The sequence below is a fragment of the Apodemus sylvaticus genome, chromosome 19 (assembly GCF_947179515.1).
Source record: "Apodemus sylvaticus chromosome 19, mApoSyl1.1, whole genome shotgun sequence".
NCBI lineage: Eukaryota > Metazoa > Chordata > Mammalia > Rodentia > Muridae > Apodemus > Apodemus sylvaticus.
This window is the reverse complement of record NC_067490.1, coordinates 18,268,543-18,340,310: the sequence shown is the minus strand read 5'-3', so window position 1 is coordinate 18,340,310 and position 71,768 is coordinate 18,268,543. Positions and strand designations below refer to the sequence as shown.

The following is a 71,768-nucleotide window of genomic DNA, read 5'->3' as shown; positions in this document are numbered from 1 at the left end:
TCTGACCAGAAGCAGCTTGGGAGGGGAAGGGGTTATTTAGCTTAAAGATTATAAATCTATATTTGGCGATGCCACAGCAGAAACTTGAGGCAGAAACCTAATGGCAAAAACTGAAGTGAAGACTATGGTAAAGGAACCCTGCTTTCTGGCTTGCTCGGCCTACTTTCTTATACAGATCAGGACCACCTGCGTGGGGATGACATCACCCACAGTAGACTGGGTTCTCTCTCACATCAGTCATCCATCAAGACAATTCCCCACAGACACATCCAATCACGCCAATCTGATGGAAGAAATTTCTCAACTGAGGCTCCGTCTTCCCAAGTGACTCTGATTTGAGTCAAGTTGACAATGGAAACTGACCAATACACCTGCAACCTTCTTTTCCTTAGGCCTGGAGAAAATGAGCCTACTGCCTGACCCTCTGAAAACCCAGTGGACCAGCATGCAATGCACACAGGTTCCAGGTCCAGATGTTTGAGTTGAGGGAAGCAGAACATATGAAGTGTTCAAATGCCACAGACACTCAGATACTCCATGACCTCTGAGGCTGAAGCTGGCTTTCCCAGCCACTGAATTTCTCCACGAGATAGCCTCTGGAAACCCCTCCCCCAGCATGGTGCCGGCTATGCACCTCTTATCTCTCAGGTCCTGGGATGGTCTGGAAGGCTTGGCTGAGCTCTCTTAAACGAAGGCTCGACCCTGTAAGTCATTGCGATTCATCCATGACTTTTTGAACGTCCGTGTGTCCAAAACAGAAAGAGAAGCTCATTCTCTGGCAACCGAGAGCCACACAGATCCGGTTGAAACAATAAAAATGCAGCATAATTAATGGTATAGGTCAGCTGTGGTAAACAGGTCCTGTTTCTTCTGCTAAATCCAGTCAGTAACGTCTTGTGCAATTCTGAGGTACAATCCAGGGTCAAGGGCAGAGAGGCTGATATTGCCTCACAGCATGTGATGTGGCTCGGAGACAAGAATTAATATCTCTATCGGCTAACGTTTAGTATCTGCACTGGCGCCAACCTAACTAACACATGTTGGGTACTTCTCTGAGCACCAAATGGTGGAATTTGCAACCCACGGCGGGAGACACACACTGAAGACAGCACACATGCATCTCTAGGATACAACAGCTATAAAGAAAACAGAAAAGGGTGGGAAACAGAGGTTAGGGGGAGGGGGGACTTGAGTAGAGCTCTGAGCCGCGTGGATTTCTGAGTGACAGGCACATTGGCTCCCTGTGTAACACAGAGAAACATATAACATAGAGAAACATATAAGAAATGGTGTAGCTCAAACCTAAGACCCGAAGGCTGGACATGGACTGGACACAGGTCCTGGAATGGTCTGGAAGTGACACCTCAACAGAGCTTTTAACTGCTACCTAGGTCTCTCCAAATAAGCTAAGTGAGCTGACTCACATAAATGTATGCAGACAGAGCATCCAGGGACTGAGGGAAAGGCATGCAACAAAGCCACAGGCAAGAAGACACTTGAGATAGCAGTAGTTTGTCGAGAGGCCCAGAGGCATTGGTGGGGAGCTGGTAAGAGAATGTGTGGCAAAGAATCTCGGTAGTCAACAAGCACGCTTTTGAAACTCAGACTTTGGCAGGGCCTGGTGACACGGACCTTTAGTCCCAGACCTTGAGGGCAGAGGCAGTTGAATCTATGAGAGTTTGAGGTCAGTATGGTCTACATAAGGAGTTCCAGGTCAGTCAGGGCTACACAGAGCGATCCTGTCTCAAAACAAAAAAAGACAAGACGTCCAAGCATCACATCAATGAAAGGAATGCCAACCACACGCATGGACTGGGAGGCAGTGTGGCCACGTTGAAGCAGAAGAGTCTGGTTTTCCAGAGCGGAGTCAGAATCTTGGTTCAGGCACTTACTAGGGCAGACGATAATCTCTTGAACCTTGGATTCTTCATCTTTGATGTGACATTGGGGTCAGAAGTAGAGCACAAATATGGAAATTGATGAAGTAAGACCCAGCCCTGTCTCACCCACACTCTCCCGCTTCCATCAACCACAGGAGAGGATTTTCAGTCCAGGCCATATTGCCAAAGCCTTATGGCAATAACCCTTTCCCAAACCTGCCCATATTTCCTTTTCTCTAAGGGGTCCAAAGCATCTATGCAGTGACCAAAAGTCTCCTATTACAGGTAGAGGCAGCCTCGAAGATCTCTAATTAGCCATTCCTCATCTTCTTTGTTTATTTTATCATCAGATCAGAAAGCAGCTTCCCACGACTCCTTCCCAGAAATCATCTCTTCCGGGTAAGCTCAGTGTCCTACCTAAACCAGCCCTCAGGCCAGGCTGAGACCCCAGCCACAGGTTCTGCTTTCTCCCTGCCCCCCATAGGGCTGTTTGGAAATGTAAAGTTTGTGGGTAGAGGTGCAATGGACATAGGGCCAGTATAAAGACTTCGAGGAGGAAGGGTCTTTATTTGCCCTGGGTGACCTTGTGGGTCCTAGACCTCCCACTGCTTGTTACCACGCCCCCTTGACCTGATGACCTCCCAAAAGTCCCAACTCCAAGCCTCACTTACAGAGAAGCTCATCTAAAGGTAGCAGACATTAAGTTCACACCACCATGATGCCATCCCAGAGTAGAGCATTGCAGAGCCCTCTCTCGCCCTACCCCTTCCCCCCTCCTGGAGTATCAGCTGACCTTGGGGGGGGTCTCAGCCCCTCCCCTGCCTTGAGGAGGTGCAAGGGGAGCCAGATGCACTCACTGTATAGGTCAAAGCTATAAGAAGCAACCTTCAGGCAGCCAACCGTTGGCTGGACCTTCCTCTCTGAGTCGGTCAAGCAAAGTATGAGCTATCCCCTGCTCTCCCTCAGACTGGGCCCGCCTGTCTCCTCCACTGTGAAATGCAGAATTCCTACAATTGAGCATTCAGACCCAGGTCTGAGAGCAACAGGTGAATATCATTTGGTCATCTCTCTAACTCGGGTCTCTCATCGACCTTAACCAGCAAAGTCTGAGACTCAGGCTTCTTGAGCGTCTGACAACACAGAATCAAAACCCTGCTATAATGTTGCCACTTGTTTTGTTTTGTTATTTTCTCCACCAGTTAGGACCCAGATGCCAGGGTGACAAGTAGGGGATGGGAAGGGCAGGAAGGGGGAGGGGTTAGCAAGCTGACTCGTAGTCATGCCCCTAGCACAAAGCATCTTTTGTTCCTTTTTCTAAGAGCCCGGCTCTGTCCTCCCAGTCCTCCTACCTGGAACCCCTTCACATTAGCACTGCGGGTGTTTACCCAAGAATAATTGGTGGTTTTGATCATCAATTGGATTGGCTCAAGCTACAGAACCACTTAGGGGGTTAATGAAGCACACTTCATCAAGGGTGTCTGAGAGGGGTCCTCAGGGCTCTGGCCTGGAGAATGGATTAATCCCTGATGTTTGGAGGTAATATGGAGATGTGTGAATCGAGCTGAGGGTCAGACAGAAGAAGTAAGTCACCAGGGCCGGTGGCCTTGGGGCCCTGTATACATTCTCTTGGCTTGCTGTCCACCAACCCACGCTCCTGCCAACAGGATGTTCTGAGCAAACCCACGAGATCAAGCTACCAAGGGCTCGACCTCCCCCCACCCCTTGAAATCATGAACAATGCAAGTCCTTTGTCCCTTGACTTGAGTCCCGTACTGGGTCACAGTGAGTGAGAAAAATAACAACCAAGGCCAATGTATTAGTAGGTATAGTGGTTTGACTATGCTTGGCCCAGGGAATGGCACTATTTGGAGTGTAGCCTTGTTGCGTGGGCGTGGCCTGATCGTGTGGGCGTGGCCTGGTGATGTGGGCGTGGCCTTTGGGGGGGGAGTGTATCCCTGTGGGCTTGGGCTTTAAGACTCTCATCCTAGCTGCCTGGAAGCCAATCTTCTAGCAACCTGCAGATGAAGATGAAGAACACCCAGCTCCTCCTGCGCCATGCCTTCCTGGATGCTGCCATGATCCATCCCACCTTGATGATAATGGACTGAACCTCTGAACCTGTAAGCCAGCCCCAATTAAACGTTGTTTTCATAAGACTTGCCTTTGGTCACAGTGTCTGGTCACTGCTGTAAAACCCTAACTAAGACAGTAAAGCAAATGGCTGAGTTAGGACTAGAAATCCAGTCTACCTAAAAACTAAAATTCACTCTCAAGTTTCGTGTTTGAAAAAGCAGATCCAGAGGCTCTCTAACTCACAGGATTAGTATCAAGGCAGGGACCTGGACTAACTTAGGGACTCGTCATACCCCTCATTACCACCACGTGCCCCTGCATTGACTCCAAGGATCTGAAGATCCACATAAAATATAGACTTCCCCTCAGGCTAGGCAGAGCCAGCTCAGGGCTTCTGAGTTCAAGGCTAGTTTCCTTGGCTTGTGTCACATAGTTTCAGGTATTTCTGAGTGAAATCTACCCCGGTGCCCTTCTGCCTACTGATAAGCGCTCCTCCTGTCTACTCAAGTCCGTGCCTACACACCTTCCCTCTCACCTCCAAAGCCTCTTATCGCTGTACACAGAGGCTCTGCGTTAAGTTTCAGGGTCCTTTTAACAAAGCGCGCATCGAATTACCACCCTGACTGCTGGCTAAAGTTTAACCCGGGATGGGATTCAGGAGTCATCCAAAGTTCACTGCATCTGCAGTTACCAGGATACGAGCCTTAAGTCAGGCCCGCGTGGGCTTGGCGGGTGTTGCTCTCCGGAGGCCCTCGCTAGTTGCCTGTTGCGTTTGGGTATTTCTTTTCTAACTCCTGTTTTTGAAGGCTGTTTGAAAGAGGTTAACTACAGAGAACCTTCTGCCTGCCCTCCAGCGTCTGGGCTGTAAATGTAAAAATTAGAATGACGGAAGGGACCTTCGTCTTGGAACCGGCCACTCACGTGGTTTATCAGTTTGAGCTTGTGGGGGGGACACAGAACAGACTGGGAGCTCAGAGATCAGGCTCAGAGGCAGAGAGATCAAAGCTGTCCATCACTGTGACCGAGGGAGAAAGTCACTCAGGCTCCACGTTCTCTATTCATGCCACCTTCTCCTGACGCTACACCTTCCTCTCCGAGACAGTGTTGATCCTGTAAACCTCACAGCCGTTTTGACCTGGGGGGAAGGAAACGTGAACAGATGTATGCTCGGGATATCTGGATAAACAGTTAAAGCAGGTCGGTCCAATCATTCTATTATACCCTCCAGCCACGAGGTGGCGCCACAGAACCTCAGGCACCAGTAGTAAGAAAACTTAAGGTTAAGTGGGGCCTGGCTCCTCTGTTGTGGATAGAGTGTGGTACACTGAGCTAAGAAAGGGGCCTCACAGCATGCGGCAAGGAGCCCAACCTCAGAGACCTGTATCTTCCCCGGATAAAATGTAGTAGAGTTTGTTTGATACCACCTCTTACAGAGCATCTCTCCCGGGGTTTGTCAGTCTCCTTCACCCAAAGACATTTGGGTTTGGCTTTGGATACCGGTCCTGGGCTCCGGCCACAATGAGCAAAAGAACAGCAGGTTTCATTTCCACCCAAAAGCACGCTGTGTGCATTATGAGGTCATCAAAGCACGCAGCACAGAGTGAGATGACCCAGGTGCCCAGATGAGATGGGCCTGGTCCGTCTCAGGATTAGCAGGTCTGTATACTGTTGATCAGAAGCTTTCCAACCCTGCCCTCCTACGGGCAGAAAGAAGGTCCACTCATGGCCCCAGGCTGACGTCACTACTGCTCCCTGGGAACTACTGGGAAGTTATGAAGGCCAGAACATGATGACTTTGACTCTTCCAAAAAGGTCACTAAAGGTCACGGCCTCTGACCTCGTTTCTGAGAAAGCAAGATGTCATTCCCCCCCTAAACCTTTCAAAATAAAAGTCACCCAAGGAACACTGAAAACTACTAATTTCCCAAGTCAGAATCACTGGAGAGAGAGAGAGAAGGGCAGTCCAGGAGCCTGTGGTATTTTTTTTTAAAACTGTTTACACAAGTAATCTACCAGCAGGAAAGTCAAGTCCCTCCTTAAGTAATCTTGAAGAGTCTTCTCCCTGCAAGCCTCTTTGCTGGCTGAGGCCACTGTCCCCTGAGAAGCCACATCCAAATACTCCCTCGGTGTCTATGGAGTCCTCATCGCCCTCTGCTGGTCCAGGAGCAGATCTGCCACAGTCGCCTTGCAGGTCTGACTTCATGGGAATCCATCCCAACAGGGAAAGTTCTGCCAGCGTTACCTGCATTCTCGAATGTTCCATTCCAGTGTTCTCAGCGCGCCTGCCCCTTCGCTGCCTCTGGTTTGCATGCCTTGAGCGCTTCTCTTTATTTATTGAGGAGTCTGCCCTGGGTTGGGCATCACACCGGGGGACGGGAGTACAGGGTACAGGCTCCCTCCCGTTGGCCATGTTTCCTTGGAAAGCAAGACGTTCCAGAATGAGTTCCAGGAGGAATCCATAGCAAACGGAGACACTCTTCCTCAGATTCCCAGAAGAACATTAGCCCTCCCCAACACTAGGGAGTAACACACCACAGGTTACTGGCCAAGTCTACTGTAGTCCACTCCCAGCTCTAGAAATACTCAATGTGGATAAGAAATGGAATCCTTTGAGGCCTTGAAGCCTCTGCAGTGAGTATGCCCCTCCCCCAAGGACTTTATTTACTCAATAAAATGTGGGGTATCCTGGAAAGGAGATGGGTTTTGCAATAAGATACAAAAGTCCAACCCTCACCCCAGTCCAAGGCAACATTTAAAAGTTACTTATACTATTGAGATTTTTTTTTGTAACATTTTCTAGTTCATTGTTCTGGAGTATGAACTTTGTAACCGAAACTTTTGTGTCAAAGCAAAAGGTTGGACAGGCTTGTATGTCTACTGGGCCTGAGAAAGAGCATCTAGTGACCTTCCAGCTGGCCAAATGGGAAGAAAACTTATATGACAGGGTGCCTATGACCGACTGGAATACCAGAGGGTGTTTCTGACAGATAGGGCAAGAGAAGTGTGTGTGGTGTCCTCTCTGACGGTGGATAAGAGGGAGTTAATATTTGTGGTACATTCAGAACATTGCAATCAAGCGTCCATTTCACTGATCAACCCATTTCCCAGGTCTGCATCCCTCCCTTTCCATGAAGTGTAGTGCTTCTCACGCGCACACTTTTGGGCTCTACTAAAATCCACACAGCCTTTGGAAGGCCTGAGAAGGAGAGAAAAACAACTACTTCCGGGACCAGATAGTGAAGACACCACAGGTCGATCATCCTGCCTTTGAATATCAAAGGGTGTGGGAACTAGAAAACCAACCTCCTTCGGGGCGAGGGTCAGGGAATAAATACCCAGAGGGTCCAGGGTTGAGCCTGACTCCAGCTAGAGATCTGGTTGGGCAAGCCTTGCTACTTCTGAGCGAGGTGTCCCTCAGCCTGGCCAGAAGGTTGGCAAGGAGCCACTCTACCCAGACACTCTGTACACATCTTAAGCACAAAGGAGGCACACTGCCCCCAGGCTGAAGAGACAGCTGAACGGGTGGAGCCAAACCCTTCCAAACCTACAAAGCCTTCCAAGCCTCCTATCTACAAGATCAACAAAGGCTCTTTAAGACTCGCCCTGTGCAGACAGACACCACTCAAGATCCTCTTCTCTTTCCATCTTGACCCACAGCTCTCCAAATGCTGCGGGCTGGAATCCGGTAGGCCAGCAGTGGATGGTCCTTTACCAGGAAGTTTCTACCATGCCCCTCCCCCTCCTCCCCTCCTCCCCTCATCCCTCACTTCCCCAAAGCGCCATTCTGAAGAGCAGAAAGCTTGCCTCAAATTCAGGCTCTCAAATTCAGGGCCTTGAGGAGACCTGCTGAGTCAGGCGAGGTCTGTGATTTATGTGCTGTTGGGGTGTCAGGGAAGCTCGGACCCAAGCCATTTTAGTTTATGTATTTGTCTCACGGTTTCCACTCAGTGTCCATTTCAGGTCAGTATGACCTGAGGGGTGAGTATAAATAAATGTAGGCTCCTCGCCCGTGCGCTCTCTCTTGCTCTCTCTCTCTTTCTCTCTGGCGACTTCTGCTGTCAGGGGTTCCAACAGTCCTCACCTCCTATCAGGCACAATTCTGTAACCCTGTCCTCACTTCAGAAGTATCACCAGAGACCTGGCGAGATGACTCTGTAGATAAAGTGCTCTCCCTATGCGGTGGTTTAAATGAGAAATGTCCCCCCATAGAACACTTAGTCCCAAGCTGGTAGCACCATTTGGGGGAAGTTTAAGCGGCGCAGCCTTTTGGGAGGAATTATTTTACCAGAGGTGGGCTTTGAGCATTGAAAGATCTTATTTGCTTCACAAACCAATGACTGGCCCAAATTGGAGACCCATCTCCTGGGCAAGCACCAATCCCCGACACTATTAATGATACTCTGTTATACATGCAGACAAGGAACCTAGCCTAACTGTCCTCTGAGAAGCTCCACCCAGCAGCCAATGGAAACAGATGCAGAGACCCACAGCCAGACATTACATGGAGCTCCAGGAGTCTAATGAAAAAGTTGGGAGAAGGATTGAGGCACTTGAAGAAGACAAGGATTCCATAGGAAAACCAACAGAGTCAACCCCTGAGGGTTCCCAGAGACTGAACCACCAACCAAAGAGGTGCATGGTTTCTAGCCCCCTGCATGTATGTAGCAGAAGTGCAGTTTGGTCTTCATATGGGTCCCCCAACAACTGGAGCGGGAACTGTCCTTGAATCTGTTGCCTGTCTGCTTATCTGTAGATCCTGTCCTCCTAACTGGGCTGCCTTGTCTGGCCTCAGTGGGAAAGGATGTGCCCAGTCTTGCTGTAACTTGATATGCCCCAGGGGTCGGAGGGGGTGGGGAGGGAGGTGGAGGTGACAGTCAGAGGGGACTCCCCCCTTCTCCTTTGAGAAGGAATGGGGGAGGATCTACATGAGGGAGTACTGGGAGGAGAGGGGGGCTGATGTTAGGATATACAGTGAATAAATAAATTAAAAATAATACTTTCCCACTTCTAGTTTGCTGTCTGCTTTCTGCTTGCTGTTTAAGATATAAGTCCTCAGCTGTGCTGTCCCTCACACTGCCGTGACGCTCTGAAACTATCAGCCCAAGTAAATGCTTCTGTAAGTTGATTGGGTACTGTTGTATCACAACAACAGAAATTAGCATACCATGCAGATGTGAGGACCAGGATACACACAAAAGTGGGACAGGCATGGCAGCCACCTATGTCCCAGAACTCGGGAGGCCCAGACAGGAGATTCCGTCTAAGCTTGCTGAATTCCATATCCCTGGGTTCGACTGAGACTTTGCCTTTAATAAATAAAGTAGAGATAGAGAAAGATGCCCAACATCAGCTTTAGGCCTGCATGAACTCCTTCACATACATTTAATATATATACATACACATACATGTAAAGCCAAAAAAAAATAAAAAGAGTTGACCCTAGAGTATATCATCAGCCCTAGACAAAAATCTTAACAATAATTGTGTTCTTTCTCAATGAGAGATCAGTTGCTTGACTGTCTTTTCAACAGTAAGCCGACAGGCTACCCAGCCAAGTTGGATAGTACAGATTACCTTTATCCCTCAAGAGAAGGAGTCTGCCTTAGTAGGACAAGGGGGGAAAGCACCTCTGTAGAGTGTTTGGGGCATGGAAGAAGGGGAAGGAGGAAGAAGAAGAAGAGGAAGAGGAAGAAGAAGGAGAAGGAGAAGAAAAGAAGGAGGAGGAGGAAGAGAAGGGGGAGGAAGAGAAGGGGGAGGAGGAGGAGAAGAAGGAGAAGGAGGAGGAGGAGGAGGAGAAGAAGAAGAAGAAGAAGAAGAAGAAGAAGAAGAAGAAGAAGAAGAAGACGACTAGTAAACAACAGCTGGCAGCCACTGCTCATAAGGCAAAAGCAGGGCTAACCCAGCTCATCTGGGGACAGGTGAGTTATTTGTTTCCAAAGAGTTGCTTTTAGCTTTGAGCCACAAGAAGATTCCTTTCTGGCCCCAAGTTCCTGAGGATAACTTTCTCCCTTAACCTCGGGGGTGGGTGGGGGGGGGGTGGAGGGGGTGGGGAGTGGGGGGACTCCCACTGCCACCTTTACGTGCCCGGTGAGAACAGGCTTTGAAATGCCATTCCGGTCTGAGCTTGTGTTCTCTCTCATGGTTTCATTTAGAATGTAGAAACACAAGCAGAAAACGGGTAAGTTAAAGACGTAGATCAAAGGAAGTAAAAAGCAGCTCACTAGGAAGATGTCCACTGCTACCAGCCAGTCCTATTTCCATCCGAGCTTTGTACTAACCCTGAGACACATACAAAAACGCACTGTTGTGGTTTACACATCGGCACGGGTGGTCAGCTTCTCCAAATGGGGCTGTCACGTGTTTTATGAATCGCATTGTTCGTGCTCTGTTGAGATTTATTTAGTCAACCCTCCAGAGCGACAATTCCTTTTCTCCCAGAGGTTCTGCTAATACCATTCGGTCATGTGACTGAACATGTGAGTTAAACCTTCGGTTGTGCCAGGCTCTGCATCAGGAAGTCAGGAGACAATGAGGAGGCAGGAAGATGTGGAGACCGTGCTGAGGTCTGCCGTGGAGGATGCGCTGGGCAGGCGGGAAGAAAGCAAAGTCTGGCAGAGCAAGGTTCCTGGTGTCCCTCACTGGGTTCTGGGCCGCGACTCCGACATCAAGAGGACGATCACATCCTACCTTTGTTTGCAATGGCTGCGTACTTCAGGGACATTTTCTATCACATGTCCGCGTTCTGCCTTACTTTTCTCTTGTCTTTGGTTTTGGTTTTAGACTGGAAGTTTGTTTGAAATGATCTCACACTGTAGCTCGGGCAGGGTTCTCTTACCTCGGCCTTTGTGCTGGGGTTACAAGTGTGAGCTATGGGTCTGCCCGCTTATTCTTGGGTTTTTATTTTGTTTTGTTTGAGAGAGAGTGGGTGTGTGCGTGCGTGTGTGTGTGTGTGTGTGTGTGTGTGTGTGTGTGTGTGTGAGTGAGTGTGTGTGTGTCACTATGTAGCCCAGGCTAGCCTAGCATTCACGGTGTGACACACCCTAACCTCAAACTCAGGATAATCTTCCTCTCCAGCTAGATTATCACATAGGAACAACAGGCTCGGCCCCTGGTTGGCTTGATAATCTTCACGTGCTACCAAGAGTATGGCCCTAGACTAAGGTTCAGTCCCAACTGCAGTCAACACCCACTCTATCTACCAAGACTGGAAAGAGAGAGAGGGAAGATGGAAGAAAGAGAGACAGAGGAGGGACAGGGAGGAAGGAGGAGGAGGGAGGGAGGAGAGAGGAGCACAACAAGGGAGTGTGCTGGTCTGACACCCTGAGGCATTTTCATGTCATTAAAACAACACTTTCTGTAAAGGAACTTAGTTGTATATCTCCACACAAGAAAAAGCCCCACCCTACTTACTAATCAGATTATTTTTCAGAAATAAGTTAAACCACTGCTTTTTTTTTTTCATGACCAAAATAGGAAACAATCTAAACTTTTTTTTTTTTTTTTTTTTTTTTTTGGTTTTTTGAGTCAGGGTTTCTAGTCCTGGCTGTCCTGGAACTCACTCTGTAGACCAGGCTGGCCTTGAACTCAGAAATCCACCTGCCTCTCCCTCCCAAGTGCTGGGATTACAGGCGTGCGCCACCACGCCTGGCTCAATATAAACATTTTTATATCGGAAATTCCCAGTGAATAAATTCTGGCATGCTTCGTAAGAAGGGATACCAGTTGGCTGACGGCTAAGAAGATGGCTTGGTTGGTGGTTAAGACAGCCAGAGCAGCCTCCGGTGGCTACATCAGGTGATTGACAACCCTGTAACTCCAGCTCCTTGGACTCCCTGTGCTCTTCCGTCCTCCACAGACACCTCTAGGCCTCTGTGGCGTGTAAGAAACTGCATGAAAAAAACTTAATCATTCTTTAGGGAATCCCATACAGCTATTGCTATTTTAAAATAGAATATGAGGACCACAGCATAGAAAAATGAATTATTTGTAACAAGGAAAAAAAAAAAAAAACAGAGAGCCAGAGAGACGGCTCAGCCATTAAGAGTGACGTTTGCATTCCCGGAGGACTCAGGCTCAGTTCCCGGAGGACTCAGGCTCAGTTCCCAGAGGACTCAGGCTCAGTTCCCAGCACCCACGTTGTGGCTCAGTACCTTCTATAACTCCAGTTCCATAGGATCCAATGTCTTTTTCTGGCCTCTTTGGGTACCATGCATGTGGTAGATAAGTATACAACAGACAGAACATCAATACACATTAAATACATACATACATACATACATACATACATTCTATGTGGTGGTCGATGCCTTTAATTCCAGCACTCAGGAGGCAAAGAGGCAGATCTCTACAAATTTAAGACCATGCTGGTCTACAGAGTGAGTTCCAGAACCACCAGAGGGATACACAAGAAACCCCATCTAGAAAACCCATCCAAAAAAATTAATTAATTAATTAATATTAAAACACAAATAAAAAGAGCAGAACACATTGCATAATAGTGTGGAAACCGTGTGCCCAAGGATTCAGAGAGAAGAGTTCCTAGGGTGACTGGGAAAGCTGCAGACACCTTGTCCCCTGCTTTCTAAGGCTCTGTGATGTCACATTACTTTTAGCTCTTAACGGTGTTTTAGGAGCGTGGAAGCAGCCTGCTGCTAGGCTATCAATCAACCACTAAAGAAATAGGCACGAATGCTGTCCAACCTAAATCCCAGACGACGAACACATTTTTTTTTAAACATTACGCCCACTCGCCTTCCAATGTACGAAGATTACACTAAATTTTCAATAACACAAATTATCTTTCAACTCGAGGGCCGTGCTAAACAAATGTAACCGCTTCCGGTGCTCAGCAAGATTGACGTTAAGTCATTTTTACAAGATCTATTCTGCTCCTGCCACATCTGGTAATTGAGTTCAGACACCCCGGAGAAGGCTGTCTCTTCTCCCCAAGGCTCATAGGAAATTTCAGTCGCCATTTTAAGCTTCCCAGTAAGTTCACGGCATAAAATTACAAGTTCCCTTTGAATTTCTTTCCTCTTCAAACCTGTAATGTAAGGACACCCGTGCAGTCCTATGCAAGATGCTCTCTTTCCACGAAGTTCCCACTGTCACAAACCTGGCTAGTTACAGCTCTGTGCTGTGGACCGGTGTCTGTCCGTGGAGGCAACTGTCCTTCTGTGCCTCTGGAATAAAAGCTCTGGGAACCCAGTTAGCCAGTAAATACACACTGTCTCTCTCACACTCAAAGCCTAACATGGCTAGTTTATGCCCAGGTTTTTTAAGCACATTCTGGGGACTGAACTCAGGTCTTCTGGCTTGCAAGGTAAGCAGTTTACAGGCTGGTCCATCTCCCCAGAGCTGGACCAAGTTTGTTGTTGTTTTTAAGATTCATTTATTTATTACATGTAATGTACACTGTAGCTGTCTTCAGACACTCCAGAAGAGGGCAATAGATCTTGTTACAGATAGTTGTGAGCCACCATGTGGTTGCTGGGATTTGAGCTCAATGGCACTATGTGGTTGCTGGAACTTGAACTCAGGACCTTCAGAAGAGCAGTCGGTGCTCTTAACCACTGAGCCATCTCTCCAGCCCCCTGGACCAAGTTCTTACCTGACACATCTCTATTTTTCTTATCTTGTTTCCACAGTCCCCACCCCACCCTCACCAGCCCTGGTTGTTACAATTTCTCTCCCACCACTGCTTGGAAAACCAGCCGTGGAACAGGAGACAACAATCTATAATCTATTTTCCCTGAGTTCTTTTCTCTTCCTATCTTAAGGAAGCAACTCCTTCATTCAAAGATTCCTGCCTCCTGCAGAAGCCAGAAATCAGTCTGTAGCAAGAGGTCCAACTTAAATCCTTAAGCCCTGGAACTTGATTGGACAATTGAGGCGGGGAGAGGTGGGGGGCACAGCTTTGCACTGAGAGCAAGGGCAAACACCACCGCCTCTCCCTCCTCTCCTGTGCCCAGTGGCTTCAACATGTCACCCAGCTGACCATTTTCAGGAATTCTGGGTAGCAGCAAATGGTGACCCTGGTGTGGGTGAGTGCGAGTGAGTGTGTATGTGTGTGTGTGTGTGTGTGTATTTGTATTTGTATGTGTCTGTGTGTCAAGGCAGGAGCTGTGTGTGTGTGTGTGTGTGTGTGTATTTGTATGTGTCTGTATGTCAAGGCTGGAGCTCTGTGAGTATATGTGTGTGTATTTGTATGTGTCTGTGTGTCAAAGCTGGAGCTCTGTGTGTGTGTGTGTGTGTATTTGTATGTGTCTGTGTGTCAAGGCTGGAGCTGTGTGTGTATGTGTGTATATGTCTGTGTGTCAAGGCAGAAGCTGTGTTTGTGTGTGTGTGTATGTTTGTATGTGTCTGTGTGTCAAGGCTGGAGCTCTGTGTGTATGTGTGTGTGTGTGTGTGTGTGTGTGTATTTGTGTCTGTGTGTCAAGGCAGGAACTATGTGTGTATGTGTATGTGTGTTTGTATGTATCTGTGTGTCAAGGCTGGAGCTCTGTGTATGTGTATTTGTATGTGTCTGTGTGTCAAGGCTGGGGCTCTGTGTGTGTGTGTTGTGTGTATGTGTGTGTGTGTATTTGTGTCTGTGTGTCAAGGCAGGAGCTGTGTGTGTGTTTGTATGTGTCTGTGTGTGTCGAGACTGGAGGTGTGTGTGTGTGTGTGTAAGCACATCTGAGTGTATGTGTCTGTGGTGTGTATGTCTCATGTGTGTGTGTGTGTGTGTGTCTACATGTGTGATGCTGATAATAGTTCAGATGAGAATGTCCCCTGTAGACTTGTATATTTGAACCCTCGGTCCCCAGTTGGCCAATATTTGGGGCAGCTTAGGAGGTGTGGCCTTCTTGGAGGAAGTTCGTCACGGGAGGCAAACTTTGAGAATTTAAAGACTCACACCATTTCCAGTTTCCCTCTCTGCTTCATGCTTATGGTATGTCTGCTTAGGGAATCCACTCTAGCTGCCGTGTCTTCTGCTTGCTACCCTGTGTCCCTACCATGATGGCCACTAACCCTCTGGAAACACAGCCCAAATAAACTTGGTTATGGTGTTTTATCAAAGCAAAAGAATAGTAACTAAAATGCACACAAATACACAGTATAATCTGTCACATATTAATTTGTGAAATGTGTTTGTTTATATATTTATAACACATAATAATTTTTTTCATTAAAGAGCTTTCTAGCCTCTTGTGGATACTCAACCTCACGGACGTACTTTCCTTGTCTCTCCCGCATCTTGAACCACATGTGAGCCCCAGGAGAGTCCGTACATTTAGTACATCTACCCTACCATCTCTCCTATCTTGTAGGTATCAGATTAGCATACCACTGGACTACACTATGTGGACGATCAAGTGCATTCATCTCTTTAGTGTGCGAACTTACTCTGTTCTCTCATAAACTGTAAGATTCTATCTCTACAGAAGAACTGCTTCAAAATAAACTTACTTATAATTTATTCTCTCTGAATGTTTGATTTGCGTATATATCTTAGACACCTACATACCCAAGGTCCTGAAAAAATTTCTTGAGTCAAAGGGAGGCACAAAGGGAAAATACTTAAGCAGCCGGGCTCTCTCTGCATGGGGCAATGCCAAATGCTTTGCATATTTAAACATCCAGGGAGCTCTCGTAGCCATGAACTAGAGCAATGGTTCTGACTACAGTAACGGAAATATCTACACAAGAGTTTCACCTGAACCTCCTGTGTCTAAGTAGGACATACAGGATTTGAACTCAGACACTCTCAGTTTGCATTATCTATTTCATTTGGTTTAAATCTGAGTCCCCTGTAATGGCTGTTTCTGGTTGTCAAGGTGACTACATCTGGAATGAACTACAATCCAGAAATGGAGGGCACTCGTGTGATCCAGATCTTGAGGCTGGAAGACGCAGGCTTCTGACCTCGATCTTGGCATGGAGATCTTGAGGCATAGTGGCCATGAAAAGCTTAGGCCCAGGCAAGATAGTACACATCTTTAATCCCAGGACAGTGAGGCAAGCAGATCTCTGAGTTCAACTCTAGTCTAGGCCAGAACAAGTCCCAGATCTAGGTGTGGTGGTGGTACACATCTTTAATCTGGGCCACCTCAGATTAACCTTCTGCTGGAAGCCTACACAAGGACGTTGGAAGAAGGAAGACTCGCTCTTCTTCAATTACGTGCACTTAACTGCCAGCACCTCTGTTGGAACCTACTTCTTCAGGACTCCGTCTTACACAGAAGGCCAGCTGAAACACCCAGCCTCATGGACTGAGCAACGACTAGATTCTTGGACTTCCTATTCACAGCTGCCCATTGTTGGGTTAGTTGGACTGCAGCCTGTAAATCATCACAATAAATAATCTTAATATAGAGAGACACTGTGTAAGTTCTGTGACTCTAGAGAACCCTGACTAACACAGTCCCTTAGTGTTCAACCAGACCTGTTTTCTACCCCTCCTCCAATGAAATCATCCATGAGAAATCCTAATGGGTCAGTCACTGCTCTGCCCCTGTGCAGGGTGGGTTTGCCCTCCCAAGTCTACCTCACTCTCTTTGTCTCCAAATCCTGATCTCTCTACATATCTCAGTTTCCCCCAGGAGGCTGTAAGCTCCTCTGGCACTGTATGGTCAATACATACACTGTGGACTAAACACCTATTGATGCCCCTTTATACTTTCCACACTGGTATTCAACTTCATAAGGAAGAACTCGACTCCACTAAATTAAATGCTAGAAAAGTGAAAGTAGTGACTTTCGCTGAACTTGTCTACACTTTTTCCGAGTATGCCACTATACTGCTTCCTGGTCACCAAGCAAGAAAAGCTGAGGGCAGCCATTAGGTCATTCAATAATCAAGTGACCTCACGCTGCACTTATCACAGAGGAATATATCTGAAGATCTATGACTGAAAAGGACTGAAAGATAAGAGTTTTAAGAACACTCAGGGGGCTGGAGAGATGGCTCAGCAGTTAAGAGCACTTGCTGCCCTCTCAAAAGGACCCAGGTTCAAATCCCAACAACCACATGGCAACTCACAACTGTCTGTGACTCCAGTTCCAGGAACTCTGACGTCCTCAAACAGACATGCATGGAGACAGAACACTAATGCACATGAAATAAAATGTGTGTGTGTGTGTGTGTGTGTGTGTGTGTGTGTGTGTGTGATGGAGACCAGATTCAGAATCTGTGGCAGCTTAGAGAGAGGAAATCCACAATGGTGTTCTTTTTTTTTTTTTTTTTTTTTTTTTTTTTTTTTTTTTTTGGTTTCTCGAGACAGGGTTTCTCTGTGTAGACCTGGCTGTCCTGGAACTCACTCCATAGACCAGGCTGTCTTCGAACTCAGAAATCCACCTGCCTCTGCTTCCCAAGTGCTGGGATTAAAGGCATGTGCTACCGCTGCCCAGCTAGTGGTGTTCTTAATACTGTCTAGAAACTTCAGTGCATGGGAACACAGAAGCCTGTCACTTAGGATGACAGAATCTCTACTCTTGCTTTCTGGTCAGAATAAGCAAAGAGCATGCTGGGTAAGCCCAGTCAAAGTGAGCATAGGCTTCTGGACTTCTAATTCCACAAGGTCAATCCATGACCTGTCTCCTTCTCAACCAAAATGTCAGTGCACTTTTGTTGTTGTTGTTGCTTCAAACAAACATCTCAAGGCTAAGTTTCCCCTGCCCTCAGTGATAGGGCACTCACTGGGCTTGCACAAGGGCTTGGTTAGCACTGACTGCTCTTCCAGAGGTCCCGAGTTCAAATCCCAACAACCACATGGTGGCTCACAACCACCTGTAATGGGATCCAATGCCCTCTTCTTGTGTGTTTGAAGATAGCTACAGTGTATTTATATATATATAATAAGTAAATCTTTTTAAAAAAGAAAATTAAATTAAAATTTTAAAAATAAACAAATAACAGACTTTCTGAAGGAGTGACAGAGAAAAGCGAGTCTAAGCAAACTCACATTCTTACTTTTTTTTTTAAAGATTTATTTATTTAATGTAGGAGGAGGGCATCAGATCTCATTATAGACGGTTGTGAGCCACCATGTGGTTGCTGGGATTTGAACTCGGGACCTCTGGCAGAGCAGTCAGAGCCATCTCTCTAGCCCCACATTCTTACTTTTAAAACTTATTACAAATGTGTTTTGGCATTGATATATACAAGTCTGGTCCACTTGTGCAGTTTGGGTTTTTGTTGTCGTTGTTGTCGTCGGTTGTTTTATTTTGTTGTTTTGTTTTGACAAAACAATATTGCTTCTCTTCAACCCTCCTGAGCTTCAAGATCACAAATCCAGGTTATTTTGACCACAAGAACCCTTCGAAATATTCTTGCATGGATAACACCATGAGCAAGATTCTCTGCCGGAAGCATGGCGTTTTTTTAGCACAGCCGCTGGTCTGGTACGATCCCAGCCCTGAATGGAAGCCGCCTCCTGTCTTCAGCGTGCTCTTAACCCAACCTTACTTAAAGCCATTCACATAGCGGGGTGTGTGTGTGTGTGTGTGTGTGTGGCCACGCCCTTAATCCCAGCACTTGGGAGGCAGAGGCTGAGGCAGGCAGATTTCTAAATTCGAGGCCAGCCTGGTCTACAGAGTGAGTTCCAGGACAGCCAGGGCTACACAGAGCAACCCTGTCTCGGGGGCTGGGGTGGTGGTGGGGGTGGGGGTGTGGAGAAGCCATTCACAGACTTCTGGCACAGAAAAGGCCCTGGCTGGCAAATGTTTCGTGGCCTGAACCCTCTCTGCCTGTAGCCTTAATCCTCAGCACTCCCGCCAGACAGAGCCGGGAGCTGCCTGCTCCAACCTCATTTCACACTTCTATGATCTTGATCACAGATTTCATTCTCTTTCTTTCCCTTGACATTCTCTGTTTCGTCGGCTTACAAACAGCCGTTAAGAGCACTGACTGCTCTTCCGGAGGTCCTGAGTTCAATTCCCAGCACCCACATGGTGGCTCACAACCATCTGCAATGGGAATCCGATGCCACTGGTGTGACTGAAGACAAAGACAGCGTATTCATAGATTTAATTGATTGACTAATTAATTATTAGTTATTATTATTTGTAATAATAAGTAGTAATTATTTTATTATTATAAATATTATTAATATTTTTAAAATAATTATTAGTTGATTATTTTTTAAAAACCTGTTTATCATTGAAAACAATGGTTAGCCCATCAGTTCTACACCTAAGCACACACATAGAGAAAACAGATTATGTGTCCACAAAACAATCCGTACTGTGTATTCGGCGTAGCTTTGTTCACAACGGCCCAAAGAGGACGCAAGGCAAAGGTCCGCCAGCTGGGAAGTGTGCAAATAAAACATGGTACATCCATAGGTGGAAAACTATTGGTTAAGGAACTTAAGGGAGAACAGGTTTATTCTGGCTCACAACTGCAGGTGAGTGGTCCATCACTGCAGGGAGTCATAGCCAAAGGAGCTGGACACAGTTAGTTACAGCGCATCCACAGTCAAGAGCTGAGAAAAACAAATGGGTGCCCGCTCAGCGCTCAGCCGGCTTTTTCTGTAGGGAGACTCGCTCGTAAGCAACACCTGTCAATAAAAAAGCGGGTAGCCAATGAGCTGAGGCGGGACATAGGAGGCGGGACATTGGCCGGAAGAAAGAGGATTCTGGGAAATAGTGAGCGGCGCGAGGAGCTGAACTCAGCTTAGAATAAGAGGGATTCGCCAGCCAGACGCTGAGGAAGAAGAAGGCGGGACTGAAGGAGAGGTAACTAATGAGAAGGGCTCTGAATTCAGGTTAGAAGAAAGGGGAGATCTGGCTGACCACCGAGGAGACAGACATAAACCAGCAGGGAGCTGAACTCAGGATAGAATAAAGATGTGATCGCCCCAGACTTGGACGCATAAAGCTGAGGAGAGGTAACTAACCACGTGGTAGATGTACAATAGTTTAAATGCGTTAAATAAGTTATGAGCTAGCTAGTCGGGGAAATGAGCCAAAGCTGATGACGTAGGCATTTATGAACAAATAATTAGTCTCTGAGTCGTTATTGTTGGGGACCAAGTAGCTGAGAGGGAAAAATGGATTTTTCTTTTACATTTTTCTACTTTTAAACAGTCCAGGACCCCCAAACCAGGAAGTTGTGCCTTCTACATTTTAGTGGTTTGAATATGCTCGGCCCATGGGGGAGTGTCACTATCAGGAGGTGTGGCCTTATTGGAGGAGGTGTGGTTTTGCTGGAGGAGGTGTGGCCTTGTTGGAGAAGGTGTGGCCTTGTTAGAGGAGGTGTGGTTTTGTGGAGGAGGTGTGGCCTTGTTAGAGGAGGTGTGGTTTTGGTTTCTTTAGATTGGTTTTGCTGCCTGATGGTTTAGGTTTGGTGCTGGGGCTTGGACTTGGGGCGTCAAACATGCTAAGAACATACTCTAGCATGGAGCTGTCCCACGACGAGTTCTTGCTTGTGTTTCCATCTCGGCACAAGGAAACGGTCATGTTAGCATCCGTCATACCTCGGCTCACAGCATCCTGCCACCATCGCCCCCGGGACAATGTTCCCCCGGCTTGAAGGGAAAGAAAGCAGTTAGGCTAGGAGCTCACGCGTCTACAAGGTCTTCTGCACTCAGATCCCTCCACGCATAGGCCCAGCTTAGCTTGGAGTTACCACAAATCACTGTGACATCATCACAGGCTCAGCTGGAACGCGGTGTTTCTGTCTTGCCGACTTGACTGACTCTGTCCACCAAGCCGAGATAGATCCGGGTGTAGCCCTGCGAGTCATGGGCCGACTGTTCACCGTCCTGTGAGAGAGAGGCAGGACTCTGGCCACGGGCACAGGAGAAACCCCGTGTCTGTCTGTCCTTAAACCGAAGAGCATTACCAAGTATTCAATTACAGCGCCGACAGATTCTCCAGGTTTTAAGCTTTCGACTCATGATTCGGTTGAGAAACACGGGAAAGTAAATCTTCTCCTTCATGTCGGTCAGAAAGCCTCGAGGAGAACGGCCTTCGGGTGAGCAGCATCCTGTGGAGATGAGAACCAGAGCTGAGCAAGCCTGAGGCCTCTGCGCCTGCGTGCTCTGCTCCCTCCCCACCCCCAAACCCTTTCAGTCCCCACACCTCAAAGGCCTGAAGAATTCTTCCCTCTCTCCCTTCCTTTCCTTCTCTCTCCCTCCCTCTCCCCTCCCCTCCCCTTTTCCTTGCCCCTCCCTCTTCCTCTCCCCCTCCCTTCTTTCCCCTTCCCCTCTCCCTCCCCTCCCCTCTCACACACACACACACACACACACACACACACACATTAACCTAGAACTCATGCACCAGGCCATGCTTGACAGGAATCCTCCTGCCTCAGTCTCCCCAGCACTCAGATGCCACCACACCTGGCTTTTTTTTTTTTTTTCACATAAATGGTGTGGACCCCTTGTCACAATGTATCATCCATACAGAACAGGACATGGTGGGTCCAGAAGCAGCTGTGGCATCCCAGGTGTTTCCATTAAGGCAAACCTTAAGAGAAGTCTGACGGAAGGGCTGAAAGAGTCCCATCGTTAACTGATCTGTCAGAAGACCTGGGGTCCGTTCCCGGCACGGTTCACAACTGCCTGGAACTCTGGTTCCAGGGGCTCTGACATCCTCTTCTGGCCTCTGCAGGCACTGACATTCGTGTCTACACACCCAAACAGACACACAGACACATACATCATTGGAATTTTAAATTTTTTTTTAAAGCTACATCTCTAAAAATAAAGTTTGAAATGACATAAAACGAAATTTTTGCTTTGGAAAATAAGTGGTATTTATAAAAAAACGTAAGTAGTCAGGAGGCAATGCTACTTTCAGACAACATGAATTCCAGCATGAAAGGTGAATTATTTTCCCCTAACACCCTGAGGACCAATGTTCATAGGAAATTATTTTGAAAATAGTTCCTGTGGCCTGGGTTGACCTAAGGGCACAAATATTAGAAATCATCTTTCAGAGCATTCCTTGAGGATCTTCTAGAAAACTTCCACTATCCCCCAATAAACAGGACAATTGGCTCAAAAGATCAAAGAAAATATCCCACAATATACACATCTGGATGAATGACAGGAGCTGAGGGGAGATGGGAGGCGGTCCGTGTGGTCCTTGGGCTCCAGGGTACTCTGAGAAGTCTCCTCATATGTCGCTGTGGCTGTCAACAACATTACCTGCAAAGTGGACAAAGGCTTTCTTCCTGAACCCAAAGGAGATGACCCTGAGCACCGGGGCAAGCCTGACGCCTGGCTGCCACCCAGATAAATGTCATTACCTCTCCATCCTTACCTCTCCCTGTAAAGCAAGTTTTCCCTGTCTTGGTCCACAAGCTAGAAAACATGGCGGCCAGGAGTATTCCCAGCACCCACCAACTCAGTCACGTGGAGGCAAATTCCCAAGGCCAGCATTTGGGCCCACCATTGCTGAAGCCAGCGGGGAGATGTTACGGAGTGTTGCAACCTCCAGAAGCTGTGCATACACACTGGTGTTAGCCAAGTGGACCATCCAACAGACAGTGCTTGGATCCGATTGTCCTCATTGTCTTTTTAAGTGCTGTGACAAAGGCCATGACCAAAAGCACCTTGGGAGGAAAGCGTTTATTACATCCTTCAGGCTACAGTTGACCATTGAGGTAAGCCAAGGAAGGCTGGTACCCAGGGCAGGAACCCGGACACAAACTGAAGCAGAAACCCTAGGCTTGTATGCAGTTATCTCTCTTATACCTTGTATCTACATGCGTGGCACCATGTAATATGTATAAGCCTCCATGGGTGGGCTTGGGACAGTCCCCCCCATCAATTAGAAATCGAGAAACTGTCCCACGGACATGGCCACAGGCAATATGCTGAAGGCAATTCCTCTGCTGCGGTTCCATCTGCCCAGGTGTGTCAAGTTGGCACCGGACATAAGCTACACGCTGAGGATTGGCTTCTTAAAGTGTCTCCTTGCCTTCTGTATAAATAGAAACATCACATTTTTTTGGATGTTGTAGAGACTTTCAGTTTTCTGGATGGTGACAGGGACCATGGTGTCCATTCCAGATCTCCCATGGGGAGGTCACAGCTGCCTGTGTGTGCCACGCATGCCCGGAAGCCATGGTCATGCAAGCAACGAGAGAAGCCAAAAGTCAAAAATAAATAGTTTCTCTGCCCTGGAATCTGAGCCTGCGAAGGGAAATTTGGTCGACTGTGTTTGTTCAGGGGGGCTGATCTTCGAAGCCTCCACTGTGTCCTGGGTTCTCATATCCTCCAAATTTAATGCCATAATTTGGAAAGTGAACTTACTTCACAAATACTTTTCCCTTGCCCTGGAGATTGCACACATTGGCCCAAATGGGCTTTTATTTTCCATTTTAATTTATACAGTATAAATATGAGGTTGGACTCCTTTAAAGGTTTCTCTGTGCAGATGTTTCTTAAAAGCCTTTTTCAATTCATACTGTTGGTTTAAAAAGAATTTTTTTTATTAGCCTGGCTGACTGCCAGAATTGGGGGAAAAAATTACTGTTGCATTTCGCACAGAATTCTGAGGCTCCCCGGCGGTGTTCGTTCCCCACCCCCAGCCAGCTACAAGACTGTCGGGAACTAAAGGGGTCATAGCGCCATCTTGTGGCCAGTGATGAGATGCCGCGATGCGTCTCCACTAGACTGGAGCAACCAGCCCAGTTCCTTCCCCCTCGGGATTTCTTGATTTACTTATTTGCCTTTTATTCACCATTTGGCGCAATTCGCCCTACATCTCAGGTTGTTTGGTTTTATGGAACGTATTCAACTTTGCCCCAGTAGGAGAAGATAAACCCTGCCGCATTCTGGCAAGGGAGGGCCATAATTCATGCTTTGGGCTTTTATTGAATTTCTCATAAAAAACAGTGTTGTGTAAGTAAGTCTGGGAAAATTTTCAAACCTTTCCCCTTAAAACGGAGACGGGAAGCAGGAAGGCCAAATAGGCTTTCTCTCACTAGCCTGGGCTTGAAGGTGTTAATCACTGACAGGCTCGAGCTAACTCGATTTGCTTAGTATTTAAGGGGAACTGCGGAAATAATAATTGAGTATCTCCTCTCCTGAGCTGGTGTCAGCAGGCGTCACACCAGGTGATCCCGAGTGTGTGATGGCAAATGTGTGCCAGGGTGTGGCCGTCTATACTCGTGCAATTGTGTCAGCAGCGGAGCTAATGTAGAGGAGCAGAAATGAGTTCAGAAAACAATATGCATAATGATATGTACTGCTCCATGTGTCGTTATAATTGATAACTATTTTCTCATTTTTTCCCATTTCTTTTCTTAACTGAGCATAAATTAAAACCTTAGATGCGGGAGGGGTTGCAGGGAGGTTTGGAAATGCCCAACCTTTGAGCTAGTCAAGGTATATCAAAATATAAAGGGTGTGTATGTATGTGTGTGTCTGTCTGTCTATCTGTCTTTCATTCGCAAATCCAGAGAACTCTGGCCGGTGGCAAGAAGTGCGATCACCCACCGCTACCGGGAGCTCCCAGCAGATTAACTATTTACAAGTACACATATATAAAAATAAACAATTTTTAACGTGAAATCTTAGGAAATTTCTCTGCTGCTTTTAAAAGATCTCATGTCTGCTTGTTTGGGGGCATGGTGATTTGTTTTGTTTGGGTTTGGATTTAGCTTTTGGTTTTTCAAGACAGGAATTCTCTGTATAGTCTTGACTGTCCTGGAACTCACCCTGTAAACCAGGCTGGCCTCGCACTCTGCCTCCCTCATGTTGGGATTAAAGGTGTGCACCACCATTGCCCAGCTGTCTGCTTTCATTTAACTAAGAAAATACTCATCTTTATTACAAAAGGTAGAAACCTGCGATGGCTGCCTGACAGCTAGATGTGGAAGTGTGTATGAACATGGGCGACCTCAGTGAAACTCCACCCAGTTGCCCTTTACCAAAACTCCCTCTTTATCCACTGAGCCATCTCTCCAGCTTGCAGGTGCTGTCGACCGGGCCTGGATGCTCCACTTAAGAGCATCTATAGTGCAGAAGAGTCACATGGGTGCACACAGCCACATGCACACTGTCATCCAATACAACAGCATTTGCAACAGCGAAAGACAGAGCACCCCAAGGAGCCAACCACAGAATGGCGCTTAATCTCCAGAGTTCGTGTTAAAGAACATTGTAAGGCAGAAAAAAAATAAAAATAAAAAATAAAAAGACTTGTGGGTTTATGTGAATAATTGCCAAGACATGTTGTCAAAAAACAGGGTTTTACATGTTGCATTACAGGTAATAGATGGGAATACACCGAATATATACATCTGGGCTCTAACGGTGGATACCGGTGGATACGTTAATGCACAGGAACAAAGGTATCTGAACACTGCAACCACACAGTGCACAGTTTTGACTCCCTCAGAATGGCGAGACCCACCCTGATGCTCCAAACTGAATCCCACTGAGGGGAGAGGGACTCATGCTCTGGCCAGGCCTAAGCTCTCTAGTGTCTGTCACAGCTCTTCAGGAGGCGGGGCCTGGGAGAATGGAGCCAGTAAACGAGGCGAACTGAAGTCCCATGCAACAGCCAACTGTATTCACAGCCTCAGACAGTTTATACTCAGAGAGTTCAAAAGGTCACACGAGTAAAGTTCTCATGAGCTCAAGCTGTGTACAATCTCCGGGACCAGCTGCACGTGGCGAAAACGTTTTTTCCATAGAGGCACATAAAGGATATTTAACAACAGCCAGCAATAATGAATGATCTGAAGTAAATCCGCTCCTGTCCGCTACACCTGGGAGCATCGTGAAAACACATTCCAAGAACGAGTCTGTGTTTTGAAAAAAAAAAAAAAAAGACCAAGGTCACAAGACTCTTTGTTTTCTTGGAGTGTTCTCGAAAGCACTAAAAATTTCCCCGCACACAACTTCGTGTCCTTGAAAACCTACAGGGTCTCAAACAAGTGAGGCTTTGTTTTGAATCGTAATAGATAAAAATTGCATTCTGGTTAACAGCATATTTGTGTTTTAAGATTAAAAAAAATGACGATATAGGTCTTGGCCCCAATTCTGGAAATGGGGAGAATCCCTTGGGGCCCACACTGGGTGTGAGGTGGTCCACCTGTGGGTGTTTGCTCTCCACTCCCCAGGGCCCAAGAGCAGCCGGAACCACTGGGAACCTATATCCTGCATAGGTTGCTGGGTGTGAAGATTCTTATCCTCATTTTAAAACAAAGAAGGAAAACCTGAATTCATCCTCTGAAGGATTTAGTTTCAGAAGCATCTGAAACTAAAAAGTAGGAGGTTGAGATTCAGCTACAGGGGGATCTAACCACTATCTTTATGAGGTTTGGCCCTTGTCCTATGGTGGTGGTTTGAGTGAAAATGGTCCCCTAGGCCCATAGGGAGTGGCACTATTAGGAGGTATGGTCTTGCTGAGGAAGTATATCACCCTGGGGTTAGGTTTTGAGGGCTCCTGTGCTCAAGCTATGCCTAGTGTGATGGATAAGTCTTTCTTGCTGTCTGCAGATCGAGATGTAGAACTCTCAGCTCCTTCTCCAGCACCATGTCTGCCTGCACGCTGCTATGTTTCTGGCCATGACAACAATGGACTAAAGCCATCCCCAATGCAATGTTGTCCGTTATAAGATTTGCCATGGTCCTCGTATCTGCTCACAGCAATAGAAACCCTAAGACAGATGGCCCCCGGGAAGTTTAGATGGTGCCCTTCGACCCCTTTTGCAGTGTTCTTATGTATTCCTCTGGTTTCTGGGTCTAGAAATCTTGGCTTCAATCGTGGCTTTCAAGTGACCCTTTCTTGGGGTACAGGGAGGTAAACACACTATGCCTAGACTTACCCCATACTTCTGATATAGGATAGGGCCTAAGAATAAATACTTTTCATTCTCACCTCTAAGTGTGTTTTATTTAATTTTGTATCTCTAGTGTCTGATAGATGCTACTCACCAATTAGTAGTTGGATGGATGGATGGATGGATGGATGGACGGACGGATGGATGAGTGGATGGATAGATGGGTAGGTAGGTGGATGGATTAGTGGATGGATGGATGGGTAGGTAGGTGGATGAGTGGATGGATGGGTAGGTAGGTGGATGGATTAGTGGATGGATGGATGGATGGGTGGGTAGGTGGATGGATAGATGGATGAGTGGATGGATGGGTAGGTAGGTGGATGGATAGATGGATGAGTGGATGGATGGGTAGGTAGGTGGATGGATTAGTGGATGGATGGATGGATGGGTGGGTAGGTGGATGGATGAGTGGGTAGATGGATAGATGGGTGAATGAGTGAGTGGATGGATGTATGGTGGGGTATATTGGTACATAGATGTGTGGATAGATAGATGAATGGGTGAGGAAGTAGATGGATAAATGAGCAGGTAGATGAAGAACTAAATGATGAACTTTAGAGTAAGGTAGATGCCCAAATTTATCATAGTTTAGATAATGAAACAAAAACCTGTTTTGAAAGACTTGAGGTATAAATACACTTGGTATAAATACAAAATCATCTTGATCTGCTCCAGAGGACACTGCATCCCTGTCACGGACCAGAGCTCCGCACAATGGAAAGGTGTAATAAACAGTAGTCAGCATCACATGAGGGTTTTGCAATAGAAGGTTCACAGGACACAGCTGTCTCCATCACTCAGGCTTAAGCTGCTTGGAAATGCAAACAGTCATGCCCTGTGTATTACTTTATCCAAAAGATGCCATGCTCCCTGCATGGCTCCCAGACCATCTATTGGCCTCTGTTTGAGGCAGGCTGCCAGGATCCTTTCTGCCAAGGAATTTCTGCAGTCATTCCAGATAGTGAATGAACAAGTTCAGCAGATGTATTCTTGTTTGTAAAAGCCTCAGAATTTCACCCCAATCAAGTGGTAAGGCTCTGGGGACAGTGGGGAACATTCAGTCACAGGCCTAGGCTGCCTTCAAGGGTCTGGTTCCAAAAAAGCCACCTTCAGTGGTCCCTCTAGGGCGCTCAATCTTCCTAACACTGCAACCCTCTAATACAATTCCTCGTGTTGTGGTACCCCCCCCAACATTAAATTATTTCGTTGATATTTCATAACTGTAATATTACTACAGTTGTGGATCAGAATGTAAATATCCGATATCCAGGATATCTGATATATCGCCCAGCAATTGTGCCAAAAGGCAAATTGAAATTGAACAACTGTGTGCCTGTGTCTTTTTTCTGTGGATTCAAGGGAAGCTGGTTGCGGGCTGGTGGCGTTGCCGGTTCACGGATCGTAGGAGGGGTAGAGAAAGCTACTTGCAAGACCGTTGAGCAGAACTGAAGGCGAGACACCCAGACAGACCTGGCCACCACGTATTCTTCTCCTCTCTGAGCTCCTGTTGTTATTGTCTTTGGATTGTCTATTCCAAACAAACTCAGGTTGGCTTGGAATTCATGTTCCTGCCTTTCTAGTGATCCAGGCCTGCAGCCCCTCAGCCAGCTTTTAGCTGCCTTTTGGATGAAACCTGGGCCAAGTGCAGAAGCAGTATCATTGTCTTGGTGCCTGAATGACTAAGCTATCTTTTTATGACCCAATGCTATGACTACAAAAGGGGGGAGGGGCATTCCCGGCATGTGCAGCATTACCCATCATACCTTGCAGCAATTGGCCAACCCTCCAACAGGCTATGCCAGGCAGACATGGCTGGGTCTGCTCGCCTGCCTCAAATGTTTACATCGTAAAGCATGAACAATTCTCTTCTCAGCCATCAGATCCAAACAGACTTCAGTGGCTTTGGAAAGTTGACCCAGGAAGCCTGTCACAGAGCTCAGCAAAGATTCAGGATCGGTAAACTGAGTGCTCCACGCCATGTGTGTTCATTCATAAGACAGATATATTTACACTGCACTTCCAGTATTCCTCGCATGACTTAAACAAATCCCCAATAAGAGAAGCATTGAGTCTATATGTAAAAGAAAAGTTAACGAAAACATGGCATTTCTCCTTATAATATTTCGATTGTCTTTCATACCCCTTGCTGGATGCTACTAGTTTAAGCTCCAGATCCCCAGCTTTCTGGGGTGAAAACATTGTGGAGAAATGACTGGTTTCAAGGAATAATGGAAACCTCTTGGGTAGCTCACACCCAGGCAACACCTTTGCCAAGCAGTCTCCAGGTCCTGTCCCGGTTGCAAGTGTGGACTGTATGTTATCTGACAATGCAGACTCCAAGTCGGTTGCCAGGGTAACCGGGCGACGAAAGCTGTGGGATGGAATAAAATGTTTTATTTATCTTGTTTCCCGTTAAAGCTAGCAGAGCGGCCCCAGGGGTGTGCTGGGTCATCAGTGCTGACTATTTAAGGATGAATGGATGGCTGAATATATAAAGTCATTGTTAGCCCACAGGAAAACCACAGCTAAGATGTGATTCTTAGCCAGGTGTGGCCACTTACACCAGTAATCCCCGGACTCTACAGAGCTGAAGCAGAAAGATCACAATTTCAAGCCTAGACTGGGTTATGAAATGAATGTCTTAAAAAAAAAAAAGAAAATAGAATGCACAAAATAATTCCCTCCCCCAAACTCCCCATCACAGATGAGACTATTACAGCTCCCCTCAAAGGGGCACGCAGACAAGCAAACGAGAATTGCAAGCTGTACTACCTGCAAGTGCGAGAAATTTTGCCGTTATTAAGTAGTGCATAATTATGCAAGCACAATGAACAGAAGAAACGTGATGTCATTATGTCATTCCTCACAAGGCGTCTCCTTTTTTTTTTTTTTTTTTTTTGGTTTTTCGAGACAAGCTTTCTCTGGGTAGCCCTGGCTGTCCTGGAACTCCATAGACCAGGCTGGCCTCGAACTCAGAAATCTGCCTGCCTCTGCCTCCCAGAGTGCTGGGATTACAGGCGTGCGCCACCACTGTCCGGCTCCTCTACTCTTTAAAACAGAAAGCCAGGCTGGAGACTTACACCTATCATCTCAGCATCAGAATTATATTTTGAGTTCTGAGCCATCCTGGACTTCAGCATGAGATCCTGTTTCAAAAATTCCAAATACGAGGGCTGAAACTTCAAGTCCCAGCATTCACATCCAGTGACTCACAAAGGTCTGTGACTCCAGCTCTAGGGAGGCCACGCCCTCTCCTGGACTTCAGAACCTTGTGCTCACATTCACATACAGTGATACCCACACAAAATTAAAAAAATAAATATTTCTTAAAGTACAAATACACAATGTGCATACATAATTAAGAATAAACATTTACATAGTTACATAGAAAATTAAAAACTGGAGAGGTTAAATTACATCAACCTGGCCCATGGCTGTCACCAATGAACTCGAGCTATAGGCACTTAGGGACATCTAGCAAACTCTTGCTTTTCTTTCTTTTTTTTTTTCTTTCGAGACAGGGTTTCTCTGTGTAGCCCTGGCTATCCTGGAACTCACTCTGTAGACCAGGCTGGCCTCGAACTCAGAAATCCGCCTGCCTCTTGCTTTTCTAATATATAGATGGAAGTGTATCATTTTGTGTTTTATTGGGACACTTACATTTATTATTTAGTAGTCAATGAATCTGCTATGAAATATCAATCAGCATGTTTGGTGATAGAATTACTCTCCATTTTTTTTTCTTTATACTTATCTCCAAACTTTCTTTTAAAAAACACATAGAGCCAGGCGGTGGTGGCGCACGCCTGTAATCTCAGCACCCTGGGAGGCAGAGGCAGGTGAATTTCTGAGTTTGAGGCCAGCCTGGTCTACAGAGTGAGTTCCAGGACAGCCAGGGCTATACAGAGAAACCCTGTCTCGAAAAAACCAAATCCAAAAACAACAACAACAACAAAAAAGATCGTAGAAGGACAGAGTTTTTAAAAAAGCAATGTAATATGCATTTCATATTCCACTCAAAAGAAAAAATAGCGGGTAAAGCCAATATTTCATCTTAAAATTCTTGATCAAACATCTCTTAAGCTATAATTAAAAAAACAAAAAAAGTCTGGAGATCTGGAGGTCTGGAGGCCGGAGGAAAGACTCAACAGTTAAACGTGCTTACTGTTCGTACACAGGACCAGAATTCTGTTCATTGCACATTTGTCAGTGGCTCACCCTGCAGGTTAATTCCAGGGGATGGGATGTCCTCTTCTGACCTCCAGAGACCACCCGCCCTTCCAGGAGAAGGTATCTGAGAGTTGAAAGCTACACTGTTCTGCTCTGGCTCCTGAGCGTGCGCGCGGCAATACACACATCCGCGCATGCGCACACATACGCAACCTTGCTCGTCTAACGTGATTTCGTATAAAACGGAGATTTATAGCAACCCATATTCCAGTCATCTTGAGTCCGTGGAAAGACTGGAAGGCTGGGTGTGGGGGGCGAGAGCTCGGGTGATGAAGAACAAGAGTCAAGATTGAGCATTCCTACCACACGGACTCAAGCTTTAAGCAGCGTGTGGATGCGGTAACCATTCCAACCAAGGCTAGCGTCCCTCCAGTGCTCGTTCTGGGGGAGCCGGGGCGCTCCTAACTTCCCAGAACATTGCTGATGAGACCGGAGCTGTCAGTCATGAGCTAAGCAGCAAGACTAGGCTCTCTGTATTGACAGTTTCTTGTAATGTCGGTGTGTTGCATAAGCGGAGAAGTGACTTACCTCAGAATAGCTGAGGAGAAAACACCGGTCAGCATCCTCAAGAGTGGAGGATGCTGGACGCACAAGAAGCAGGAGACTCTGTCTACGGCAAATGTGCCCAGGACCCCAGGGTGTAAGTCTTTTCTGGGGATGCCTCTGTTGTGCCAGGGAAATGTTAGTGATCCCCAAAACACACACAGGAGACGATCTGATGCAACTCACAGCAGGGTCTTTATTCTATTTGAACTAGCTCGACCCCCCGCTCCCCCCCCCCCAATGCATCACTATCACGTAGGACGGTTTTGGTGGTGGGGAGCCCCAAATGTCTATCGGGACAACGCTTTATGGTAAGCAGCAAGCAGGGAATATGTGTGCAAGTCTCTAATTGCAAAGCTGCTGTGGCCTTTAATATAATTGGCTGGTGCTGGGAGTCATATCATAAACTTCTGCTCTCTGCATTGGTAGTCGTTAGGCAAGGGGTGGGCTTGTAACCTGGGGGTGCAAGTTTGTTGTGGGAATAACCTGGAAACGCTGGTCTTATTATGGTTTAGCCTAGAGATGGGAGCTAGGCTCAGGTTTTGTTGGGGGGGGGGGGGCAACTTGGGAACTAATGCTAGGTACCAACCTGTTGGTTTACCTGAGTTCAAACTTAGGTTAGGTTCTCTAAACTGGAGTCTGAACTTAAAAGCTTTGGCCTCTCACCTCCCAGGTTTGCCTTTCCGTACTGGGCTTGAAACTCAGCCGAACTGAGCCCTGCTGTGGGACTGTGTTTCCGTTCAGGTTGGACAGGAAAGTTGCAGAAACATAACCAGCCACGATGATGTGGCCAACCTCCAGCCAAGAGCTGTGCTGAGCTGGAACAGAGAGACTCTCGGCAGGTCCTCGTGGCCATGGCAGCCACAGGAAGAAGTCAGATCCAAGCACAGCTGCCCAGCGGGCTGCAGAAAACCAGCTGGGGTCAGCCTGGCCCTTTCCTGGAGACGAGGACCTTGTCTTCTCTCCACCACATTGTCAGACTCCAGAACACTAAAAATACAAGCATGTACCACTGAGAGACCAGACCAACTCCATCTTGGGTTCAGGCGCCATCTTAGAGAATCTGACCTAAGGTTGAACTTGGGTTCACCTTACCTAGCACTAGTTTCCAGATCACTCCCTACTAACCATCAATCTGGAGGAAAGCAGAACTTTATGGTTCGGCTCCCAGCCCCAGCCAATCATTTTAAAGGGTAACAAATTCCATAATAGCTCCCCCACAATCATACGCGTGCCAACCTGGACAGCCCCCTCGCTTGTTTGCTCGCCTCTGTAAATTCTTGCTTGAAACTGGACTCAGGGTGTCACCCTCCCGTCCTGCTGTGCCAATGATAGTGGTGAGCCCAAGTTTGAGTTTTAATAAAGACCCTAGAGCGATTGCATTGGAATCAGCTCCTTGACTGCCTTTTTAGGATTGCAAACGCTTCCTGAACAGGTACCACCATCTTCAACTCAGAAGGCTACTTACAGTTGAGGTAGACAACCTACAGGTTAGGCTTCAATCATTTCAAGCATTGAAACAGAAGGCCTCGGTTATGTGAGGGCACACATAAGTAGAACAGGTGGTAGATAGCCAGACAGCCAGGGATTAGTGACTTCAGGAGACCAGAAACAAAAAGCAAGGGGCTAAAGACAGCCACAGTTAGCTGGAGGCTCTGGGAGGGGACCAGGTAGGATTGCCCCATGGGTGCTATGGCTACAGAAATGGCACCAGCTGAGACTGAAGAGGAAGACAGGTCATCTCTCCCACTGCCAGCCACCAAGCCTAAGAAAGCCGCATTTGACGCCAGGGCACACATGGCGGAAGAACCAACTTCCGCAAGTTAGTCCTCTGGCCTCCAACACAAGTTCCATAGCGTTCATATCTAGATTTGATAACGCACACCACCACTTGTTAGCTTTAGAGAGGAGCTTAAAGGGCGGGCGACATGGGCCTGGCTACTGTAGAGTGGGGACACTCCACACAATCAGCCCAAGTCCCCAGCATCTCTAGATACACGGGAGGCTCCCTCCTGTTATTCTGATTAACCTGTGGGTTTCTTTCTTTTCCTCCTGGAACTTACTCTGTAGATCAGGCTGGCCTTGAACTTAGAAATCTGCCTGCCTCTGCCTCCCAAATGCTGGGATTAAGGGCGTGCACCATCACCTCCCGGCAATCTGTGGCTTAAGTAGGAGTTGAATGGCCAGTCCCTGTATGCTTTTTGTTTTCTCTGGCTTCAAGCAGGCACTGGCCCAATCTACCTCAAAACAGCAGTAGATGCTGTGGTGGTTTTTATGTCTATGCTCCGCCCAGGGAGTGGCACTATCAGAAGGTGTGGCTCTGTTGGAGTGGGTGTGGTCTTGTTGGAATAGGTGTGTCACTGTAGGTGTGGGCTTTAAGACCCTCATCCTAGCTGCCTGGAAACCAGTCCCAGTTAAATGTTGTCCTTGTAAGACTTGCCAGGTGGGCAGTGGTGGCGCACGCCTGTAATCCCAGCACTCTGGGAGGCAGAGGCAGGTGGATTTCTAAGTTCGAGGCCAGCCTGGTCTACAGAGTGAGCTCCAGGACAGCCAGGGCTATACAGAGAAACCCTGTCTCGAAAAAACCAAATCCAAAAACAAACAAACAAACAAACAAACAAACAAACAAACAAACGACTTGCCTGTGGGGCCTGGGGAGATGGCTCAGCAGTTAAGAGCACTGGCTGCTCTTTCAGAGGTCCTGAGTTCAATTCCCAGCAACCACATGGTGGCTCACAACCATCGGTAATGAGCTCCGATGCTCTCCTCACACCAGAGAATGACAGTGTATTCACATATATAAAATAATTAAGTAAATAAATATTTAAAGAAAATAAAAGTTTTAAAAAAAAAAAGAGTTGCCTGTGTCATGGTATCTCTTCACAGGAGTAAAACCAGTTCTAACTAAGACATGCATGTTCAGAACATGGCAGCACTTCTCCACAAGCACCCCTGTCTCCTGACTGTTTCCATTTTGTATTTGTCATGGGGTTGCGGGGGACAGGGTACACACACAAAACCATGTGTGTGTATGTGTGTGTGTGTGTGCGCGCACACACGCGCAGGCCTGAGAACATCAGTTCTCTTCTCCCACTCCATGGGTCCCCAGAATCTAACTGGGTTATAAGGCTTGGCAGCCAGAGCCTTTCATCACTGAGTCTTAACTTTTGCCATTTTCCTTGGCGGGAGGACCTGAGCAGAACGGCTTCCTGGGTGTCAGAGCGGTTCCGGTGATGTTCCACATCTGTAAGGCTGGGTTCAGTCTGCCAACTCCTATCCTCAGTGTGTTAATTTGACAGGGAGCTCCTGTAAGTCAGGTAGTTTATGCGGGCGGGGTTGTATGAGTCAAGGGACAGATTCTTGGAGTGACTTCCTTACAAACAGGCGTGCCAGTTATGACATTCTTGCCATATTTTCGAACATTCTCCCAAGGAAAATAAGCCTCAGGTCTTGAATTCCGTCTTAGTCGTAACAGACGAAGAGTCCTATAAAATCCTGCGAGATCTCTTTCACCTACTTTTGAATCTGTTCTCCCTGTGAGCTAACGGAAATTTCACTAAAGAACCGATTGTTTAGCTTAGAACTCCTGGCCCAGTGCTGTATCTGGTTCCTAACAGATACTCAGTAAGGAGACATCTACAAAACCACGAAAACATGTGTTTGTCCCCGGCTGACCAAATCTCTCCTGAAAACACATATAGCTAGCTAGTCCTAGGGGCGCCTTCAGGAGGCCAGCAGAGAACGGTGTTCAAACTCTGCGTGGGTGTCATGGTGAGCCTTACCCAGGGTCAGGTCAGCCTGGGAAACTTATGAGATCCTGCCTTAAACTAAGAAGGAAAAAGAAGGCTGGGGCTGGAGTTCAGCATAGGTTGTCTAGAATGTGGAAGGCCGTGTTGGCTCCTGGAATTAAAGGCATGCACCACCACTGCCCTGAGAAGGGCAAAATGGGGCTCATCCGGGATTTGAACCCAGGACCTCTGCACCTAAAGCAAGAATCACACCCCTAAACCAACAAGCCGACACTGCTGTCATTTTCTCAAGATGATCGTCACCAGGAGTATGACACCGGGGAACCACCTGGCCTTTGTGAGCCTAACCGCATCTTGGAAACATTTAAATGTTCCTAATTTTCAGAAAGCCTCCTTTTCCACCCTAGCACCGTCATCCCTGCCTGAGGAGATTGCTTCAGACCATGGAAACATCTCACTTTCTCATGACAAAAGACATTCAAACAAATGGAGTCATCACGCCAGGAACCTGCAGGGGCTGAAGCAAGGATCCCAGAATTCCATGCGCTGCAAGCACGCAGGATGAGCGAGAAGGGCTTGCAGGCATCTTTTCTCCTGCCAAAGCGCCACAGGGCAAGAGAAATCGTATAATTCACATGCTTGCCGACTCCCTTCAAAATGAATTTCAAAAAAAAACAAACAAACAAAAAAAAAAAAACAAGTTTCAAAGCCTGTGCATAAAAGACATTGCTGATAAACAACGCGATGATATCTGCATAACCGGACGCACGCAAATACGATCACTGTGTCAGTGGGTCATCTAAAGATTAGTGTGTCCTTAAACACTGCTTTGCACTAAACAAAATAGCAGTTGGTGAGGAAGCAGGGACGGCAAAGGACAGGAAGAGACATATCTAACAGTATTAAAATCCCAGACAAAACACTGCCAGGAAACGGGAGGGCGTTGCTTACCGCCCGTCCCCCACCCCCACCCCCCAAGCCCAAGGTAGCTGGGTAATTAGTTTTCTTTAAACAACAGCTTGCTTTGCTGACATCTCATTTTTCAGAAGCAGCTGTTAGCCAAATATAGCCCTGTTTATTCGCTCCCTAGAAGGCTGTTTTATAAAAGAGCTTCTTCTGGTAAAAAAAAAAAAAAAAAAATGTTGCAACTCGTAATTTGGAACATCATGAGGAGGGCATGATATTTGTGTTCAAATAAACATCTGCTTAAGTCCGGTTTTCTGTTTGTGAATAATCCTTTTATTCCGTGCCATTAGGCACACTAAATTATTGAGTCTTCTCTGTTTTTGGGTCATGCTGGATTCCAAATATAATAGGAGAAATCTCTCTGAGGCTGAGTCCTTTGTTCTGGTGGTAGGGGACCCGTGTAATAATACTTTGGTGCAGTTAGTGTCTGGCACATGGCTGGAAGAAAGGAAGGTTTGTCCAAGGTTACTAGGAAGATTAAAAACAAACAAACAAACAAACAAACAAACAAAAAACAGGCCAGGCAGTGGTGGCGCACACCTTTAATCCCAGCACTTGGGAGGCAGAGGCAGGCAGATTTCTGAGTTTGATTGAGGCCAGCCTGGTCTACAGAGTGAGTTCCAGGAAAGCCAGGGCTACACAGAGAAACCCTGTCTCAAAAAACAAAACAAAACAAAACAAAAAAAAAAAAAAAAAAAAAAAAAAAACCTATACCACAGTAAAGTCCTCTTCACAGTGCTCAGGCTGAGGCAGGATTACTTTAAGGTCACCCTGGCTGGTGTTGAGAGCCTTTCCGGCAAAATCCTATATAGCATCTGAGATCTCGTCAGATCCTCCCTTGAAGCATTCTCTGAAGAATGAGCTTCCAAGGAGTAGGCTAGGTAGGAGACACTTAACTTAGCCTGTAGTTGGCTTACGCTGTTGTTGCCTTTTTAAGGCTGATGTCTGGGAACCAAAAGCCCATTTTACACACCTTCTCAGACCCCACAGTTATCCTCTCTCCAGAAGCTAGGAGGTCCTTTCTTTAGCGTGAAACGGGTTCCAAACTGCAATATAGTCTGGTTAAGAACCCAACCAGTGATCCTCCTGCCTCAGTCTCTCAAGGGCTCAGATGCCACTGGAATGTTTGTCCCACAGCCTTTACTTCCATTGCTGACCCCATAGAACTTCCCTGGGACTAAATCTTGTCAATTTCAAGTTGTTCTAAACCAGGAGCCAGAAAGCCCAAGTCCCTTTTCCAGTTGCTATGTTAAGTCTGTGGGCTTCTCTTGGAAGAAAACAAAGGACTAGATTATGTCCAGCAGTCTTTCAATTTTAAGATGGTGTGACTTTGGTGAGAGACACTTACTGCTCAAAGAGGGTGGGGTAACCAAAGATGGGGTAGAGGGAACACTCGGGTTCTGATCTCCTCGGCATGAGTAAGAGCTCCAGACACAGCTTGCCACAGTCCACTGGGGTTATAGACTGATGTTAAAAATGTCTCGTTCTGTGTTCTGGGAAATGCCCATCTCTTTATGTTAACTCATTTTCCCTCAGTGCAGTACTGGGTTGTGTTCTCAACCCTATCTGATATGCAGGATGTCTGTTATGTGACCCCTGGGAAACGGCCATCCAACCCCCCCCTGGGGGGGGGGAGGGTGTCACTACCCACAGGTTGAGAACCACATATTAGTGCTGGTTCCTGAGAGGTTTTTACAGTCTAAGGTAGTTCTGGAACTCCTCAGACCCAAGCAAGATTTGAACCTTCAAAGCAGCCAACTCTTCAGCAGGCCCTCCTGGGCTTGGAAACGCTTACCCCTCCTGCCCACGTCATGAGACGGGGCTGAGACCAATGGAGTGCTAATGAAGTCTCTATTACATAGAAAATGGTACAGTGTAGTAGTCATTTTCATGGGTTTACATCCACAACTATTTTTTTTTTTTTAAAGATTTCTTCCAGGAGCCCTGGAACTCAGGCTGGCCTGGAACTCAAGAGATGAGATCACCTTTGCCGGGTTAGTTGTGCTCCACCACCTACTGGCTATCCAGGGCATTTTTTTTTTATAGTGTATAAACTGTGGAATCAACTGCTACCTCATTCCTTCCAAATACAAAGTACTGACAGTTGTTAGCTGACAAACCAGCACAACCGCTTTTGTTGCTTCCCGATGGAGAACTGGGTGAGCTCAATCTTAGAAGAAATTAAATTATAATCATGAGAGTTTGTTACCTTCAAGCACGCTCCAAATCACTAATTTTCAAGTCACGTGATACTGATCACTGTATTACTCAGGGCTCTTGAAATTACAATGTCAGCAAGACAAGTCAATTAAATATAGAAAATCTGGTGGGGGCGAGGGACTAAATTCACAACTCATGCTCCTAAGGGAGATATTAGGAGACTTAGATTTCAAGGTAATACTGCAGGAACCAGAGTAGGACCAACCCCAGCCCCAAGCTCTAGACATGGGCCCAGGGTACTGCAGCTGCAGGGAACCAGCACCAGCCCAGGTTTCTGCAGCAGTCAGTATTTGCTGACCAGGCAGTTAATCTACCTAGGTTAGTCTTGGGATTAGATTGTCAGCAGGATTAGAAACCTCCAGGATGGTCTTCAACACTGGAGTCCCCTAAACACATAAGAATGTTGCTGCTAACTACTTTAGTGAGCCCGTTACCTCCAACTGAGACAGAAGTCTCTACCATCAGAGCATCAAGACTCATCGCCGGGGAGTTTCCCCGGACTCCAGGCAAGTGCGGGAGGCTGAGGCTGGGCTACTGGTAAACTGAGCCTGCTACTGGAAGCTGTGTAACCGAGATCCTCCAAATAGTGGACAAACTTAAGCACCCCAGTCTGTTGCTCCAAGAAGAGCAGTCGCCTCTGACATTCCTTTGACTATTAGCAGATAAGTCAGGCTGCTTCTAAGAACTACACTAAGCAGCACAGCGATACGACTGCATTTCTAAAGTGAGGAATCTCAGCTAAATATTTGGACAAGGACATTTTTAGACACTGCTGAGGGAAGACAGGAGATCTTAAGCAGTTTTCAAATTAGATTTGGAAGCCAAGGAACCCTCTAACCTACCTGACCATGCACAGCACAGGAACCCAACTGGACAAACAGCTTTTACAACAAACCTAAAAATAGGGAGTCTTCATAGTTTTCCAAAATTGTCCTTCCTTCCCACTCTGGACAGCCCTTGATCTTTGGCTGTAAAACCTGGCCGACTCTGGTGCACTTCCATTTTGGGGTTATACATTACTAAAAACTCTAGACATCTCTCAGGTCTTCAGCTTAAGTGCAAGTAGAGAAACGCTCTCCTTGGGCAGATTGTAGTTTCTGAATGGCTAGAAACTGGCCAGAAAACCTATATATCCAGAGTACAAAGGTACTTGAAAGCATCACGGAGCCTGAGCCCAGCTGCAGGCGTGGCTGCTGTGAAGGTGGGGGTGGGGGGTAGGGGGGGTGATTCACATCTGCCCAGCCAGTTCCCTACAGCAGCACTGTGTCACAGTAACAAATAGCCACCACGGTGACATGTACACATATACAGAATTATATTTAAACTCCTATGGAATAATATTTACAGGTTAATTAAGTTATATGTAGGAAATTAGGAAAAGTACAGATGGTGGTTTACAAACAAAGAAAAGAAAAACTATACAAGACAGGAAGAGTCAACAATAAACGGCACGATCTTCCCCTGCCACAGCAGACAGGGACTTCCAGAGAGCTACATCTTCTTAATCTGATTGTCCAAGTCATCAAAGTACGGGTGCTTCAGGGCCATTTTGCCAGAGATTCGTTTGGCAGGATCATACACTAGCATTTTCTAGAGAGAAAAAGAAATAAACTTAGAAGCCTGTCTTCTATTTACCCCTCCAAGATACTTAAATCACAGACACCTTGGTAACATGTTATAAATTATAAGATAAGCACCCAGACAGCTTTAAAACCAAAACATAAATTTTCAGGTTATCTAGCTAATTATATCTACCTTGGAAATTAAATGTCCATCTGTTATTCACAACTGAAAAAGTTACAATCAGTTATAGTGTTTAATGATAGTGTCCATATAACCCCTTCTCCAAGCCAACAAAGGAAAAAAACCCACAGCACTTTTATAAACACAGCTACAAAAGATGGATTCATTACAGTGAACTAAATTAAACACTCCAGATCTTAAATCTGATCATGCATATATCTTCAGAGAAAACTCAATCAAAAAATAGATTAAGGGTCTGGAGAGATGGCTCAGCGGTTAAGAGCACTGACTGCTCTTCCAGAGGTCCTGAGTTCAAATCCCAGCAAACACATGGTGGCTCACAACCATGTGTAATGGGATCCAATTCCTCTTCTGGTGTCTCTGGAGACAGGAACAATTTATTTGCACATATTAAATAAAATATAAAGTAAAATAAAAAAACTAAAAGCTCACCCTACCCCAATCAATAGGGCCTTGAGTTACAACAACCCTGAAACCTTGATTCTCCTGGGATGCTGGGGTGACAGGAGCCACACCAGGTTTATGTGGTGCTAGAGATCAAAGCCAGGGCTTCATGCATACTGACCACTTGTTCGGGCCTACAGAGCCTTCTGCTGACTAGTTCCCGAGTAGGGCCTTCAAGATATGTCAGTCAGTCCTCACAGCAAAAAGGAAAGATGTGCGACACTGTTTGGATTAGGAGACCAAGTCTTTCAAGGACAGCAAGCAACTTGCTGGCATCCATGAATGTAAGAGAAGATAAACTGAAATCTGAAGCCAAGTCTTATCAAATATCCACAGTGGTCTCCGACTGTGACAGTTTGCTTCCGGGGGGGCCTGCGAAGGATACAGACCTTGCTAGCGTGCACAGTGGCCTGCTGAGGACAGGACAGTGACAGCCACAGCAAGAGCTTAGCTAGTTCAGGGTGTCAGCTCAACAGGAAACTGGTGCACAGGATTGATTTTTGTTACGTGAAACCCTTTGTTTAAAGACTTGCAAGCAGCTCAACAGTCAATGACCAACCAACCTTTCTACACCACTCTGCGAAAGCTCTGCCTTGTGTCCATAGCCCCCAGCAAAACACACACACACACACACACACACACACACACACACACAGCTAATAACTTTAGACAGTACCAGAAAATTGGGCCCAGGATAGGGGAAGGCTTCTCAGTTATCCAACAATACTATGTTAAGTAAAATACGCGACAGCTATGGGGTCCGGACAAATCTGAGCCGCGTTTGGTGGCACCGTTTATAGATTGCAAGGGAGCTGAAAGACCACCTGGAATGTCTACTTCATTCCTTCTACCAACTCAGCTTTTAAACACTGCTCTACCTACAACCAATTTCCTAAAGGAGGCCCTTGTTTATTAGTCCTGAGCAGTAACTATGCTCTTTGCATTGTTTTTAATAACTGCTAATGGCACGCACCAAGCCAAGTGAAGAAGATCAGAGCGACACTGGTCTTTGCCAGCCTCTCTGAGAGGAAACTAGGCCAGACCTGAGAAAGGGAGTTTATGCTGTCAACAGCCTCAATAGCTCAGTTTACCAAGCAGCCAACAGTGCAGGGAGGAGCCATCATAACTGAGTAACATACTCTCAAGCAAGAAGGTATGTGAGCCCCGCCTCGCCTACAGCCAGCATCTCCACTACCAGACGGGAAGTAAATGACAAAGTCCAACACCAGGGGCTCCTCGGACCACTAGGCAGGCACACCTCAAAGGCAGCCATCACCACAGGCACGCCGGGCATCGACTCAGCTGCTGACTCTTCCTGCTGACAAGCCCAGGACTGAGCATGCTCAGTGACTGTGAGCACACAAGGCCGCCGCGCTCCAGCCCTGAGGAACAGCGCACTTACTGAGAGCAAATCCAAGCCGTTCTCATCCAGGTTCTTGACATGGGACGCGAGGCTCCCTGGCTTCCACTTGGGAAACGTGTTCTTGTAGTCCTGCAGGGACTCGACTTCCGGCCACACTTCGTTGTTAGGCGTGCCCAGAGCTCTGAAAGAAGAGGGAAAGTCCTGTCGCACACACAGTGCCTTTTATTCAACTGTACGGGCTTTTAGCAGCTCAGGCATAAAACACAATTACCTGAAAATCCTGAAGAGCTGGTCAATCTCTGAATCGCCATGGAAAAGCGGCTTCTTGGTTGCCAGCTCTGCAAATATGGTCCCTATGCTCCAGATGTCCACCGGAGTGGAATAGCGGGCGGAGCCCAGCAACACCTCTGGGGATCGGTACCACAGCGTCACCACCTGGGACAAGACAGACCAAGACAGACCACACATGGTTGTCCTTTAGGAAGCTGTGCAGGCGTCACCAGGAACTTCAGTCAACTAGCTATATACAAATTACTAAGTCAAAGCGAATTTACTTCTGACTTCTGCTCATTAGTGGGTAAGAACATCTTGTTTTTCAAATCATTTAAATCAAAGGACTAAAGCAACTATAGCCTGGCTGGGCACATACCTGGGCAGCATACACCTTTAAGCCCAGCACACCAGCACTCTAGAAGCAAAGTTTGAGGCCAGTCTGGTCTAAGAGCTAGTCCCAGGACAACCAGGGCTACACAGTGAGATCCTGCCAGAGAGAGAGAGACAAAGAGAGAGACAGAGACACAGAGACAGAGAGAACAATTTCTTTTTCAACTTAAAAGCTTAAAGAAGAAAAAGGACTAAGTAGTAATAGATGGTTTAGGAATGAGATACTATACAAAGCACATGTTTTGTTTACATGTTTACATGTTAAAATGATAGCACCAATTAACATGAATAAGAAATCTAAGCCAAAGGGGTGGGGGTGGGGGGGTGGAAACCCAACTGATTAGTGATTTAGAGCTATAGTTTATTTATCAAACTAGTGAATCTAAGACCTCTACGAACAACGTAATGAGGTCAGCAGCAGTTACAGCCATCAAAGAAGATTTATATCGTAAGCTGTGAAAAAATAAAAAGGAATCAACAAGACCAGGCCGAGAAGGCCGCTCAGTGGGAGAGCGGCCCTGTCGATCACATGCGCAGGCCTTCAGCAGGCACAGCCGTGCACACATCTGTGTAGCCTTAGCACCCAGGAAGCAGGCAGGCACCATCAGCTACCCAGGGAACCAGGCCAGCCCGGGCTACAGATGACTCTGCCTCAAAAACCAACAGACACAGGAGAGACCAACACTATAGACTCCAGGTTCACAACTCCGCAGACGCCAATGTTCCTGTACTATGTAGTCAATGCCCTTTCAGAACATTGGCGTCTGCGGAGTTGTGAACCTGGAATGACCACAGCAGGGTCCAATCAGGGGGAACCACAGCTCTGGGAAAGATCAATACAAAGAAATGAGAACCCCCCCCCCAAAACTACAATAAGCCCTTCTCCACTGACAAAAGATGCCAAAGGCCCCACCCTCCATTTTCAGACCACATAAAATAACTTAAAAAAGCAATAAACTGATACCATCAGAACAGAACTTTCATTTTGGTTTTCTGAGACAAGGTTTCTCTGTGTAGCCCTGGCTGTTCTGGAACTTGTTTTATAGACCAGGTTGGCCTTGAACTCAAGAGATCCTCCTGCCCCTGCCCAAGTTGGGATCAAAGGCGTGTGCTACAACTGCCTGGCTGCAGGAACCTTTTTCAACCAAGTATTTCCTTCTTGGCTTAAAGAGCAGAGGCAGGCAGCCAGCCAGCCGCCACCCCACCAGCTAGGCTCACCTCGTGTGTGTACACTCTAATCGGGATTCCGAACGCTCTGGCCAGCCCGAAATCAGCCAGTTTGATTGTTCCTTTGTCATCAATCAATAGATTTTGAGGTTTCAAGTCTCTGTGAAGAACTCTTCGGGAGTGACAAAACACAATCCCCTGGAGGATTTGGTACAAGTAACTCTAGAAAAAAGAAACCAGTCAGAAACTTGATCATTCCACAAGAGCCCTAAGTGAAAAACTTCTGAAAAAATGACAGAGAAATAATTTAGCTACCACAAGACCCTTCAGGCCTCTTTAGACAAACAAACAGGCAGACAGGAAGCCTGCTTACTTAGAGTATATGTTTATCAAAGATATAGTTATACCCACATGAACATTTAAAATCTTGTTCCCTGTCAAAGTCACAAGTTAGCTTGCTGTGCAGAAGTTCCCCCAACACTTGTGTCAACTGTTTCTATGCTCAACTAAGTTGTTCTTTTCCATTTCTGTCACTTTACATATGCATTTCCTCTTTGGAGACAATAGGAAATTATGTAAAACAGCTTAAACTAGGCATTTGTAAAAGTTTATTCATAACCTAATTCTCGTGTGTGTGTGTGTGTGTGTGTGTGTGTGTGTGTATGTGCACACACGTGCACAGCTCTCCTATGTGTTTGTGTGCTCACACTACCTATCAGGTACCCCGGTAGGAGGAAGGCAGTGTCTTCCTCTATTGCTTCCACCTTTGTTTTTGAGATGATGTTCTTCATTAAACCTGAAGCTCACCCTTTGAGCCAAGCTGGCTGGCCCTGGGACAGAACAGAGCCAGTCCACTCCAGCGCTCTGTCCTTCAGACTGTGGGCTTAAAGATGTGCTCACTGCCACACCTGACTTCCATACGGAGGCTGGGAACCAGACTCAGCTCCTCGTGCTTGTATCATAAGCACTTTCCTTCCCACTGAGTTGTCCCCCAAGCCCTCTGATCTCATTTTTTTTTTTTTTAGGTTTTTTTTTTTTTTTTGGATTTGGTGTTTTCGAGACAGGGTTTCTCTGTGTAGCCCTAGCTGTCCTGGAACTCACTCTGTAGACCAGGCTGGCCTCGAACTCAGAAATCCGCCTGCCTCTGCCTCCCAAGTGCTGGGATTACAGGCGTGCACCACTACCACCCGGCTCTGATCTTGTTCTTAAAGCAAATCAATCTTTATGCTATCCATAATTTAAGACAAAAGAAAGGAGGTAGGAGAGGGCAGAAAAATATTAACATTATTCTAAAACGCATGATTTTATATATTATGCCTTCAACAAAACAAAATAAAAAAAAAAATCAAAGAATATTGTGCTGGATAGTTTCATGCCAACTTGACACAGCTAGAGTTATTGGAGAGGGAGCTTCAGTTGAGACAATGCCTCCATAAGATCAGGTTGTAAGCAAGCCTGGAAGGCATTTTCTTAATTAGTGACTGATGGGGGAGGGCCCAGCTCATTATGGGTGGGGCCACACCTGGGCTGGTGGTCCTGGGTTCTGTAAGCAAGCAGGCTGAGCAAGCCAATAAGCAGCATTCCTCCATGGCCTCTGCATCAGCTCCTGCTCCGGATCCTGACTTCCTCCAGTGAAGAAGTTACACACAAGTGTCATCAGAATGGACCCTTTCCTTCCCAAGCTGCTGTGGCCATACCCTTCATCACAGCAACTGTGACCAGGACTAAGTCACACCCAATGTGGGCACCACTGCCCAGTCACCGTGTGTTAGTAAAAAGGCCTTTGCTATCACTGAACCATAGCCTAATACAGAAAGAGGAGCATGTACAGGCTGTGCATAGATGAGTGAACACAATGTATGTCAAATGTCAGATAGAGTAACTGTAATAAGACCCTTCACATAATAAACTGAGACTACTTAAAAGATACAGAGTCAAATCTTGGTAACAATGTAATAAAATAATAACTGATCTTTAGAGGCCATATGGCCCTAACTACCAAGATCTTAAATATAAACACATATTTTATCCCAGTTCCAAGAATCCATCTATAAAATTACACAAGGTGGGGGCTGGTGAGATGGCTCATTGGTTAGGAGCCCTGGATGCCCCTGACCTCAATTCCCAGCAACCACATGGTGGCTCACAACCATCTTTAGGGAGATCTGATGCCCTCTTCAGGCAGGCAGATGTATGTTTGTATGTATGTATGTATATGTGCATATATGTGTGTGTATGTACATATGTATGTGTGTATGTATGTATGTGCATATGTATGTGTGTATGTATGTGTGTGTGTGTGTGTGTGTGTGTGTGTGTATGTATGTGTAGTGGCCCATGCCTATAATGCCCACACTTGGGAGATGGAGGCTGGAGGAGCCTGGGTTACAGAATGAACCCCCACCATGAGGACTCACTGCAGCCATCACTAAAATAGGAAGTAATGGAAATGGAAATGGCTTAGCAACTGTGCCAAGTATTAAACCATTACGAAACAGAGACAGGAAGGGCTAACTAACGTGTGTGTGCGGTACACATGCAGAATGATCCCTCTGGGTTTAGATGCTTACAGAGGCAACGTGAAAGTCTCAAGGCGTGGGCACATGGCTCAGTGGAAAAATAAAGCCGGTTTAAGGTTAAGACTCCTTTCCCATAGGCATTCACAACCTACACTTGTTTGCTGAGAAAAACACTTGCCCAGCTATGCAGTGTCCTGGGTCCAATGCCCAATACCGCACACAAAGATCAACCCATACATCTATAATTTAACCAAAATACAATGCTTACGTTAACCAGAGCCTATCTGTGACACACTAAGACCACCTAGCATCAGCACTGGGCTCAGGCTGCTGTCACTGATCTGCACATAGACACTGAAGCCTGTCCTGTCCCCAGGGATGGATACGTGGTCCTTGGGGTTGCGCTTAGATCCTCAGACACTACTTGCACTGCTAGAACTGTCTGGAAATAAGACAGACAGATGATCGCATCCAGGCGGAAGGAAGAAAAATAAAACGCTCTATTTTCTCACAGGTTTTCTAAGATGCAGCCACAAACACAAGAATGGAGGCCCACGGTCAGAGGGCGTTTAAGTATTAATTAAAGTCTGCAAGGCTTTACCTTAACCAGTGAAGAATCCATGAACTGGCCAGGAGGGATGGAGTCCAGGTACTTCTTGAGATCCATGGACAGGAACTCAAAGATGAGGTAGAGCCTGGAATCCTGCATGAGCACGTCCTGCAGGCTGAGCAGAGCACGGCATGAGCCCAGCCGGCAGCACTGCCTCCCGCCGCCTCCCAGGTACCACACAAGCTCCTAACAACTACCCTCACTCTCAAGTAGAACTCAAGGAAGGAAGTTCAGAACAGTAATCCAGTTTCCTGTGCAGAAGGAGCTAGCCCATACCACCTGCACCCCCAAAGCTGGCTGCTGTGGCCATGACAGCTAAGTCTAACTTTAACAGCTGCTGCCTCGTCCCAGCCCCAGTGCCACCGTTAGAACCCAGGCCAGGGCCAGAGGCAGAAGGCGCGAGGTTAAGCCTTTAAATTCAAAGGCTGCCTGGGGTAGAGGTGCACACAAGGCCAACCTGGGTGATCTAGAGCAAAATCCTGTCTCAAAAACTCAAAAACCCCAAATTAAGAGGCCAGAGGCTACAGCTCAGTGGTTAGAGTGTTTTCTTAGCATGCCCCAAGCCCTGGGTTGAGTCCTTCGTACCATCAGAAATTCTAATGACCCGCTAGACAACTTCCTCAGAGACCCAGGCCAAACGAGCCAATAAAGCATAAGCTATCTACCTCACCCCTCAACCCTGCTACTTGCCCTAGGAGCCTTTGGGGACCTAAGCATCTCACGGAAGGAAGGGCTCCCATGGCCACGCCCTGCTCCTCCAGCCAATATAACAGCACGTCTCAAATTCTCCAAACAGAATCAACAGGTAAGTCGGACTCTATCCCGCTTGAACCCGAAACTACATGAGAATTTCCACATTAAAAAGGAGTTGCAGCAGCAGCAGCACGGGGAGAACGGTTTCAGTCCCAGCACAGCACACCTGACTATGTTCGGATGTCGAAGTTCTTTTAAGAGAGAGATTTCCCGAATTGCGGTACTGGGCACTCCTTCTTCCTCACTCTCAAGTCTGATTTTCTTCATGGCCACTATCTGGCCAGTGGTCCTGTGTCTACCCTTATACACCACACCATAAGTACCTGAAAGAAAGCAAAGGAAAAAAAAAATTTAAGTTGAATTCTTTGAGAGAAACGCCAGCTGCGGACAGATAGTTCACCTCACGCATAATTAAACCGTCACTGCTTTCAAAAGGGAACTGAAGATCACTACAGCCTAACATATACACGGTTTGGAAATAAAAACTCACTGACTCACCCAAAGTCTCCCTCCCAGCCCAGCACAAGAACTTTAGGACATGGATCTCATTTGAAATTCACCCATCAAAACTATCCTGCATATAGTTAAAGGCTACATAAACTCAAGATTGGAAAACAGTACCAAGAGGAGGCACTGTGAAACTTTCAAAAAGCTGTATTGACTTAGGATTTCCTTGATACATTAAACAGATCTCAAAATGCAGTCACCCAGTAGAGTGTAGTGGACACAGAAACACCATGCATTTTTATTAAACCCAAGAAAGCTGCTATCTCCTACTGGAGTAGGACGCCTCCTACCCACTGGGAATGTGGAAAACAATAACATGAGTGTCACATGAACAGCAACAGCAGTAAGAAAAGACACAGCGGGGTGTGGCGGACATGCAAGATGGGCTCTTCTCCAGATATCACAGGCGCCTTTTAAACTCGGAATCCAGTTTAAAGCAGTACAGAACTCCCTAACTGCATATAAACTCTGTTGAAAAGCTTCTCCTGGCATCAGTATAGTTTCAGCAGTGACCACCACACCAGGTCTGGTGACACACAGCTGTAACACAGCTGCTTGTAAGACTCAGGCAAGTTAGAGACAAGCCGGGAACTCAGTACCCGATGTGGTTCTACATGCCTGTAATCCTTTTACTTAGGTAGCTGAGGCACGGTTAGACCCTGAACAGAGTGAGCCATTTCTTCCAAATTTAAAAGCTACTCCACGGCGTTTACCGGCTCTAAGACTCCATCCCAATGATCAAGTGCTTACAAGATTAAACAGTTTGCTGTCCACATTAGCTTTATTCCAGTATTCTTTAAATTCCAGGACAGTTTGTTTTCCTAAACACTACAGTTATTTTAATATCATTTCAAATAAAATCCTTACTGTTTTGATAAAATGCTAGGTGACTAAATAACCATGTTATTCTAGATAAAAAGAACTGACAACATTCTGTCTGCGAAGCCACAGGAAATTTATGAGCTGTGCTCCTTCACGGTGGACAGCATGCTTGCCAGAAGCACCCAAGGAGCTAAGCCCTTAGCAAGGTGACCCTATCCGAGCAGTCACCATTAGGAAGGTATATAACAACCAAACAGGCAATGATCAATTCAGGATTCCTCTGGCCTCTCGGTTCCTCCCAGTGCCCTGCCACATTTCATGACGGCATGTGCAGAACTCACGATTGGCAGCCAATACCCAGTCACCGTTGATTCTCAGACAACACAGCAGAACAGCTTGTTTTAAGTATCTGAACTCCCGGCTCTTCTCAATTAATGGCCACAGGGCTAACCAAAGCCAGCGGGGGACCACTATTCATAAGCTAAACAGTAGATGCTCTGAAATTCAGTTATTTGTTTTAGAGCCAGAAGGATTTTAAGGAATAAATAATTGGGGAGGGGAACGTATCGAATAAGCCTGGAGAGATGGCTCGGGGCTTAGACCTCAGTGCCCTTGCAGAGGACCAGGCCCCATACCACGCTCACAGCCTCCTGTAATCCAGGTCCAGAGGAGGCAACACTTCTGGCCTTCATGGGCTATGCACACCTGTACAAATGTACACACACACACACACACACATTGAATTTTACAAAGTGTCATACAAGTATAAACAAGGGTAAGATCCCAGCTACCTCTAGGGTAAAGGCTTGATAACGCTGCCTGCTAAAAGCCACTAAACCCCATCAAAACTCAATGTTTCTAGAGTGCTTACTGAATGCCAAGGGAGACCTCACTAACCACATGGAGCCCGGGCAGCTGTGCAAATCTGAAGACTGTCTCACTGGGAATGGCGACCAACAACACAACAGTGACACACAGTTAGAAGACACTAACATGGGAAAAACAGTACAACATATTCACAGGTTTGACCAGGTACTTGGTTATTGGCAGAAGAAAATGTAGACAGCATGACCTAACTTTCAAATTATTTCAACAAGCCATTCAGGATCCCCTACAGACGATCCAGAGCAGCCAGGCACAATGCAGCAGACAAGCCCCTAGGCCAGAGCCGAAGTCAGAAAAGTAGGTCAAAGGGCTGCAGGATCTGAACAGAGGCCGTGAGAGATGCCGGGGACCCCAGCCTAAAGCCCAGAGCATCAAGGAAATGAACAAACGCCTTCAGCTACTACATTAGTTCTCAACCCGTGGGTTGTAGCTCTTTAGAGGGGCACACATATCAGATATTTACATTATAATTCATGAGAGTAGCAAAATTAGTTACGAAGTAGCAATAAAACTGATCTAACGGTTAGGGGGTCACCACAACACGAGGAACTGAGTGTGTTCTTCAACACACTCAGGCTGTGGTGTTCAAAAGGCCGAGAACCACTGCTCCAGAACAAGTTAAAGAGCCCAGCAGGGGATGGCCTCAGAAAGGCCGATCCAAGGGCATCATCACCCCACGGGGCGTGGAGTGGCAGTGGACACGCTGAGGAGGGGGAGTGGTTACCACGCAAGGAGACAGTTGCGGAGATGATGGTCACGTTAAAAAAAGAAAACCCCAGACGCACACCAGACACTGCCCTGGGGCGTTCCTGGTTTACTAAATCCCCTGTCTTGGTTTTAATACCCCGTGTCAGTGGGGTCTCTAAACAGAAATGAAATCCGTCCTCAACAGAACCCACACAGAAACAAGTTCTACTGTTTGCTCCTGGAGAGCTCAGATTGAAGTCTTGATTCCTAGATAGAAATATGGAAACTCCGTTGCTGGGAGAGAGGAAAAAAAAATAGACAGAAATAGGAAAGGGTTATTTTCACTCCTCCTTTATGTCACGTGGGCCTAAGCATTGTTTAAAATACTACAGCAGGGAACTGAACACCATGTGACAGTCGCTAGGTTTGGGCCATTCTTGCCCATGACCACACAGAACACCACCCGCCCAGTTTACGGAAAACTTAGAATTCAGTACTTAGAAAGACTAAAATGTACTGTGAAATCAGCATCATCTTACCCCCTTAACCTACTCCAACACACAGGCAAGCTATCAGTAGTTCCCCCCCCTCCACACCCCCAACCACAAGCATCTGGGCTATTCAGTTCCAGAAGTGAGATCTGCCTGGGGACCAGCTCAGTACTTAGTGCACACGAGACCCTAGGGTCGTTAGCAAAGAATCAGGGTAACAGTTCTCTTCATCGAGAAGCACCTTGGGCTTTAGGTTGTAGGGAAAGTATGCCTTACTTGATAAACACCCAGACAGGATCTGGGTTAGAGTCCAGCCGCAGCAGGAGCACAGACAGTGGAGAGTGAGGTTCACTGTGGCTTGTCCCCTCCCCATTTACACAGTCCAGGATCTCAGGCAAGCAATGGCACCCACATTGGGGGAGGGTCCAGTCCACTTCAATTAATGGAGTCAAAATAATCCCCTACAGGTGTGCTCAGAGAGATCCCTGATTCTCTCAAGGTGGCCACAAGCACCAAACACAAGGGCACACCGATGCACATGCGCCCAGATGTGTCAACGACTGCACTCAGCAAATGGTTCTGTGTCCCACGGTAGCACCGTTACATTCTTTTCAAAGGACGGGTCTACTAAAACCACTCACCTTCTCCAATTTTCTCTATTTTGATATAGTCTTCCATAGTTACTCGACAGGTTACGACGACAGACCCTAAAATGAGGGGGAAGACAGTGCTGTGATTATGTGCTGCTAATTCAAAGCAGTCTAAACATCCGGAAGACATCACAGAAGAGTGTTTTCCAGGGCCTCCTGCACGGCCCACAAATGTCAGTCATTCCATCAAGACAGTCTGGTTGGGGTTCAGCTGCTCTTGCAGTGAAATGTTCTGAGCCTTCTCAGACAGTGAGTTTGCATATTCTATACAGCCATGAACTCCGCCCCTTCTCACAAATCAAGCCAGCCTGTCAACCCAGCTACTGAGGATACTGATACACAGCTAAAGCAACTTAGTGACACTATGTCTCAAAAAAAAAAAAAAAAAAAAAGGGCTCTGGTCCCCGGAAAGTTTCGAAAAAGAAGTAATATTTCAGCACACTGCTACTGTAATAAAATTGTACTGTTTCAGTTTTTCTTAAGATAATAAGAATCTGTAAGTAATTGCACATGATGTAATCCTAGCACAAGAAAGAGCAAGTTCAAGGCCAGCCTGGGGCCTAGTTTGTTCCAATTCTGTCCCCAAAAGAAATGAAGTCCAACTGTGAGAAATAAGTTGTTTGTTCTATAAAAGCAATTATCTTAAAAGCATTCAATTCTCAGGACAGTGGTGGGGCATGCCTTTAATCCCAGCACTTGGGAGGCGGAGGCAGGTGCATTTCTGAGTTGGAGGCCAGCCTGGTCTACAGAGTGAGTTCCAGGACAGCCAGGGCTATACAGAAAAACCCTATCCCCTACCCCTACACCCCCCAAAAAAACCCCAAAATAAAAAGCATTCAATTCACTTGAACAGCCAGAACATTTAGCTGCACAAGTGAATTGAATGCTTTCCAAAAGTAGCCACAGACAATCCCACTCAAGACACTCAAAGGGAAATGCCAAAAAAAGCACCGTGGAAGAGAGAGAACGGTGCTGGGTTGACTAGCTTTAGGTCAGGTCACATCTTCACATGGTCATCTGAGAGGAAGGAACCTCAGTCAAGAAAAAGCTTCAGTAGGACGGGCCTCTGTAGGCAAGTCCTTAGGGCATTCTCTTGATTAGAGATTGATGCGAGAGGACTCAGCCCATTGTAGGTGGTGCCAACCCTGGGCATAGGGTCCTGCTTTTAAGAAAGCAGGCTGAGCAAGCTATGTGAAGGAAGCCAGAAAACAGCACCCGTGGCCCTCTGCATCCTGTCCACACATCCTCTGAGGAAATGGACCTCAGAACAACCCTTTTTCTGTCCAAGTTCCTTTGCTTTGGGGAAGGCAATTCATCACAACAATAATAACCCTAAGACAGCTAGTACAAAACCCTAATCACACTTTCAAAAATAACATAAACAAGGGAGAAAAAAAAATTCTTGTCTCACAAAGAATGGTAGAAAAAAGTGGTGCCTCTTCCTTGAAAGCCCCCAGTCAGGGATGAAGACAACATCCTTATGAATGAACATCAAGGAACAGCTGACCTTCCGCGAGCTGTTCCTTACAGATCCCTTTCCACAGTAAAAAAAAAAAAAAAAAAAAAAAAAAAAATCAACTCTGTGGGGTGTGGTGGCACAGCCTGGAATCTCACCTCTTCGGACTGCGCAAGGAAGACAGTGGCTCAACAAATGAAAATTCAAAAGGGAAATATAAACCTGTCCAAGCGTCTTGCCAGGCATGCCACTAGACCCTGGGGAGTCTCATACTCCTAAGATTGACTCTCAATCAATCAATAAACATATGTATATGTTTAGGCAATTTCAATGCACACCCCCCCAAAATCCCTTTTCTTCAATATAGAGACGTAATAAATAGTACATTAAACTTTTCAGCCACCGCCGCATAGACAGCAAAGAGTTAACGTGTCTTCAAGGCACGTTCATTTCCCTCCGACATTTTCCAGTCTCTGGGCGCTGGTGTTAAAAGCTGCCCAGTGTATCCAAGTTGGGGGTGGGGATGGTGATCCACACACCAGAACCTTCATCATTATGTGTGTTTTAAGACGATCAAGGATGCGAAAGCTTCCGCGGTTCTCCCTCTCTCTAATTCAGAGCCTGGGTACTGTCTGCGGCCTTCTACAAGCACTGGCATCGAAAAATAAACGATCCCACATTTCCTTGGCTCTGCACCTTGGTAGGAATGATTTAAAAAAAAAAAAAAAAAAAGACCACGGGTCTGTTTCTCCAGCAGTACAGACTCGGAGGCCTCCGAAGGGCAGCTGGCCTGGTGCAGCCCAGCTCCGCGCTGGAAGCCAGCAGGGTCTGGGACACAAGCTGGCACCCCGCCCACACCCGGGGCTCCAGCGAGGCCCTGCGGGTCTGCAGGAGCTCGCGTAGGGGCCTGCACGTCAGCAGGACGCCGGGCTCAAGTGAGCCTTGCCCTTCCATAGGGGATCCCCTGGCTCGGGTGAGCCTTGCCCTTCATAGGGACCCCCTGGCTCGGTTGAGCCTTGTCTTTCCATAGGGGACCCCGACTCGGGTGAGCCTTGCCCTTCAATAGGGGACCCCTGGCTCGGTTGAGCCCTGCCCCCCATAGAGAACCCGTAGCTCCGCTGAGCCCTGCCCCCCATAGGGGACCCCCCCCCCCAGGCTCAGGGAGGCCATGCTGCTGCATAGGGCACCCTGGACTCAGGGAGGCCATGCCCATCTATAGGGGACCCCAGACTCGGATGAGCCCTGCCCCTCCATAGGTGACCCGGGGCTCAGGTGAGGCCCAACCCGTCCACTGGAAACCATGGTCTCACGTGGAGGCCCTACCCGTCCACAAGGGGTTCCCAGGCTCACATGGATGTCCTGTCCGTCCCCGGGGGACCTCCCATCCCCGGCTCCCGTGGAGCCCCTGCCTGCACCCAGTCCGACTCCCGCCATACCTCTCTGATCTCCCGGCGGCCACACCGCAATTCCGGACAGGGCGGACGCAGCAACTCCCTTAGTTTAGAGGCCGAGTGCCAGCAGTTTCAAACTCGCCGCGGTAAAGCTCCCGGGATCCGCCAATCCGATTGCACGTAGACGTTCAAAGGAGCCAATCAGAGTCGAGCTATGCTCGGACCAGGCTGCCTGGAAGCGCAGAGCGCGAAAGGGAGCGGAAACCGCGGCCTGAGGAATTGCAGGAGGGCGGGCGCCAACTGACTCTCTGTTTTCCTTCCAATGTCGTCCTGTTGTTTCTGGACAGTCTAATCTATTTTTCCCCCATCCCTATCCCTTTCTATTTGTAATTTCCCTCCAGGACTAACATGATTCAAATATATTTGAATTTAGATAGCCAGCTACAAAAGTGATAGTTCCACCACATCAAGAGTTTCTTACTTTTTAATACTTTTATTTTGGTTTGGTTTGGTATTTTGAGACAAGGTTTCTCTGTGTAGTCTTGACTGTCCTGGAACTTGCTCTGTAGAGCAGGCTGTCCTTGAACTCACAGAGATCCGCCTGCCTCTGCCTCCAGAGTGCTGGGGTTAAAGGCATGTGCTGCCACCACCACCTGGTTACTGCTAACATTTAAAATTACTTTATGATTGTGCCTTTCAAAAAATATATATTAAGCTGAGGATTGCGGCACATGCCTTTAATCCCAGCATACACAGCCGCAGGCATGTGTATATGGACGTGCATGTGTGCATATGTTGTGTGTATGCACATGTGTATGTATATATGCTTATATACATAAAATATTAAGTTTCACTATGAAATTTTCAAACAATACTGGTCTCTGTTACTTCTCGTCCCTTCTCCAAATAACCCTAGTCCCCACACCTCATAAGTGCATGCCCCACCCCCATTGTTCCCTGTGTCCTATATGTCCATCTCCACAACTCTAATTTTTCCCCCTCTGGCATCTTTTCCTTTCTAGTTCAAAGCTTGTAGACACACTAACATATGCACCTTACACACCGGGATGTGCATATGAGAAAGAACATGGAGTCTCTGTCTCTCTGTGTCTGTGTCAGCTCCCGTGGTTAGTTTCCAGCTCTCCCCATGTTCCTGAAGATTACAGTTTTTCTAACGAGTGATTAGCGGCCAGCATAGGGATCACATATAAAGTACCTTGGGAAGACACGGGGAAAGGAACCAATGAAATGCTGAAAGACACCCTCAAAACTGAAAAGAAACACTGCCGGCCTGTCTCTGTGATTATATACCTATGTATCCACGCTTTGGTTTTACATTATGTATAAAGTGGTAACACATTAGATGTTTTGACATGTTTCTACATAAGAATGTTAAATATTGGGCTGGAGAGATGACTCAGAGGTTAAGAGCACTGGCTGCTCTTCCTAGAGGTCCTGAGTTCAATCCCCAGCAACAACATGATGGCTTATAACCATCTATAACGAGGTCTGGTGCCCTCTTCTGGTGTGCGGGCATACTTGCATGTAGAATACTGTATACTAAATACATACATCTTTTTAAAAAATGTTAAATATTCCTTAGAAAGCAAACCTCCACAATTCTATGAACAAACAAAATGTTATCTGTTTTATCTGCTCTAAGTCAGCATCAAAAGCTCTAGCACAGCATTACCTTCTGACCACATCCCTCAAAGAGGCGGCTCTCTACTTTGAAAAGATTCTGAGCTCCTCAAGAAAATAAAGCAGTGTGGTGAGGGGCTAGAGAGATGGCTCGGCCGCTAAAAGCATTTGCCTTCACCCACAAAACAAACCCGGCATCCTTGTAAATGCCTGGAACTCTAACTCCAAGGGAGCCCGCGCTGTCTTCTCATCTCCATAGGTTTGTAGGTACATGTGATTGAGCACACACACACACACACACACACACACACACGTACACACACACGTGCACACACACGTGCACACACACAAACATACACACATGCATACACAAATAATTAAAATAAATCTCTTTTTAAAAAGCAAAGCAGTATGACAGAGCTGAGGATACTGAGAGACAGTTTAGGATGGCGGTTGTCTGCCTAGACTTCATAGGAAGAGGAAGGCAGACCACGCCTCCTTAGACAAGACTAACAGAGGCTAGAAGAGCTGCATCAGAATGAAGAATAAACTAGTTTATCTCATGAAGACTTTTATGAAAACAATTTATATAAAAGATTTTGATCATTTTTCCTCTTTTATTCCTTCCAGATCCTCTCTGCCTCCCTACTCACCCAATTTTGTGTGTGTGTGTGTGTGTGTGTGTGTCTGTTTGTCTGTCTGACTGTATCTGTGTGTCTCTCTTTCTATCTCTATGTATTTGTTTGTCTGACTGTCTACCTGCCTGCCTCTCTATCTCTCTCCCCACTCTCTCTGTCTCTCTGTCCCTGTCTCTCTCTGTCTTTCTGTCTCTGTCTCTCCCTCTCTCTGTCTGTTTCTGTCTCTCTTTCTCTCTGTCTCTCTCTGTCTCACTCTGTCTCTCTCTCCCAGTGTATGTTTGAAGGGGGGTGTCTCTATTTCTCCCAAAAACAACAAAACAAGAAACAAAGAAACAAAATCCACAAAAATAAAATCAAAACAAACAAGCAAAAGACCAATAAGAGAGAGAGAGAGAGAGAGAGAGAGAGAGAGAAGACAAAACAAAGCAAAATAAATCAAAAGTCCATTAAAAAAAAGATCACAGAGTGTGTTTTGTGTTGGCCAGTTGATAAACCCAGTTACACTCCCTTGGAGAAACTGGCTTTCCCTTGGCAACTAGTATCACTTGCAGGCAGCTTCTTGGTTAGGAGTGGGAGCTCATGTCTGCTTGCCCCTCTCCATGATGGGTTTCCATTTGGTTTGACCCTATGCAGGCCTCGTGTGTGCTGTCACAGTTTCCTTAGAGTCATCCATCTCCTCTGGTTCTTACAATCTTTCTCCTCCTTCTATATAGATCTCTGAGCCTTGAGGCTACAGGGGTTTGATGAACACATCCCGTTTAGGACTTGGTGTTCCAAAGTCTCTCACTATGGGCACATTGTCCAATTGTGAGTCTCTGTGTTAACTCCATCTTCCCATCCTGTGGAAGAAGCGTCTCTGATGTGGGTTGAGCTAGGCACTTATCTATGGGTAAAGAAGTATGTGTTAGCCGTCATCTTATTACTAAGTTCCTTTAGCAGGGTAATAGTATTTGGTTTCCCCCTAGGTCAATAACTTATCTAGTCTTGGTGTCTCAGGGTTTTACTGCTGTGAACAGGCACCATGACCAATGCAAGTTTAATAAAATACATTTGATTGGGACTGACTTTCAGGTTCAGAGGTTCAGTACATTGTCATCAAGGCAGAAGCATGGTAGCATCCAGGCAGGCATGGTGCAGGAGGAGCTAAGCGTTCCAAATCTTCATCCGAAGGAAGGCAGGAACAGACTGGGCATCCTCAGGCAGCTAGGAGGAAGATCTCTAAGCCCACCCCCACAGTGACACACTTCCTCTAACAAGGCCACAGCTTCTAATAGTGTCATTCCCTGGGACGAGCATGTGCAAACCATCACACTTGGGTTCTCGGTCACTTTCACAGAGTCAGATATGAGGTCCATCTCATGGAGTATGCCTTCCGACAAATCATGGTGTAGTTATTTCCATAACATTTGTCACTACTGTGTCAATGTGTCTTACAGACAGGGTCACTGTTGTAGGTCACAGGGTTTGTAGCTGAGTAATATCATGTGCATTTAAAAACATAATACGGAGGTGGGGGTAGAGAGATGGCTCAATAGTTAAGAGCATTTATTTATAGCTCTTTCAGGTGACCCAGGTGTGATTCCCAGCACCAGTATAGAGACTTCAAACCATTAGTAACTCCAGTTCCTGGAGCGCCAATGTCCTTTTCCAACCCTCTAGGGAGCCAGAAATAACACAGAGCCCTTATGTACTTACAGGCAAAGCACTGATACACCTAAAGTTAAAAGAAACAAATGAAAGTCTGTGGAGGTTGGGGAAGACAAGTCCTCATAAAATAAAACTTTTTGTTTCAAAAATTAGTGTCTTAGGTACTCTATTGCTATGATGTAACACATATGACCAAAAGCAAGTTGGAGATGAAAGGGTTAATTTTGGCTTACATTTCCACATCATAGTTCATTATGGAAGGAAGTTGGGACAGGATCTCAAACAGGGCAGGAGCCCGGAGGCAGGAGCTGATGCAGAGGCCATGGAAGGATGCTGCCTACTGGCTTGCTCCTCATGGCTTTGCTTAGCCTGCTTTCTTAGAGGACCACCTGTCCAGGGATAGCTCCACCCACAATGGTCTGAGCCCTCCTACATCCCTAACTAATTAAGAAAATGCCCTATAGTTGGATATTATAAAGGCGTTATCTTAATTGAAGTTCCCTATCCTAGCAGGTTTTGTGTGTCCACTTGACACAAACTGGAGTTATCACAGAGAAAGGAGCCTCCCTTGAGGAAATGCCTCCATGAGATCCAGCTGTAGGGCATTTTCTCAATTAGTGATCAAGGGGGGGAGGGCCCATTGTAGGTGGTGCCATCCCTGAGCTGGTGGTCTTGGGATCTATAAGAAAGCATGCTGAGCAAGCCAGGGGAAGTAAGCCAGTAAGCAGCATCCCTCCATGGCCTCTGTATCAGCTCCTGCCTCCAAGTTCCTGCCCTATGTGAGTTCCAGTCCTGACTTCCTTTGGTGATGAACAGCAATGTGGAAGTGTAAGCTGAATCAACCCTTTCCTCCCCAACTTGCTTCTTGGTCATGATGTTTGTGCAGGAACAAAAACCCTGATGAAGTAAGACATTCCCCCCTCTCAGATGACTTTAGCTTGTGCCAAGTTGGCATCAAACTATCTAGCACAGGTAGTGAAGCTATATCATTCTACCAGGGTACTTGCCCAGTATGCTGGGTGATGCCCAGCACTAGAAAAGGAAATCAAGATTTAATCACACCTTTTATACATGGAGTTGTCATCATCGTCAGCCCCTGTATGGATGCCCTGCCTTGACAATGGCTTGCTCTTGGGTGACAGTATTTGGGATTCATGCAAAGTCAGGACGCTGAAACCAAGGCACATACACAGCAGCGCCACACTCAAAACACTCAGGACATTTAGAATGAAAACGTCGCCGGCACACACACACATTCCAGAGGGGATCCCCTTTACCTCCGAGTTGGTTCTCGCGTGTGAAGGGAAATCACACTTCCCGACCAATGCACCAAAAAATGTAAGACCCCCCAAAACCGAGGGTGCCCCAGCACCCTACGCCCTGGAAGGCAACACCCAAATCACTTGCGAGAAATGGTCTCGATGCAATAGCATGAGGATTTCTTTATTCCAGAATTCTGGGTTCTACAGCCGTGCACCACACAGGGTTAGAGGACTATGGACCCCGAGTGCTGAATTGCGACAGCTTTTATAAGTTTACGACAGAGCCCGCAAATCACAAACCAATCATTTCTTAGCATGGAGAGCCCGCGAAATGTGAGCCAATCGATTTGTACCACTCCATAGTTTTTAGGCCAATCAGTTTAAATTATCGGAGCCCACGCTCAGTGGACCAATTAGTTTCCTATAGTGTCTACAGCTGCATGAACTCCTGCTTAGGGGTAATGGCATAAGTTTACAGAAGCAAGATAAGCTTAGCCCATTTCCAGTTACCCTATGGGGCCAGGATCACCTATTCAAGGCCTGTCTGCTAGGTCTAAACAAAGAGCCGGCGGGCTCTGGAATGGACCTTTTACCTAGTTTCTAACAAAGCGAGATAGCATTTTAAACTCCTGATTTCTTGGGGTCATTAGAGTTAGGCTGTATTTTCTATCCTTTCAATGCCTTACTGTAGCGTTTCCTGTTTGTTTTGCTCTTCGGTGATTGCTGAAGATCAGACTTAGGCCTTGGGCATGCTCATGCCAGGAAGCATTGGACTTCTCAACTATACCCACATCCATACAATTTTTGTTTGATTGTCTTTCAAGACAGGGTTTCTCAGTGGAACCCTGGTTGTCCTGAAACTTACTCTATAGACCAGGCTGACCTCAAACTCAGAGATCTGCCTGTCCCCCTACAAATTTTTCTAATTCAAAATTTACCCTGTTGTGGTGGTTGGAATGAAAATGGTCCTGCAAAGACCATGGGGGAGTAGCACTATTAGGAGGTATGGACTGTTGGGGTGGGTGTGGCCTTGTTGGAGGAAGTGTGTCATTTTGGGGGCGGGCTTTGAGGTCTCATATGCTCAAGTTATGCCCAGAGTGGCTCAGTCTCCTGCTGTCTGCAAATCTAGATGTAGAGTTCTCAGCATCTTCTCCAGCACCATGTCTGCCTGCATGCTGCCATGCTTCTTGTAATGACAATAATGGACTAAACCTCTGAAAGTACACACCAGCCCTAATTAAATATTTTTCTTTATAAGAGTTGCCGTGGTCATGGTGTCTTTTCACAGCAGTAGAAACCCTAACTAAGATGCTTGTTAAATGAAAACTGCCTCCCCTAGGCAAGTGCTAGGGTGATGTAAGCTGTGCTCTGTTAGTTAAGTGTACTGAGTGTGTGTGTGTGTGTATGTGGTGTGACACATGTATGAGATCATGTGGATCTGTGTGTGTATGTATATGTGCTTGTGTGTGTGGTGTGACACATGTATGGAATCATTTGGATCTGTGTGTGTGTGTATGCCTGTACATGTGTGTGTGGTATGACACATGTATGGGATCATGTAGATTTGTGTGTGTGCATGTGTGTGCGTGTGCGTGTGCGTGCGTGCGTGTGTGTGTGTGTGTGTGTGTGTGTGTGTGTGTGTGTGTATGTGTATGTTGTTGGTAGGCATGGGTGTGTAGGGGCTAGAGGTTGATAGTAGGTATCCTTAGGTATCCTTTCCCCAGTGGTCTCTACCTACTTTGGATTTAGAGTCTCCCACTGAATCACAGATTGTGCTAGCCTGGTCAAACCTTGAGCTCGGGGATCTGCAGGTCTCTGTCCCCAGTTGCTGAGATTACATATGTGTGAGCCCAGCTCACTGATTTTGCTAGACTGGCCAGGCGCTGAGCTCAGGACTCTCCTATCTGCACCCCCTGCTGAGATTACAGGCTCGTGTTGGCAGTGTGTCTTGGCTCCTATGCCGGTGTTGGCAATCTGAACTCGCTCAGGCCCTTGTACTGGTGTGTGCTTTACTGAATGAGCCATCTCTCCAGCCCCTAGAACTCAATATTATTCCGATGAATGCATAAGGCTTTCTCGGTGATAGGCTTGAGGAAAAAGCTTGATTCAATTGACATTCATTAATATTGGCAATTCATTTTATTCATCATAGAGAAGTCCACAAGGTTCTGCCTCCAGCATTAGCCATTTAAGTGTGTGTTGGTTTGAATGAGAATGACTCCCAAAGGCCCATGGATTTGAACACTTGGTCACCGGTTGGTGGAGGCCATGGTCACTTAGAATTCTTGGTCAGCGTTTAAGATGTGATTTCCAGTGTTGGGTAAGACCGAGCAGGAAGAGCAGCAAAGGGGATGAGTAATTCTCCCAGAGAGAGAGGTTTGAGCAAACCTGGAGGAAAAGTTGTAAGCTGACCCTCCCAAGCAGCAGAGATTTCATCAGTTTACTGGGATAGTCTGGAAGGTCAGCTAGGAAGGCAACCCAGGGTGTCCCTGCGGCAGGATACGGAGCCCTAGGTATTAGGAAAGGAAGGAAGTCTGGAATCAGAATCTACAGTTTCACCTGGCTGTCCTGAGACTTCACAGCAATCCTCCTGCCTCAGACACTGCTCCCAGGTAAAGTCACTATCCTGCAAAGCCTGAAACGTTCTGGAGAAATCCAGAAGTTTCAATATATAGCCATTACAAATGAGGCTACTGGGCTCTCCTGTCTGTCCTGAGATTGAGACATTTTTTCCCCCTTATTGCAACAGTAGATAGTAGCCTTTCCTAAAAATTTCAAAGAATTCAAAACAGTGGAAGAAAAGCCATGGGTGTTTGTCATGTGTGTGACCTCCATTGTTCTGGTTTCTCTTCATCCCTTCAAAAGAAAGATCCATCTCTCTTAACATTTTGATGGATAACTCAGGGTTTAAACCCATGCATGTCCACACACCTGAATTCCTTAGAAGGACAGAATCGGCCATGGACCTTAAGACTAGTGACTATCAAAGACACCAGGTGAAGACGCGGATCTTCCAGTCAAGTGCAGAAGAAAGGCAGACTTTGCAGTACAGCGGGGAGCGGCGCCTTTGAAAGCAGAGAACCGAGTCCTGCTAGTACTAGCAGCTGAAGCGGCATCGATACAGAGTATTGTGGCCTTTAAGAAGGCCACAGAGACAGACTAGGGCAAACTCCCTGGTTCAAGAAGAAAAAACAGTATCTGCTAGAGAAAGAGTCAGGGAAAAAAAAATCCAATTAGGTAGAAACAATTGTTGTAACTTAAAGGGTCTGTCAGAGTCCGGCTAATAGATCTACACTGGGGGGCTGAACCGGAAACGTGAGAGTCAGCAAAAGTTACCCGCATGCTTGACAATTAAGAGGGAGGGTCCCTAAGGAAAGCGGTGTGATGTAGCGACCGACCAACTGAGAGACCAGGGAAGGCTCTGCAGCCTAGTGAAGAGCTAAATGAAGGTGGGGTGGAGATTTGGGATGAGGAAGGGAACACTACAGGTATTTTTAAGCTGTGGTGGACTGGAACGTGGCATCCGGGGTCAGCTGAGTGTGTACCTGCTCTGTGGAGAGGTTGGTTGGGGCGGGTGCGGCGGGGATGGGGGTGGGCGTGGGGTGCGGGGTGGGAACACGGTTCAGCTGAAAGCTGTGGAGTGTCATTCTGGCCTTGGCGATAGTGCGATTCCTTGGAACAAGGACGCGGCTGAATATGGCCAAGCGTGCATGCTGTTTCCACAGAACATGAAGAATCGGGACAGTCCTTGAGCTCACCTACTTTACCGTAATGCAGAAGTGATAGGCATTTGGTGGAAATCGTGGTTAGGATTTTGTATTTTGCTCTTTTTGGTACAATAGTCTCTACGGCGATAAGATTTACTCCCCAGGTAGGACTGGATCTCCGGGGCAAACTGGGACTCTGTAGCATCTCACAGGACTAAGATGTGAGCCCTGGGAGGCAAAGAATATTAAATGTTTTAAGTTTGCGATGGGTGTTTGTTGGGGGTAATCATTTTGTGCACTGTGTAAAAGTTGTCTGTGTATGATTCCAATGTTGATTTCTGTTCCCACAGAGAGTACTGGCTGGACTTTGACCTGCTTGTTTTTAAGGGCTAATCAGCTGCCTCGCTATTTTGTAACCTTACACCTCCTTCACCTTTTGATTGGTTTTCACTAGGATCAGATGGCCAATAGCTGAGGCAGGAGAGGAAAGGAGGCGGGACTTCTGGGCAGACATAGGCTTTGTGGGTCAAGAGAATCAGGTGCAGAGGATTCGCCAGCAAGACAAGGAGCTCAAAGGAACAGGTACTAGGACTGAGTGAGAGGTAATGGACAAATATGGACTAGAATAATTAGATTGATTTAAGTTAGATAAACTAGACGGGAGGTAGCCATCTAAGGCCTTACGTTATACTAATAAGCTACTATTACTAATAAGTTATTATTATTATCGTTATTATTATTATAAGCCTCTGTGTCATTATTCAGGAGCTGCTGGCTCTGAGATAGTCCAGCGATAGGTGTTGTCTTAGTGTTATATTACTGTGATGGAACACCATGACCAAAGCAACTTGGGAAGGCAAGGGTTTATTCCAGCTGGGCGGTGGTGGCGCACGCCTTTAATCTCAGCACTTGGGAGGCAGAGGCAGGTGGATTTCTGAGTTCGAGGCCAGCCTGGTCTACAGAGTGAATTCCAGGACAGCCAGGACTACACAGAGAAACACTGTATTGAAAAAAACCAAAAAGAAAAAAAAAAGAAAAGAAAAAGAAAAAAGAAAGGGTTTATTCAGCTTACACTTCCACATCACAGTTCATCATTGAAGGAAGTCAGGACAGGAACTCAATCAGGACAGGAACTCAATCAGGGCAGGAACCGGGAGACAGGAGCTGGTGTAGAGGCCATGGAGGGGCGCTGCTTACTGGCTTGCTCCCCATGGCTTGCTCAGCCTGCTTTCTTACAGAACTCAGGACCACCAGCCCAGAGATGGCCCCACCCACCATAGGCTGTGCCCTCTCCCATCAATCACTAGTTAAGAAAACACCTTACAGCGGGATCTTTTGGAGGCATTTTCTCAGTTAAGATCCCTCATTTCAGATGGCTCCAGCTTGGTCAATTTGACATAAAACTAGCCTGGACAGATGTGAGGGTGGATAGCGGACAGAGAGACTCCTGCATGTTTCAACTGAACTTGTGTTTTGTGAAGTCTCAGGAACAGGTGGCCTTCCTGAAAGGCATCCTGTTTGACAGACAGGCCTACTTGGATTAACTATTAAGAAAGGGAGCAAAGGTATTTCTTTGTTGTTTATCAGAACGCCTCTGGCTAAATAGAAATCTTCTGATCTTCTGGGCAGTTTAGAATCCTACGTCTCCACTCTAGGCCAAAGGAACACCCAAAGCCTTTTTTTAAAAATCAAGATCCTGTAGTTTCAGTTCCTGGTTTCATAAGCTACTGACTGTAAGGAGGGGAGACCCATTGCTGTGACCGGAAGTTTGTTCCTATTTGACTAGCTGCCTACAAGCCCCAGAATTCCCATGTTGGGGTGTAACCCCTGAAGCAATAATGTTAAGAGGTTGAGTTGTTGTTTTGTTGGTGGTGGTCTTTTTTTGTTTGTTTTTTGTTTTTCTCGAGACAGGGTTCCTCTGTGTAGACCTGGCTGTCCTGGAACTCACTCTGTAGACCAGGCTGGCCTTGAACTCAGAAATCTGCCTGCCTCTTTCTCCCAACTGCTGGGATTAAAGGTGTGCACCACAACCGCCCTGAGGTGGTGGTTTTGTTTTTGTTTTTTGTTTTTTGTTTTTTAAGAAGAGGATTAAGGTACAAGGATTTGTGCCTTTATAAGAGAGACTCCTTAGAAGTCACAGTTCTCTTTATTTTAGTTTTGATGCAGAATATTGGAAATTATGCTCTTTCCCACCCAGCATCAAATGAATGAGGTTCACACTGATTTATTTATTAGGCTCTGCGCTATTACTGGGGGATGACCCCTAATCTAATTCTCTATCACTAGACTGGCTACTTCCCTAACTGTGCTGCCCAAATACTTGCTATTTGAATCTTCCTGGGTTATTTCTGCTCCAGCAGTCTGATGTTCTGGGGAGGCATTTCACAGGAATTCATTTCACTCTGCTGGTTCATCATGACTAATGGAGACTTCCTGTTCTCTCTGTCTTCTCCTCTTTTGCTCTCTCCCTCTTCCCCCCCCCCCCCTTTCTCCAACTCCCCATGGTCCCTACCTGTGACCCCCCAGCCTGGAAACTCAAACTCCACCTCTCTCTATTACCCCCCCCCCCAGTAATTGGCTGTGGCCAGTTTTATTTAACCAATATTTTTAAGTTGGGGAGCAGGGTTTATACAACAAGAGCTGGTATAGGTGAGGATTCACTTGTCTTGGGGCAACCAGATCTTGGGGTACAGCATGTAGCATTTGAATACATAGCAGCGCCAGACCAACCCCCAGCAACAGAAGTCATTACATAGATCAGGTTGGCCTTGAACTCACAGAGAGCTACCTGTCTCTCCCTCCCGAGTGCTGAGAGTAAAGCCATGTACCACCTGGCTGCACTTTAAATCTTTTTTTTAAGTTGATTTTTCATTATATTTTAAATTCTTAGTCATCTGACAATCTCTTTCATCTTTGTTTCTTCCTGTGACGCCATCTTGTAATGTGTTTTTGGGTAGAGATTAAAAAAATACGTGAGTTGCTTTTAACAATTGATCTGTTTTTATGATTGATCATTTCAGAGAAAGCTATTTTGACTTCCCATATTATTGTTCATGTCATATATGTTAGTTTTTGGTCTAGACTCTGCCCCACAGTTACCTGACAACAGCCTGGTGTGCCTGACTCACTATAAGAGGGGCTGCTGGCCCCTCCTCTCTTGTTCTTGTCTGTTTGCTTTCCCTTTGTCCTCTCTCTCCCCCTCCTCCCCTCCCCCATTCCTCTCCCCCCTCTCTCCACATGCTCATGGCCAGCCTCTACTCCTCTCCTCCCTCTCTCTCCTCTTCCCTACCCCCCCCACCTTTCTTTGCCTCTACTGTCCTCTCAACTCCCCTCCCCATGCCCTGAATAAACTCTATTCTATACTATAGCACTGTGTGGCTGGTCCCTCAGGGGGAAGGGCTGCGTCAACATGGGCCCACAGAGGAACCCCCTTACACCCACACCTGATTACACCTCCACCAAACATATTCTGTCTCCTTATCTTTTTATAAAACACAATAATATAAACGTTTAGAACTTATGTTTTTTTTTTAAGATTTGTTTAGTATATGTAAGCACACTGTAGTTATCTTCAGACACACCAGAAGAGGGCATCATATCTCTGTAAGGATGGTTGTGAGCCACGATGTGGGTGCTGGGATTTGAACTCATGACCTTTGGAAGAGAAGTCCATGCTCTTTCCCACTGAGCCATCTCTCCAGCCCCACGTTTAGAACTTCTAATTTAAGAAAATACTGTCTTTTGTCTATAGATGTTTCTGCTATAGTTCCCTCTGCCTGGCAGACTTCGGAATGAAGGTGTGGGGGTTAAACCCAACTGTCAACTTGATGAGGCCTGAAATCACCCGAGAGACTCGCTTTTAAACATGCCCTTGCGAGATTTTTCTTGAATAGGTTCATTGAGGTGGGAAAACAGGGCCCGCTGTGGTTGGCACCATTCCCTAGGCTGGGATTCTGAACAATATCATGGTGGCCTGTCTAAGAATGGTTCTAGAAGTTCATATACATGAATACTTAGTCATCAGGGAGTGTGTCTTAGTTAGGGTTTCCATTGCTGTGTAGAGACACCATGACCAAGGCAACTCTTATAAAGGCAAACATTTCATCGGGGCTGGCTTACAGGTTCAGAGGTTCAGTCCATTGTCATCAAGGCAGGAGCATGGCTGCCTGTAGATAGACATTGTGCTGGAGAAGGAACTAAGAGTCCTACATCTTGATCCAAAATCAGCCTGGGGAACTCGGTTCTGCACTGTGCAGAGCTTGAGTGCTGGAAGACCTCAGAGCCTGCCTACACAGTGACATGTTTCCTCCAGCAAGGCCACACCTATTCCAAAGAGGCCATCTCAGTCGAACAGAACTGGTTTATTGAATGCATACCCCAAGTCTGATTGACCAGGGCAACAACTCAAAGCTGTGCACTGAACATTTTTCAGGGGCAGCTTATAAAGGTTAGAACTGTGATACCCAGGATGAGCTCATACACAGATACTGGAAGTGTTGCCTGGTAGTCGGCCCCGACTCAAGCCATTTGAGATATAACAGTTCATATTGACCTTTAATTTGATGGGTCCTATGTGAACCTATAGTTGTAGAATGTTTTAAGATTAGCAAACCTCATACCATGCAGGACATTAACAGGGTATGTGGTCCGCATGACCCTGCTCTGAGTCAAGTTATTTCTCTGTGTCAGTGACTGGCAGGCAGATTACAGCAACAATACAAAATAGCTGGCAGGCATGGGACAAAATGGCTACAGCTATGCCAGCAGGGCATGCTCCAACACTAGCCTTCTCCCTGGTATCCGCTTCTGGTTCAAATACTGCCTTCGACCATAGACCTTTATACGGAGATGCCAGGAAGCATCAGCCCAGGAAGAAGGAGTGCTGTTTCATGGAAGCCATGCATGTAAGAAGATAATGGACGCTATGCCTTGGATCTGAGATGTCCCAACAGCTCACACTTGAACCCTTGGCCTTAGCTCTCGGGTTTTAATAAGTGGACTATAGCCTGAGGAGTGTCTGTCACCAGGAGTGGGCTACTGCAGGGAACATCCCTCCTTCCTTCCTGTTCTCCTTGCTTCCTGGTCCACCAAGATGTGAGCAGCGGAAGTGACCTGCTCCTGCCATTAGGGATAGAGCTGTTCCTGCTACCTTGTCTTGTCTGTCACGATGGACTGTGCCCCCTGGAGAGCCAGGATAAACCCTTCTTTACTAAGTAAGTCCATTGGAAAAACAAACACATACCGCTTCCTCTGAATGAATTCTCAGTTCTGTCTGGCTACTTCTAAGAGTCAGCCCGAGGGGCTTGAGCACACCCTTACTTTGTTTTTCAACATTCTGAAGGCTTGGAAATCCAAGGTCAAGGCAGTAACAGAATCCCTGTGTTGCAGGAGCCACTAATGTCCCCCAGGACCGCATAATCTGAAGTACGTTCCCAAAAGCCCAATCTTCAAATATAACGAATCTGAGCATTTGGGGGATACATTTGTGTGGTGGTTTAAAGGAGGAATGCCCTCCAGGGTCTCCTTGTGTCTGAACAGTTGATCCCCTGTGATTGACACGGTTTTGGAGTTCAGGGAACCTTGAGGAGGCGGGGCCTCACGGGAGGAAGCATCACTGGGATGGGATTTGAGGGTTTATAGCTTCAGTCAGCTTCATGTCCTTTCTGCCTTTCCTGAAGGCAATTAAGATGTGAGCTGCTAGCAAGGCACGTGGTTACTGCCACCTGGGAACTACATGCCTTTAATCCCAGCCCTCAAGGGTCACTGGCAGGAGGATCTCTGTGAGTTTGAGGCCAGCCTGGTCTACAGTGTAAGCTCCAGTGGTCTGTCAGTTCCTGCTGCCATACTGTGCTTCTTTCCCTACTGTGGTGGTTTCCCCATCCCCCTGAACCTGTAAGCTAAATAAAGTTTCTTCCCTAAGTGGCTTTTGATTACAGTATTTTATCACAGCAACAAAAATGTAACTAATGAAGTTCGAATATGGGGACATATTCTAACCATAAAAGGATCCCACTCAGATTCATGACAGCAGATGTACAAAGAAAGGGCCCTGTGGTTAGGATGCATGGGTTTGAGGTGTGGAGTTGGAGCCACTAGTGAAGGTGTGGGCTGTACAAGCCGGATGCTCTGTCTGCATGCCAGAAGAGAGCATCAGATCCCATTACAGAGGGTTCTGAGCTGCTATGTGGTTGCTGGGATTGAACTTAGGGCACCGGGAAGAGCAGGCAGTGCTCTTAACCCGCCGAGCCATCTCTCCAACCCAAAACTCATTTTTTTCTAATGGTACCCAACAAATGAAGCTCTTATTTTAGCAAAGAAACTATCTTTTAGCAAAGAAACTATCATCCGATGTGATACAGGCCTGGGATTTCAGCTTATGAAATATTCGGGTTTATTTCAAAGGCTTGCTCTAACTGACACATCTCAAAGAGTGAGACAACATCCGCTTACTGCTTTAATGACAGGAAACACAATTTTTTCTTTCCTTAAAAGAATTGAGGGGCCAGGCGTGGTGGCACATGCCTTTAATCCCAGCACTTGGGAGCCAGAGGCGGGCAGATCTCTGAGTTCAAAGCCAGCCTGGTCTAGAGAGTGAGTTCCTGGATGGCCTCGGCTACACAGAGAAACTGGGTGGGGGTGGGGTGGGAGTGGGGGTAAAGGTAGGGGTAGGGGTAGGCAGCAGGAGGGCCTCCTTGTGGATCCCATGTGGACCAGCCATGTGGGGTGTGCTCCAGTTCACACCAGAGATGTGGGGGGGTGCTCCAGTTCACACCAGAGACGCGTTCCCAAAGTGCATACACACACCGTTCTGCTCTGCAAAATCTTGAAAAGACAGAACATGAATTCGTGTCGGTTCCACTCCTCAAAGACTGAGTGTTTTCTGTTGCCCGGAGCACTGCAGATACAGCAAGAAGAGGCGTGGCATTGCAGGGCGGAGCCCCTGGGTTCGTTTGCTCCTGTTCGCTGGGGCTTTCAGACTGAGTGCTGCGACGATACAGAGCGGGGGAGCTTGCACATCCAGGCGGGACAAAGAGAAAGGTGTTGTCTGGCATCCCGGCCTCACTTAAGGACTTTTCTTTTCTCTTTTCTTTTCTTTTCTTTTCTTTTCTTTTCTTTTCTTTTCTTTTCTTTTCTTTTCTTTTCTTTTCTTTTCTTTTCCTTTCTTTTCTTTTCTTTCTTTCATTTTTCCTTTCTTTCTTTCTTTTAAAGATTTATTTATTATATGTAAGTACACTGTAGCTGTCTTCAGACACCCAGAAGAGGACATCAGATCTCATTATGGATGGTTGTGAGCCACCATGTGGTTGCTGGGATTTGAATTCAGGATCTTCGGGAGATCGTTCAGTGCTCCTAACCGCTGAGCCAGCTCTCCAGCCCACTTAAAGACATTTCAAAGCCTGCCGCAGGCACTGAGCATGAGGATGACACTGCAAGCCCAATATGCAAAGCCGCGCTCCAGACCTCAGCCTCCAGCCACAAAGATATAGAGGCGGAAATAGCGATGGGGCCAGAGAGTTCTAGTGAGCCAGGACAAACCCAGGGATTATGCTGTTCCTTTTACAGGCAGCCTCTGCCTCTGACTCAAAATGAGTTTCGGGGCTGGCTATACTGCTCAAAAGTTGGGGGACCGGCTGTACCCATATGGAGGCTAAAGGCGTGGAATGGGGCAACAGCCTGAACCCTCATCCTTTTAAATCCTGGTTCCTCCCTCTTCTTCACTGGTAGTTTGGGAAAGCCGCCTCCCTCCTCTCTCTGATACTGATAGCAGCACCCAGTTGCCCTTGGTGATCACGAAGTCAAATAGCCCAGGTAAATTTTACTGAAGTCTGCGCTCTGCTCAGAGCATGCGCTTTCCACGTTTCTCTGACTTAACCCCGTTTATTATTGCCTACCTCCGAAACATGCAGCAAAGGGCCGCGGCTGTAATTAGTTGGTAGAGTGCTTGTCCAGCCTGCAGGAAGCTCTAGGTACCATCCCCAGCACTACTGAGCATTGCGTTGCAGGCCTATAATCAAAGCACCCAGGGATGTGGAGGCAGGGGGATCGGAGCTCCAGGCCTGCCTCAGCTACTTAACAAGTGTGAAGTTAGCCTGATCTACATGGAAGCCTGTATCCCTCAACACACAAGGAAACGAAAAATAAGCAAATCAATAGCTGGACCGCCATTTGCAAAAGTTACACCGAGGCCAAGGGAGGGAATTAAAGAGCCTTGCCGGTGGTGGATAAAGCCTTCTTAGAGACACTGTGCTTG

At 46.8% G+C, this 71,768-nt stretch overlaps 1 protein-coding gene across 1 annotated transcript; it reads right to left on the bottom strand.

The window, feature by feature from the left end:
• Nucleotides 1-39,748: 39,748 nt before the first annotated feature.
• On the bottom strand, nucleotides 39,749-54,783 carry Cdk1 (cyclin dependent kinase 1). Its single transcript, XM_052163610.1, has 8 exons — nucleotides 54,668-54,783; nucleotides 51,767-51,832; nucleotides 47,900-48,056; nucleotides 46,972-47,095; nucleotides 43,903-44,073; nucleotides 42,293-42,456; nucleotides 42,061-42,202; nucleotides 39,749-40,040 (listed from the first exon to the last, which is right to left on the bottom strand). Exons 2-8 carry the CDS (start codon nucleotides 51,801-51,803, stop codon nucleotides 39,942-39,944), a joined length of 894 nt encoding a protein of 297 aa, XP_052019570.1. The 5' UTR covers nucleotides 51,804-51,832; nucleotides 54,668-54,783; the 3' UTR covers nucleotides 39,749-39,941.
• Between the last annotated feature and the right edge of the window lie 16,985 nt (nucleotides 54,784-71,768).

What these genes read in the sequence shown, in the direction of transcription:
- Cdk1 (XM_052163610.1), bottom strand. Translation starts at nt 51,803, where the DNA reads ATGGAAGACTATATCAAAATAGAGAAAATTGGAGAAG. An exon ending in AATAGAGAAAATTGGAGAAG is followed by an intron (nt 48,057 to 51,766) that starts GTGAGTGGTTTT and finishes GCTTTCTTTCAG; the next exon opens with GTACTTATGGTGTGGTGTAT. An exon ending in ACGGCTTGGATTTGCTCTCA is followed by an intron (nt 40,041 to 42,060) that starts GTAAGTGCGCTG and finishes TTTTCTCTCTAG; the next exon opens with AAAATGCTAGTGTATGATCC.